General features: G+C 55.2%; 1 pseudogene; it reads left to right on the top strand.

Moving 5' to 3' along the window:
• Nucleotides 1-21,053: 21,053 nt before the first annotated feature.
• Nucleotides 21,054-58,176, top strand: LOC116944266 (copine-4-like; annotated as a pseudogene).
• The last annotated feature ends 12,363 nt before the right edge of the window (nucleotides 58,177-70,539 follow it).

Here is a 70,539-nt window from a genome sequence, read left to right as displayed (position 1 = left end):
TGGGTGGCGGAGCCCCCCCCCCCCCCCGCTGTGTGGGGGGAGGACGCTGAGACGCACGTGGGAACGAGCCCCCCCCCTCTCGCCCCTCCACACCCCCCACGCCTCCCCCACTCCCCACACGCGGACGCCACTGACGCGGGCTTCTCAGCACGAGGCGATTTCACGACTCGGCTGCAGCCACCGCAGATTCAGCAGCGGCGACTCCGCCCTGGAGATAGATGCCGGTGGGGGTGGAGCGGTGGCGCAGTGGTTAGCGCACTGCGCCCGATGAACCCCGCAAGGATCAGTGGCGAGCGATGATACCCGAAGCGATGCTGGGCAGCCCTCGCGTCGCCAGCAACCGGAGCCTCCTTCCAGCCTCAAACTCGAGCGGAGACGTTCGAGAGAGATACAGACATAGAGAGAGATTCATAATAAAGGTTTTTGGGTTAGATCGCGTTATTTATAAATGTGTCGTAACCCTCCACCACCCGACACGGCCAATTAGTAAAAAAGTGTCACGTTTACAAAAGACAAATAGTTCACTACTTTAGCCCACTGGTGTGTTGAAGAGTGAATCCACAACATTTACAATTTTTGAGTACGACGTTTCGCTGGTAATTACATCCAGCATCATCGGGCAATTCGCCAGAATGATGATTGGCCGTGTCGGGTGGTGGAGGGTTACGACATATTTATAAATGACGCGATCTAACCCAAAAACCTTTATTATGAATAATATTTGTCGCGAAAGCCTGCTACTTGTTAAATAGACTTTTGACTTTCAAACAACTTTTATTGTCGCCAGCAGCAAAAGCACTGGAGGCGATTTCGATATGAAATACACAAAGTCACCAGCAACACAAATGAAAATAAACACTACAAATCCACGCGCTGTGGCGCTAAAAAGCACCGCGCACAACACGAAAGAAAAGTCACATGGTGGTGGTGGTCATCGCGCACGCCACGGTGACGAGCGAGCGCTTCAGAAGGTGAACACGTGGGGGGTGCCGTCCACGCTGGTACAGAGGGCTTGTCCGGCTCCCCAGCGTTCGAAGAAGACGTGCACATCACCGACACGTGTGTGGTACATGGCGTGCTCCAGCCGGAGCCGCGCCTTAAGCAGTCCCCTGAACACTGGAAGCAGCACAGAGCAGCCGTCAGTGTCACCTTCTAGCATCTTTTTTCTCGTTCTGTACACCGCCAACTTCGCCTGAGCACAGGCGAAGTTGGCGAGGTCATGGCGCTTGTTAGCCAGGTAAGGCACCACCCCATATACGAAGCTGCTGTTGTAGAAGGGCACCCCCAGTTTCCTGAAGATGTCCCCCAAAAGGCGGAACATTGGTTTGAGCCGCTGGCAGCGTAAGTACCGGTGGGGCAGATCCTCCCTGGCACTGCAGGAAATGCACCAAGTCTGTTACCCCTGGCGAGATTCGGCTAAGCCACACGGCCGATGGCAACGTGCAGTGTGCCAACCTCCACTGGAGGTCAGGCATTGATAGAGAGAGAGGTACAGGCATGGAGAGAGGCAGATGCAGATATAGAGAGAGATACAGGCATAAAGAGATAGGTGCAGACATCGAGAGAGATACAGGCATAGAGAGTGAGAGAGATGCAGACATCGAGATAGATACAGACATAGAGAGAGAGATACGGTGATAAAGAGTGAGGCGGGGAGTTAGGGATTGGAGTTGTGGTTAGAGTTGGAGTTTGTGTCAAGGTGGAGGCTTGGAGTTAGGGTTCGGGGTGTGGTTAAGGCTGAGGTTGAGATTATTGGTGAGTTTAAGGTTATGGTTGATGTTCGTGCCGTGGTTGTGGTTGTTCGTGTTGTGGTTAGGCTGGTGGTTCTGATTGTGGTTGATGTCCGTTTTGTGGTTAGGGTGGTGGTTGTGGTTGTTCGTGTTGTGGTTAGGGTGGTGAATCTTGATTTGAAGCTTTCGTGAGTGCAGGAATCCATACTCTTTGGTTCTTTCGGTAAAGTCACGTAGATAGAAATAACGACCGCTTATGTTGCGATCGAAACGTCGTGATTTATTTAATTTTATTTCTAACTACGTGACTTTACCGAAAGAACCAAAGAGTTAGGGTGGTGGTTATGGTTGTGGTTCATGTTCGTGTTGTGGTTAGGGTGGTGGTTGTGGTTGTTCGTGTTGTGGTTAGGGTGGTGGTTCTGGTTGTGTTTGTTCGTGTTGTGGTTAGGGTGGTGGTATGGTTGTGGTTGTTCGTGTTGTGGTTAGGGTGGTGGTTCTGGTTGTGGTTGTTCGTGTTGTGGTTAGGGTGGTGGTTCTGGTTGTGGTTGATGTCCGTGTGTGGTTAGGGTGGTGGTTCTGGTTGTGGTTCATGTCCGTGTTGTGGTTAGGGTGGTGGTTCTGGTTGTGGTTGATGTCCGTGTTGTGGTTAGGGTGGTGGTTCTGGTTGTGTTTGTTCGTGTTGTGGTTAGGGTGGTGGTTCTGGTTGTGTTTGTTCGTGTTGTGGTTAGGGTGGTGGTTCTGGTTATAGTTGTTCGTGTTGTAGTTATGGTGGTGGTTCTGGTTGTAGTTGTTCGTGTTGTGGTTAGGGTGGTGGTTCTGGTTGAAGTTGTTCGTGTTGTGGTTAGGGTGGTGGTTGTGGTTGTAGTTGTTCGTGTTGTGGTTAGGGTGGTGGTTCTGGTTGTTCGTGTTGTGGTTAAGGTGGTGGTTCTGGTTGTTCGTGTTGTGGTTAAGGTGGTGGTTCTGGTTGTTTGTTCGTGTTGTGGTTAGGGTGGTGGTTCTGGTTGTGGTTGTTCGTGTTGTGGTTAGGGTGGTGGTTCTGGTTGTAGTTGTTCGTGTTGTGGTTAGGGTGGTGGTTCTGGTTGTTCGTGTTGTGGTTAAGGTGGTGGTTCTGGTTGTGTTTGTTCGTGTTGTGGTTAGGGTGGTGGTTCTGGTTGTGGTTGTTCGTGTTGTGGTTAGGGTGGTGGTTCTGGTTGTGGTTCATGTTCGTGTTGTGGTTAGGGTGGTGGTTCTGGTTGTGGTTGTTCGTGTTGTGGTTAGGGTGGTGGTTCTGGTTGTGGTTCATGTTCGTGTTGTGGTTAAGGTGGTGGTTCTGGTTGTAGTTGTTCGTGTTGTGGTTAGGGTGGTGGTTCTGGTTGTGGTTGTTCGTGTTGTGGTTAGGGTGGTGGTTCTGGTTGTGGTTGTTCGTGTTGTGGTTAGGGTGGTGGTTCTGGTTGTGGTTGATGTTCGGGTCGTGGCTTTGTCGGTGGCTGCTCACGCGGGCCGAGAGGAGCCGCTCGAGACGCGGATCGATCCGCGCGTCATCGACCCCCGAGTCCCGCGCTCTGCTGCTCAGCGGGGGGATTCGATGATCGACCCCCCCCCTCCACCCCTCGATTTCACGTCTCATGGGGTCGGATGGGACCCTAGCCCCAATCACGAACCCTAATACCTGACCCTACCCACAACCCTAAACCCGTACCCCGGACTCTTGCGCTGAGTGAACCTCAGTGGCAGGGAGCGAGACGGGGGAGTCGTAGGGAGGGGGGGGGGAGCTGCAGGATGAGGGAGGGGCGAGGGGGGGAGCTGCAGGATGAGGGAGGGGGGTGCGGCGTTGGTGACCTTTAACCTCATGATGTGGAATAGAGGCGATGATATTGACAAATCTTCTGCTCAATATGGTGCTGCTGATGATGATGTTGCTGATGATGATGTTGCTGCTGCTGCTGCTACTCACGATTATGGGAATCGAACCGAAGTCGCCAGGTTCGTCAGCGCATTGGTGCGTGAATACACAGACAAAGGTCAATCACGTAGCCTTAACAAGCTCTTAGGGAAAGTGCTGTCCGCGAGCACAGTGAAGGCCGGCAGGGCGCACGAGGAGGTGCATGGCCATCGCGCCACGAACTTTTTGGAGGTTGAGCCGACCGAGGTGATGGCCACAGACCGGTTCAGATATTCCTCACCAATTTTGGCCGTGAGCGGGAATCGAACTCGTGTCGCAGAGGCATTAGTGCAGTGCGCTAACTACTGCACTACCGCACCCCACGTGAATACACACGCACGCACACATATAGATATATCGGTATCCACACACACCCCCACACACACACGCATTCACACTGCCCGTACACAAGACATGCATAATACATGACGGCACACCGGGGCATGCATAAATACATGAACACAAGGCATTACATTCACACGCGCGTCTTACACGGAGGGGCGGTTATCTGAATACATGAATCGGTAACGCCGCAGGAGCCGCCGGGAAGACGCACGGGGAGTACTTTATCTCCCCGCGCGGTGCGCGAGCGATGATGGGCGGGAGGGCGGCGTAAGCACGCGCGGAGTCTGGCACGGCCAGGACACTTGAGAGGCGGCGGCAGCGGATTCATCCAGCGGTGGATTGACCATGGCACGATGGTGATGGGTATTGTTGTTGTGAGCCGAGCCTGCAACTTCCCGCTGTTGAGGAATGGCCTCCCCCCGTTCATCATCCATTCCTGTCCATCCTTGGTGAACACAGCAGCAGCAGCGTCGCTTTGCGTCGCCCGCATGTTCATCGAGAGACAAATGCGGGCACGAGGCGGCGTCCACGTGTCACGTGAGCGCCTCCTCGTACCTCTGGAGGAGCCCTTAAGGGAGAGAGGGGGGGGGTCCCTGCCTGCACACACCACTCAGTGTCGACACCGCTCCCCGAGACTGCGTTGCATGAAACCAATGGTGCTGATGAGCCGTGGAGGTGGAAACCTTGGTTTCGTGTTTTGTTTGACTCGTCTGTGATGTCGTCTCCGCCGCGTTCGCTATCTCCGAGAGGAGCCCAGTAAAACACATATGTAGTTGAGTTTTATTTGTACACTTTTAAGTGATTTGATTACATTTCCTATACCTTTCGCTCCTATCGTGTCTCTGTATCGTTTGTTGTCGTGACGTTCTGAGCTGCCGCTACTGGACATCTGTGAAAAAGAGCTTTATAGCTCATCGGATTCCTCCAATATGAAAAAATAGTCCGATTCTAATTCATTGAGACGTTGTACTGACAAGCAAAGTGTTCCCCAGGTCTCGCGCAGATGTTGTGTGCCATGAGTATGGACCATTCCCTGAAACGTCGCTTAGTATATATTCTGTTTCCTTTCAAGGTCGTGTTGAGTGGATTCCTTGTTGTTGGCTGTGCTTGTGCACCGCTGCCATCGCAGCAGCATTACGAAATATAATTAGTATTTTATTTGCTATAATTTGTAATTGGCGAGCGCAATTGCAAGAGGCAGATTGCCAATTAGAGGTTTGTAAACACGGTGGTGGGGGGGGGTCATGGAGAGACTCGGGCTGAGGATCGCACCGAGAGGCAGAAGCGAGCAGGACACGGCACGGCTGAGACGGCGGCGTGATGCTCAAGAACGAGAAGGCAGCGGGGAGACCGTGGAGCAAACCGAGGAATAAAACGCGTCCGAGAGTGGGCACGTCCCTCGTGGAGATAAAGCGATGGATTCGACTCGCGTGGATTGTGAACCTGGCGGAAATTGCGAGAGACGGCGACGGCTTGGGGGAAGGGCTTCTTCATCCAGCAGTGGGTGAAGAAGGGCTTCTTCATCCAGCAGTAGATTCGATCGCGGCTGACGACGGTGCCGAGGGTGGTGACATCGCCCGCGCTCGCGGCGGTAATTGGCGGCCGTGCCCAATTACGCGAGAGACGATTTGCCAATTAAGCAGTGGAGCACGCAGGCGCGCCCGCCGTGGGACGAACGCGTGGCCACGTGGAGTGATTCACGCGGAGTGATTCACGTGGCCACGTGGAGTGATTCACGTGGCCGAGTGGAGTGATTCACGCGGAGTGATTCACGTGACCACGTGGAGTGATTCACGCGGAGTGATTCACGTGGCCACGTGGAGTGATTCACGCGGAGTGATTCACGTGGCCACGTGGAGTGATTCACGCGGAGTGATTCACGCGGCCGGGAGACCTCTCGGCGTCAATGTCCTTGCAGCAGCTTCGCCCGCCGCCGCAGGCGTCGTCACAGTCGCGAAATCTCCACCGCGACCACCCCGACCCCTCCCCCCCTCCCAGACAGCGCGACCCCCCCCCCCCCAGACAGAGCGACCCCCCCCCCAGACAGAGCGACCCCCCCCCCCAGACAGAGCGACCCCCCCTCCCAGACAGAGCGACCCCCCCCCCAGACAGAGCGACCCCCCCTCCCAGACAGAGCGACCCCCCCCAGACAGAGCGACCCCCCCCAGACAGAGCGACCCCCCCCTCCCAGACAGAGCGACCCCCCCCCCAGACAGAGCGACCTCGTGTCCGCGTGCGGCCACTGCTTGCGACAGCGTGAAAGAAGAGGGGAAGGAGGCGGGCACCTTCCAACTGCTTGAATTCCCAAACACAGCCCAGACGTCCGGGCTGTCGACTCCCTTGCACCCGGTCACATTCCAGGTTTCAATTGACACCTTCCCCTCTGTGCCTACGCGCTCGCCGCTTTGTCTCGCTGGTCATGAATTGCGTCTGCACGGGCAATGCACGGGTGACTCTTCCACGGGTGTCTCTTCCACCGCGGGTGACTCTTCCACGGGTGACTCTTCCACGGGTATCTCTTCCACCGCGGGTGACTCTTCCACGGGTGACTCATCTCGTGGATGACTCTTCCACGGGTGACTCTTCCACGGGTGTCTCTTCCACCACGGGTGACTCTTCCACGGGTGTCTCTTCCACCACGGGTGACTCTTCCACGGGTGACTCTTCCACGGGTATCTCTTCCACCGCGGGTGACTCTTCCACGGGTGACTCATCTCGTGGAGGACTCTTCCACGGGTGACTCTTCCACGGGTGTCTCTTCCACGGGTGACTCTTCCACGGGTGACTCTTCTCGTGGGTGACTCTTCCACGGGTGACTCTTCCACAGGTGCCTCTTCCACGGGTGACTTTTCCACGGGTGACTCTTCCACGGGTGTCTCTTCCACGGGTGACTCTTCCACGGGTGTCTCTTCCACCACGGGTGACTCTTCCACGGGTGACTCTTCCACGGGTGTCTCTTCCACCGCGGGTGACTCTTCCACGGGTGACTCATCTCGTGGATGACTCTTCCACGGGTGACTCTTCCACGGGTGTCTCTTCCACGGGTGACTCTTCCACGGGTGACTCTTCTCGTGGGTGACTCTTCCACGGGTGACTCTTCCACGGGTGTCTCTTCCACGGGTGACTCTTCCACGGGTGACTCTTCTCGTGGGTGACTCTTCCACGGGTGACTCTTCCACGGGTGTCTCTTCCACGGGTGACTCTTCCACGGGTGTCTCTTCCACGGGTGACTCTTCCACGAGTGACTCTTCCACGGGTGACTCTTCCACGGGTGACTCTTCTCGTGGGTGACTCTTCCACGGGTGACTCTTCTCGTGGGTGACTCTTCTCGTGGATGACTCTTTCACGGGTGACTCTTCCACAGGTGACTCTTCCACGGGTGACTCTTCCACGGGTGACTCTTCCACGGGTGTCTCGTCCACGGGTGTCTCGTCCACGGGTGACTCTTCCACGGGTGACTCTTCTCGTGGGTAACTCTTCCACGGGTGACTCTTCCACGGGTGACTCTTCCACGGGTGTCTCTTCCACGGGTGACTCTTCCACGGGTGACTCATCTCGTGGGTGACTCTTCCACGGGTGTCTCTTCCACGGGTGACTCTTCCACGGGTGACTCTTCCACGGGTGTCTCTTCCACGGGTGACTCTTCCACAGGTGACTCTTCTCGTGGGTGACTCTTCCACGGGTGACTCTTCCACGGGTGACTCTTCCACGGGTGTCTCGTCCACGGGTGACTCTTCCGCGGGTGACTCTTCCACGGGTGACTCTTCCACGGGTGTCTCTTCCACGGGTGACTCTTCCACGGGTGTCTCTTCCACGGGTGACTCTTCCACGGGTGACTCTTCTCTTGGGTGTCTCTTCCACGGGTGACTCTTCCACGGGTGACTCTTCCACGGGTGACTCTTCCACGGGTGGCTCATCTCGTGGGTGACTCTTCCACGGGTGACTCTTCCACGGGTGACTCTTCCACGGGTGTCTCGTCCACGGGTGACTCTTCCACGGGTGACTCTTCTCGTGGGTGACTCTTCCACGGGTGACTCTTCCACGGGTGACTCTTCCACGGGTGTCTCGTCCACGGGTGACTCTTCCACGGGTGACTCTTCTCGTGGGTGACTCTTCCACGGGTGACTCTTCCACGGGTGTCTTGTCCACGGGTGTCTCTTCCACGGGTGACTCTTCTCTTGGGTTATCTCTGCCGGCGTGCACGCTAAACTTCTCACCGAGTGCTCACCCGGCGCGTGACTAAGCGGTGGCCCACGGTCACAGCGAGAGGTGTACTCGATGTGGTGTGCCGGGAGCGGAAATTAATCCCTCCTCACACTCGCCCCCAGGCCACGGGCGATGCTCCAGGTGAGCCGATGCTGTCGGTGCGTGGGAGGTTGCCGCACGCCGCACGCCGCCGCCGTGAACTGAAGATGGATTGAGCTGTCAGCCCTACACGAGTGGGGGGTGAGTGGTGGTGGTGGTGAGTGGTGAGCGGAGAGTGGTGCTGAGTGCTTGTCAGTGGGGGTGTAGTGGGAGTGAGTGGTGGTGAGTGGTGGTGAGCAGTGTTTATGAATGTGGGTCATGCTCACTGGGCAGCCTAACAGGAGATTCCACGTCGCTACTGTCGTCCCCCGCTCCACGCAGACACCCAACGCGAGCCTCGAGATGAGTGAACCAAGTAAGTCGTCCTCCCGCAGAGTGTGACGCTAAAGCCGATAGAATGCACGCACGTGTCAGTGTACAGACACACACACACAGACGTATCTACGTATATTGAACTTATTTCGCACCGTACATAGCCAACCCTGTTCATCAGAGGCGCGGGATATAATCGGCAGCAGCAAGATCAACATCATCACCACCATCATCACCATCATCACCACCCATCATCACGACCATCATCACCACCAGCATTACCACCAGCATCACCACCATCACCACCACCATCATCACCACCAGCATCACCAACATCGTCACCACCATCATCACCACCAGCATCACCACCATCATCACGACCCATCATCACCACCCATCATCACCACCATCATCCCCACCATCATCACCACCATCATCACCACCCATCATCACCACCATCATTACCACCAATCATCACCACCAGCATCACCACCATCATCACCATCAGCATCACCACCATCATCCCCACCATCATCACCACCCATCATCACCACCATCATCACCACCAGCATCACCAACATCATCACCACCATCATCACCACCAGCATCACCACCATCATCACCACCCATCATCACCATCATCACCACCAGCATCACCACCCATCATCACCATCATCATCACCACCATCATCACCACCAGCATCACCACCATCATCATCACCACCACCAGCATCACCACCATCATCACCACCCATCACCACCACCATCATCACCACCATCATCATCATCATCACCACCACCATTATCATCATCATCCCCACCATCATCACCACCCATCACCACCATCATCATTACCACCATCATCACCACCATCATCATCATCCCCACCATCATCACCACCATTATCACCACCAGCAGCATTAACTCCAAAGATCCTCCGTATAGCCTCGCGAGCATTGGGAAATGTGCTGTTAGCGAGCACCACTTCCACGACCACCACGACTACAACCAAAGCCACCACCAGAACTGGCACCTGCACCACCAGACAAAGACCCCTGTGGACCCTAATGGGCTATCAGGACAGTTCTGTTCACGTCGGAACGAGGGGGTGGTGTGGGAGCGCCCGCGCGCCGTGGACGCGGGGTCACGCTGACCTCTCAGCTCCATCCCTGACCTCTCAAATCACAGACAGACAGACACACACACACAACAAATCACAGACAGACACACACACAACAAATCACAGACAGACACACACACACAACAAATCACAGACAGATACACACACAACAAATCACAGACAGACACACACACAACAAATCACAGACACACATACAACAAATCACAGACAGACAGACACACACACCAAATCACAGACAGATACACACAACAAATCACAGACACACACACAACAAGTCACAGACAGACAGACACACAACAAATCACAGACAGACAGACACACACACGACAAATCACAGCCACACACACAACAAATCACAGACAGACACACACCAAATCACAGACAGACACACACACAACAAATCACAGACAGACAGACACACAACAAATCACAGACACACACATACAACAAATCACAGACAGACACACACACCAAATCACAGACAGACACACACACAACAAATCACAGATAGACACACACACCAAATCACAGACACACACAACAAATCACAGACAGCCACACACACAACAAATCACAGACAGCCACACACACAACAAATCACAGCCACACACACAACACATCACAGACAGCCACACACACAACAAATCACAGACGGACAGACAGCCACACACATGCAATCACAGACACACGGATAATCGCAGACAAATACAAAAAACCCCTTTATAGCTTAACAGGTTTTTTACATTATGAGACCTCCTTTGCCAGAAACAAGATATAGGAATAGGTTTTACCCTTTTAACTGGCACAAAAACTGACACCTTTATTCAAGGCATCATGTTTGTGGTTATTGCAAACATGATGCCTTGAATAAAGGTGTCAGTTTTTGTGCCAGTTAAAAGGGTAAAACCTATTCCTATAGCTTAACAGGTTGTTGGGGCGAGTGTACGGCGCACCAATGGATGCCTGAACGGCACACGAAGGGGTGGGTGGCCAACAGCACGCCCGGCCGCCTTTGTCTCCCCGATGCTGATGTTCACACACGGCGCCGGGTACTCTGCGAGGCTGAGACGACCTGGAAGAAAGCCGCGGGACCGGTTCAGATCTTTGCCATTGCTAACATCCGTAAGCGGGAAGCGAACTCGGGTGGCCGGGTTCATATGTGGAGTAACTCATGCAGCCAGCTATGGCTCTAGGATTTGGTGTTACATATTATTTATGTAGTTTATTGTAAAAATTCGGTCACAGTCCCTGTGATCACTGTTACATTGCAATTATGGCTTTATTTTTTGGTGATTTCGAAAAGTGTTTTGGTTTGGACGTTTGTTTTGTTGTAGTACGGAGTTAGACTGACGGCCTTAATCTAAGTTTTCTTGTTGTTGTTGTTGTTTGACTTGCATCCCACATGGGATTTTTTGCACACAGCGTTGGTGTACGGTGCTTTTTGCAGGAATATTTTGCTGTTTTTTTCATGGATTTTCTGTTTGCACAGTCACATAGTCACTTTAAGATGTTTTTCTTGTTCGTGCTTTTGTTTTTTTGTTTGTTGTGGTTGCACCCGATTCAAGAGCCGAATGGCTCACAGGGCTATACCAAAATAAATAAACTGGAAAGAAACTGCAATAGCGCAGTGCGCTAACCACTGCGCCACCGTTCAGATAGACACACACACGGGCACACACAGGCACAAACACACGCAGATACAATCACGGACAGACGAAGCAATCAGACGAGACGTCGCTGGATGCGCTGCGTGCTGACGGTGGGAATGCGCACTCGCAAACCACAGAGGCGCCGCACGCGGACGTCTAAATTGATCCCCCCCCTCCCTCCCCCTGCCATCTCTCGCCCCGCACTCCGGAGCGGTGACAGCGAAATGACCGGGGAGGGAATCTCAGAGCTGAGGCTCTGACGTGAGCGGTGAGCGGGCTTAGGATGTGAGCATGGAGACTCGTGTGGTGGTGGTGGTGGCGGTGATTGTGGTGATTGTGGCGGTGGTGATGGAGGTGGTGATTGTGGTAGTGATTGTGGTGGTGATTGTGGCGGTGGTGGTAGTGGCGTTGACGGTGGTGGCCGCAATCGCTCGCAGAGGGTGGGTGATGGTGGTAGTGGTAGTGGGGGCGCTGATGATGATCAGCCATGGTCAATCCGCTGCTGGATGAAGGGCTGACGTCGCCGTGTCTCGCTTCCCATGCCCCAAGCGCCCGGTGCAACGGGAGCGCCGTGGATGTGCCAGCGGCGTCAACTCGCTGGCAATTAATTATCACTCCCTCGCACTTATTCTGCTTTCCTTTCAATAAGAAAGTATATCTTTCTTTCTCTCCGTAGGAATTTGCATGTGAATGTGTGCAAATTAATAGGTGCCGATGCGGTTTTTGTGGCTGTGAATAAAGTCTGATCTTCTGGGCGATGATGTCTACTCGGGTCCAAAGGGCCTCTCGCATTTCCCCGAGCCCCGTATCTCATTAAGAGCAGCAGAGCATGAGTTCGCCCTGCCAAATATTCTATAAAAAAATGTTCCGTGGTGTGAGATGTAATGGACACACACACACACGTGTACGCGCACGTGTGTGTGTGGCTTTTATAATATCGGAGCAGAGTTTGTGCGAGCTAAGTCAGCTGCCGCGTGTATCGCTGCCCGAGTAGACAGAAACTCCGAGATGCACTTCATTTGACAACTTGTTAAAGCAATATATATGGGATACAGGATTATAGCGAGCGAGCGAGAGAGAAATAGCGAGATACATTAAATGTCTCTGAATGTTGGCGTCTGTCCGCATGTTCAACTCACGCCCGACTCCTCCGGAGCGACCGATAACACCACGCGTTTGACTGACAACGCAAACCGAGATGGGTGGTCAGTCACGTGGTGCGGAAGGGAAGCTTCTGGAAGAATTGACGCAAAGCCTCATAGATTCAGTGACAAGACAAAGAGCCCCCGTATATCCTTCACAGACTGTTGGGGCAAGTGCTGTTAGCGAGCACCTATGAAGGCCGGCACGGCACAAGAGGGGGTGGGTCGCCAGCACCATGCCCGGCCGCCTTTGTCTTCCTAGTGGCGATGTTTACACACCGCACCAAGTACGGCATGCGGTGGCTGGGCATGCGAGCTACATGACCCAGCCAACGCAGCCTTGCTGCCGGAGGAGTTCACCGATGGGAATATGTCCAGATCTTGGTTAAACCCAGGATTTATCGTAGGCATGCCAGCCTGAGTGTTTCTAACCGGCGCAGATGTTCCATTCGATGGGTCCACGTTTCACAAGCATAGAGAAGGGAGGGCATGACTGTGGCCGAGAAGAAGCTTCGTGCGAAGCGACAGACCAGGTAGCTTCCACACAGCAGCGCTACGCAACCGATGAAAAATAATGCCGCCCGACTGATTCGGAGTGAGACCTCTTCTGTCAAACCGGAGCCGGTCATTAGCACACTGCCCAGGTATGGGAAACTCTCCACTCTCTCCAAAACTGCTCCCAATTGGGAGTCGTGGGGGTGGAGTGTTTGGTGGCACATCATACCCAGGCAGGTGCTTAGTTTTGGTGGGGCTGATGGTAAGACCCCACCTCTTAATGGCAAGCTCCAGGTTCAGCAGCAGCGCCTCCAACTCCTCTTCTAAGTGAGCAGCAATCACCAGATCATCAGCATACATAACAGGTTGACCAATAAGGAGCCATTTCTCGAACGCACACGGGCATCGATCAGCCTCCCGTTATATCTGTACCAGATGGAAATTTCTCCAGTAAAGCAATGGAAGGCTAATCGAACGTGGTCTAAAAAGATGTTACATTTATTGGGAACCAGACGACATCCCTGTCGTACCCCAAGGTGAAAAGGGAATGGCTCCAACTCCTGGTCACGTAGCTTTACCCGGGCCTGTCTTCCACCATGAAGATCCTTAATGATTATGTGCATAAAGTCGGCGACTCCGAAAGCACGAAGAATAGTCCACAGCCTTGACCTGTTGATGGTACCATAGTCCTTGACCAGATCAATAAAGCAGAGATGTAGGTATTGTTGGAATTCCCTACATCTCTGCTGTAGCAGACGGACAGAATATGGAATCCGTGCAGGACCTCCCTGGCCTGGAACCACATTGGGGCTCCACAAGCCTCTCCTCAGCGTGCCTGGCAAGGTGATGTTGAATAATACTTGTCAGGACCTTTCCCGGCACACTGAGAAGAGAGATGTCCCTATAGTTGTTACAGTCTGTCGGGGGACCCCCAGGGCGTCCTTTTAAGCCTGCGGAATCCGTCCTGTTGTGATGATGTCATGTAGGGTAGTCTGCACACAGATGCCACCCTCCCTCAGCATTTCGCTTGGGAGATCGTCTATGCCCGGCGCTTTTCCTAGTCTCAGACTTCGGATCGCCCCTCACACTTCCTCCACAGATGGCACCTCAGCCAACCACTCAGAAGGGGGGTGGCTACTTCTGCCAATATTCGAGGCACCGCAGCCCTAGCAAGGTCGTCCCCACCTTGCCCCATGATATTGTCTGGGCTGATGGAATTCCCCTCCCCTAAGACCCCACGGAAATGCGGTGAAAAAATTGCAGACCTATTCCTGGGGGTCGGAGATCGGATTATGATGATAGTTGAGGCGCTGCAAGTTACTTTTATTATGGAATTAAATAGTGATTTGTGATTGCGGGCTACTGAGGCAGATTCCATCTCCTTAGCAACCCGTGCCTACCACTCATCCTTGCAGCGCCGCACGGCTCTCCGAATCTCTAAGCGAAGGCTGCGTTAAGCCTCCTCATTTTCCAATGTTGGATGTTCTAGACACTGACACACTGACCCAACAACAACAACCGCCATTCGCCACTAAGTGACGGTGACGTCACCACGACGCTTGTGCCAGGCTATGTGCACCTTGAGGCCACGTGAAGTGTCGAACGCCCGCCGGCAGGAGGTCACGGGGCAGACCCAGGTGCCACGGGTCGACTGACTGAGATGACTGAGATGACTGGCTGATGGACCACCTGTGCCCCCTACTGTGCCAACTTGCTGTGCTTTAGCCACCCGGTGCTCCGTTCGTTGTTGTGAGCGTCGCTCTTCCGCCCTCCGTTGTTGTTGGAGGGCGACTGCCTCCAACTGCCCAGTAGCGTCCTTCACGAGCCTCCTCCACAGAGGCCGATCTTGACACCGCTGGTACCAGTCATCGGCAAGTCCACTCAGCTCCACATCCTCCTGTACCACATCACTCCATCTCTTCTCTAGCCCGTGCCGCGCCCGTTTAGCCCCCTCGATCCGGCTGAACAAAAGCTGATTCGGCATGCGGTTGCTGGGCATGCGGGCTACATGGCCCAGCCAACGCAGCCTTGCCTGCCGGAGGAGCTCACCGATGGGACTTTGTCCAGATCTTTCGAGGGTTTGTGAGCTCCTCACACAATCCAGCCTGGTTAAACCCAGGATGGATCGTAGGCAGGCCAGCCTCAATGTTTCTAACCGGCGAAGATGTTCCATTAGGGGGGTCCACGTTTCGCAAGCGTAGAGAACTAGCCTGTCCTGGTTGCACCCCTTCCCCCCCCCACCCTCATTGCGTGGAGCGCGGGGAAGTCACCGCCAAGAGCAGCCGAGCGGCGTGCGCCAGGAAGGGCGCCATCGCCCCCGGCGTGCCACCCGCGACGGCGTGGGCGCTGGGGGGGAGGTGGCGAGGGGGCGCAGGGGACGAGTTCAGGGAGAGGCGAGGGAGGGCAGCGGGAGGAGCGTTTTGGGAGAGTTCGTGGAGAGTTCGTGTAGAGGAGGGGATGGTGAGAGTGATGGTGAGAGTGATGGTGAGAGTGATGGTGAGAGTGATGGTGAGAGTGATGGTGAGAGTGATGGTGAGAGTGATGGTGAGAGTGATGGTGAGAGTGATGGTGAGAGTGATGGTGAGAGTGATGATGAGAGGGATGGTGAGAGTGATGGTGAGAGTGATGGTGAGAGTGATGATGAGAGTGATGGTGAGAGTGATGGTGAGAGTGATGGTGAGAGTGATGATGAGAGTGATGGTGAGAGTGATGGTGAGAGTGATGGTGAGAGTGATGGTGAGAGTGATGGTGAGAGTGATGGTGAGAGTGATGGTGAGAGTGATGGTGAGAGTGATGGTGAGAGTGATGGTGAGAGTGATGGTGAGAGTGATGGTGAGAGTGATGATGAGAGGGATGGTGAGAGTGATGGTGAGAGTGATGGTGAGAGTGATGATGAGAGTGATGGTGAGAGTGATGGTGAGAGTGATGGTGAGAGTGATGATGAGAGTGATGGTGAGAGTGATGGTGAGAGTGATGGTGAGAGTGATGGTGAGAGTGATGGTGAGAGTGATGGTGAGAGTGATGGTGAGAGTGATGGTGAGAGTGATGGTGAGAGTGATGGTGAGAGTGATGGTGAAAGTGATGGTGAGAGTGATGGTGAGAGTGATGGTGAGAGTGATGGTGAGAGTGATGGTGAGAGTGATGGTGAGAGGGATGATGAGCTTGGAGAGAGGAGACAAGAGAGGCATTTGGATTTTCTCTGAATTCGGGGAGATCGCCCCCCCCCTTCCCCTCCTCCCTTCCCCCCTCCCTTCCCCCCCTTCCCCCCCTCCCTTCCCCCCCGCCTCCCGCTTCGACCGCGCTCGGCTGGGTGGGGATCAATGCCGCGCGGAGTCGAGTTCCCGAGAACAGAGGAGGGAGGATGCACTCTCATCGTCACCTCGTCACTCCATCACCTCGTCGCCTCGTCTCATCGTCACCTCGTCACTCCATCACCTCGTCACCTCGTCTCATCGTCACCTCTTCACTCCATCACCTCGTCACCTCGTCTCATCGTCACCTCGTCACTCCATCACCTCGTCACCTCGTCTCATCGTCACCTCGTCACTCCATCACCTCGTCACCTCGTCTCATCGTCACCTCGTCACTCCATCACCTCGTCACCTCGTCTCATCGTCACCTCTTCACTCCATCACCTCGTCACCTCGTCTCATCGTCACCTCGTCACTCCATCACCTCGTCACCTCGTCTCATCGTCACCTCGTCACTCCATCACCTCGTCACCTCGTCTCATCGTCACCTCGTCACTCCATCACCTCGTCACCTCGTCTCATCGTCACCTCTTCACTCCATCACCTCGTCACCTCGTCTCATCGTCACCTCGTCACTCCATCACCTCGTCACCTCGTCTCATCGTCACCTCGTCACTCCATCACCTCGTCACCTCGTCTCATCGTCACCTCTACACTCCATCACCTCGTCGCCTCGTCTCATCGTCACCTCGTCACTCCATCACCTCGTCACCTCGTCTCATCGTCACCTCTTCACTCCATCACCTCGTCACCTCGTCTCATCGTCACCTCGTCACTCCATCACCTCGTCACCTCAGCAACCCGTCACCCTGTCACCTCGTCTCATCGTCACCTCGTCACTCCATCACCTCGTCACCTCAGCAACCCGTCACCTCGTCTCATCGTCACCTCTTCACTCCATCACCTCGTCACCTCAGCAACCCGTCACCCTGTCACCTCGTCTCATCGTCACCTCGTCACTCCATCACCTCGTCACCTCAGCAACCCGTCACCTCGTCTCATCGTCACCTCGTCACTCCATCACCTCGTCACCTCGTCTCATCGTCACCTCGTCACTCAATCACCTCGTCACCTCAACAACCCGTCACTGTCACCTCATCTCATCGTCACCTCGTCACTCCATCACCTCGTCACCTCAGCAACCCGTCACTGTCACCTCATCTCATCGTCACCTCGTCACTCCATCACCTCGTCACCTCGTCTCATCGTCACCTCGTCACTCCATCACCTCGTCACCTCAGCAACCCGTCACCTCGTCTCATCGTCACCTCGTCACTCCATCACCTCGTCACCTCAGCAACCCGTCACCTCGTCTCATCGTCACCTCTTCACTCCATCACCTCGTCACCTCAGCAACCCGTCACCCTGTCACCTCGTCTCATCGTCACCTCGCCACTCCATAACCTCGTCACTCCATCACCTCGTCACCTCGTCTCATCGTCACCTCGTCACTCAATCACCTCGTCACCTCAACAACCCGTCACTGTCACCTCATCTCATCGTCACCTCGTCACTCCATCACCTCGTCACCTCAGCAACCCGTCACTGTCACCTCATCTCATCGTCACCTCGTCACTCCATCACCTCGTCACCTCGTCACTCCATCACCTCGTCACCTCAGCAACCCGTCACCTCGTCTCATCGTCACCTCGTCACTCCATCACCTCGTCGCCTCGTCTCATCGTCACCTCTTCACTCCATCACCTCGTCACCTCGTCTCATCGTCACCTCGTCACTCCATCACCTCGTCACCTCAGCAACCCGTCACCTCGTCTCATCGTCACCTCGTCACTCCATCACCTCGTCACCTCGTCTCATCGTCACCTCGTCACTCCATCACCTCGTCACCTCGTCTCATCGTCACCTCGTCACTACATCACCTCGTCGCCTCGTCTCATCGTCACCTCTTCACTCCATCACCTCGTCACCTCAGCAACCCGTCCCCCTGTCACCTCGTCTCATCGTCACCTCGTCACTCCTTCACCTCGTCACCTCGTCTCATCGTCACCTCGTCACTCCATCACCTCGTCACCTCGTCTCATTGTCACCTCGTCACTCCATCACCTCGTCACCTCAGCAACCCGTCCCCCTGTCACCTCGTCTCATCGTCACCTCGTCACTCCTTCACCTCGTCACCTCGTCTCATCGTCACCTCGTCACTCCATCACCTCGTCACCTCGTCTCATTGTCACCTCGTCACTCCATCACCTCGTCACCTCAGCAACCCGTCCCCCTGTCACCTCGTCTCATCGTCACCTCGTCACTCCTTCACCTCGTCACCTCGTCTCATCGTCACCTCGTCACTCCATCACCTCGTCACCTCGTTACCTCGTCTCATCGTCACCTCGTCACTCCATCACCTCGTCACCTCAGCAACCCGTCCCCCTGTCACCTCGTCTCATCGTCACCTCGTCACTCCTTCACCTCGTCACCTCGTCTCATCGTCACCTCGTCACTCCATCACCTCGTCACCTCGTTACCTCGTCTCATCGTCACCTCGTCACTCCATCACCTCGTCACCTCAGCAACCCGTCACCCTGTCACATCGTCTCATCGCCATCTCGGCTCCACGTGTTCGCGTCGTCTCATAATGCTCGTCTCGTTGACTCGTCACCTCGTTGAGCGCTGCGTCACCTCGTCCCTGGTCGGACTGGATGCGTGGAATCGCGTTGCCCTCTGTGCCTCTGCAGTGTGCGGTTCCTGCTGTGTGTGTAGTTTCGCGGCTGTGATGCTGTCTGTCTGTCTGTGGAGTGGGGAGCGGTGGTGTAGCGGTTATTAATTGAACCGGTACTGGGCATCCCCTAGGTCGACTCAGCCTTAAATGAGTACCGGGTGCGGTGTGTAAACATCGCTACTGGGGAGACAAAGGCGGTCGGGCATGGTGCTGGCCACCCACCCCCTGGTGTACCGTTCTGGCCATCATAGGTGCTCGCTAACAACACTTGCCCCAGCAGTCTGTTTCGACTATACTTGGAAGCGTTACCCTTGTTTTTGTTGTTGTGATGCTATCTCTGTAGTTGTTGTGGTTGTATCTGTGTTGTTGTTGAGATTTGACCGCTGCGTGGTTATGGATGTGTGTGGAGTGTTTAATTTACGCGAATGTGCCTCTGCGTTCCTCGCTGGGTCCACGGCCGTCGCGCTGTCCGAGTGAGTGCGAGCGACGCTCACAACAACGAGCGGAGCGCCGGGCGGGTAAAACGCAGCGAGGTTGCACAGTAGGGAGCGCAGGTGGCGCATCTGTCAGTCACCCCGGTCAGTCAACCCATGGCACCTGGGTCTGCCCCGTGACCTCCTGCACCGAGCATGGCACAGCAGTCAACCAAGAACACGTGGCTCTGTCCCGTAACCTCTGAGCTCTACCTGGAGCGCGCTTTCCTCGCTTCACGCGGCCTCAAGGTGAACATCGCCTGGCACACGCCCCCTGATCGACGACGCGCGCGATGAGCGTCTTTGTTTGATGAACACAAAATAAGATCACGTCAATCACGAGGCCCATTGGTGGATGTTGATCCGCCGCTTTGAGATTGCGCTCGCGCGTGATGGAGTGGTGGAGTTGTGGAGTGGTGGAGTTGTGGAGTGGTGGAGTGGTGGAGTGGTGGAGTTGTGGAGTGGTGGAGTGGACATCGCGGGGAGGGGGGCGAGAGAGCAATGGGGAGACAAAGGCGGTCGGGCGTGGCGTCGGCCACCCCTCCCGCTCTTGTGCAGTGCGAGCCTTTACAGGTGCTCGCCAACGGCACTTTCCCCAACAGCCTGTGCAGGCTACACGGGGGACCTTTGTCTTTGGTTGCATCCACACAGCACGGGGCCCGCGCCGCTCGTCGTCGTCCCCCCCCCCCCCCCCCCCGCTATCCGCAGCCCCTCCACGCCGCGTGGTCACTTCTTCACGAGGCCGAGATCGCGTCATCACCATCGTCATCAACGTCGTCAACATCATCATCGTCATCATCAACGTCATTAACATCATCATCCTCATCATCAAAATCATCAACATCATCGTCATTAACATCATCAACATCATCGTCATCAATATCAACATCATCGTCATAAACATCATCATAAACATCATCGTCATTAACATCATCAAAATCATCAACATCATCGTCATCATCAACGTCATCAAAATCATCGTCATCCTCATCACCAACATCATCAACATCCTCGTCATCAACGCGCCGCGGTCAAGAAATTGCCTCGATACAGTGCGAGACGAGGCATTGCATCACATTAAATAATAATATTATTATTACCACTCTTACAAACACAAATAGAAATTACAAAATAATAATTGACGACGCGTTTTTAAACGTCCTTGGCATTATCGCTGCTCCTACTCCGACACAAAGATCACCCGTGTAGCCTTAACAGGCTGTGGGGGCAAGTGCTGCTAGCGAGCACCTGTGAATGCCGGCACGGCGCCCGAGAGGATGGGTGGCCAGCACCGCGCCCGGCCGCCTTTGTCTCCCCAGTGGCGATGTCCACACACCGCACCAGGTACCCGTTTAAAGAACCAGAACCCGGGGGATAATCGTCACCGGTGGGAATCGAACTCAAGTCGCCGGGTTCGTAGTGCAACGCGCTAACGGCACCACCACCGCTCCCCCCTCCCCCAGGCTGGGCAATTAGTGCCGATTGGTGGGGAGCAACAACCCCTCCCCTACCCACCTCTCCTACCTTCTCTCCACCGCTGCTCTTAGGGGGGGTCACCCCCCCCTCTCCTCCTTATTGTTGCCCCCCCCTCTCCCGCCCCCACGCGCACGTGAGCAGCGTGGGAGGTCCACGCGCGTCACGGGGCTCGCTGCGCGCTGCGCTGAGTGGAGAGTCGCGAGCGGAGAGTCGCGGGCGCCAGACGCCACCCCGTGCCGGTACGGAGAGCGGCCCTCGCCATCCACATCCATCATCATCCACATCGTCCACATCGTCCACATCGTCGTTCTCATCGGCATTATCGTCGTCCAAAACATCATCGATACCAACAGCGTTGTCGTCGTCGTCATCATCATCGTCGTCGTCGTCGTAATTATCATAAATCACATTAAAGTAATCACTACCTTGTTCATTGTCACTCACATCATCAATCTCATCATCAACATAACTCACATCATCAATCTCATCATCAACACAACTCACATCATCAATCTCATCATCAACACAACTCACATCATCAATCTCATCATCAACACAACTCACATCATCAATCTCATCATCAACACAACTCATATCATCAATCTCATCATCAACACAACTCACATCATCAATCTCATCATCAACACAACTCACATCATCAATCTCATCATCAACACAACTCACATCATCAATCTCATCATCAACACAACTCATATCATCAATCTCATCATCAACACAACTCACATCATCAATCTCATCATCAACACAACTCACATCATCAATCTCAGCAACACAACTCACATCATCAATCTCATCATCAACACAACTCACATCATCAATCTCATCATCAACACAACTCACATCATCAATATCATCATCAACACAACTCACATCATCAATCTCATCATCAACACCACTCACATCATCAATCTCATCGTCAGCGTCTTCGCAATCGACGTCGTCATCATCGTCATCATTGTTACCAGTTCCACCACCTCCTCTCCTGGCGTGACGGGCGCCGGTGCGAAGCAAGAGTCGCGTGGAGCACTCGGCACCTCATCACCCCCATTCGATCATCGTCACCTGTTCCACTCCCTCCCTAGCGAGGAGCACGAGGAGCTGGTAGTGCCGGCACGAGGAGCTGGTAGTGCCGGCACGAGGAGGGAGCGCAGCGTCTTGGATCATCGTTTCACCATCATCACCATCACTATCCTCCGCCTTGTCAACAACATCATCATCACCATCACTATCCTCCGCCTTGTCAACAACATCATCATCACCTGCCACTTCCTTCCCCCCGCTATCCTCCGGTGAGGTGTAGTGGTGAGGTGTAGTGGTGAGGTGTAGTGGTGAAGTGTAGTGGTGAGGTGTAGTGGTGAGGTGTAGTGGTGAGGTGTAGTGGTGAAGTGTAGTGGTGAGGTGTAGTGGTGAGGTGTAGTGGTGAAGTGTAGTGGTGAGGTGTAGTGGTGAGGTGTAGTGGTGAGTAGTGGTGTGTGGGCTGCTCCTCCTGCGCGTGTCTGGGCGGCTTCTCCAGGCTCCTTGCTCCTCTTCCGTATCCAGCACAGGTAAGCGAAGGGGGGGGGGGGGGGGTGTAGCGGACAGGTGAACGGCGCTCACCTGTATGATGGCGATCTCACCTGTGTGATGGTGTGCTCACCTGTGTGATGTGTGCTCACCTGTGTGATGGTGAGCAAATTTGTGTGATGGTGTGCTCACCTGTGTGATGGTGAGCTCACCTGTATGATGATGACCTCGCCTGTATGATGGTGATCTCACCTGTATGATGGTGATCTCCGCTGTGTGATGGTGATCTCGCCTGTATGATGGTGATCTCACCTGTGTGATGGTGAGCTCACCTGTATGTATGATGAGCTCGCCTGTGTGATGGTGATCTCACCTGTATGATGATGACCTCGCCTGTATGATGGTGATCTCACCTGTGTGATGGTGATCTCGCCTGTATGATGGTGATCTCCCCTGTGTGATGGTGATCTCGCCTGTATGACGGTGATCTCGCCTGTATGATGGTGATCTCGCCTGTATGATGGTGATCTCACCTGTGTGATGGTGATCTCCCCTGTGTGATGGTGAACTCGCCTGTATGATGGTGATCTCCCCTGTGTGATGGTGATCTCGCCTGTATGATGGTGATCTCCGCTGTGTGATGGTGATCTCGCCTGTATGATGGTGATCTCGCCTGTATGATGGTGATCTCACCTGTGTGATGGTGAGCTCACCTGTATGTATGATGAGCTCGCCTGTGTGATGGTGATCTCACCTGTATGATGATGACCTCGCCTGTATGATGGTGATCTCACCTGTGTGATGGTGATCTCGCCTGTATGATGGTGATCTCCCCTGTGTGATGGTGATCTCGCCTGTATGACGGTGATCTCGCCTGTATGATGGTGATCTCGCCTGTATGATGGTGATCTCACCTGTGTGATGGTGATCTCCCCTGTGTGATGGTGAACTCGCCTGTATGATGGTGATCTCCCCTGTGTGATGGTGATCTCGCCTGTATGATGGTGATCTCGCCTGTATTATGGTGATCTCGCCTGTATGATGGTGATCTCACCTGTGTGATGGTGATCTCACCTGTATGATGGTGATCTCGCCTGTATGATGGTGATCTCACCTGTGTGATGGTGATCTCACCTGTGTGATGGTGATCTCGCCTGTATGATGGTGATCTCGCCTGTATGATGGTGATCTCGCCTGTATGATGGTGATCTCACCTGTGTGATGGTGATCTCACCTGTGTGATGGTGATCTCACCTGTGTGGAGCACACGAGCACGGACAGAGACCCGTTCCCTGCGCCGTGTGCGGGCGGCGTTGACTGAGACTCGGGTTTATGGCGATGGCTTTTTTTTATTATTAGCCTGGCTCAAGGGACCGGATATTATTGGACCGGCTTCACGGGACCGGTAGATGTGACGGTGAGCTCGCCTGTGTGATGGCGATGATGATCATGGCTCATGGTACCGCTATATGGGACCGGCTCATAGCACCGGTATATGGGAGCGGCTCATGGGACCAGGTCATGGGAGCGGCTCATGGGACCGGTATATGGGATCGGCTCATGGGACCGGTATATGGGACCAGCCCGGCTCGCGATGGCTCTGGCTGCACGCGAGCGGCTGGGAACGCCGTGGGGGGTGCGCGGGCAGTGGGCACCGCGGACCTGAGTTCGATTCCCGATCACGGCTAAACAGAAGTGGCGAGTGGGATCTGAACCGGTCCTCTGACCTATTTATTTGACGTTAACCCAGGCTGAAATGTGGCAGTATCCGCTGCGGTGAGTAAAATGTCAGCACTGGGGAAACAAAGACGGCTGGGCGTGGTGCTTGACAACCGTCTAGATGGGGGTTATTTGTCTTTGTGTGTCTACATATGTTTGTGTGTTTGTGTCTTTGTGTTACTGCTATACAAGTGTGTCTGTGTCTTTGTGTTACTGCTGTACAAGTGTGTGTGTCTTTGTGTTACTGTACAAGTGTGTGTGTGTCTTTGTGTTACTGCTGTACAAGTGTGTCTGTGTCTTTGTGTTACTGCTGTGCAAGTGTGTGTGTCTTTGTGTTACTGCTGTACAAGTGTGTCTGTGTCTTTGTGTTACTGCTGTGCAAGTGTGTGTGTGTCTTTGTGTTACTGCTGTACAAGTGTGTGTGTGTCTTTGTGTTACTGTACAAGTGTCTTTGTGTTATTGCTGTACAAGTGTATTTGTGTCTTTGTGTTACTGCTGTACAAGTGTGTGTGTGTCTTTGTGTTATTGCTGTACAAGTGTGTGTGTCTTTGTGTTACTGTACAAGTGTATTTGTGTCTTTGTGTTATTGCTGTACAAGTGTATTTGTGTCTTTGTGTTACTGCTGTACAAGTGTGTGTGTGTCTTTATGTTACTGCTGTACAAGTGTTTGTGTCTTTGTGTAACTGCTGTACAAGTGTTTGTGTCTTTGTGTTACTGCTGTACAAGTGTGTTTGTGTCTTTGTGCTACTGCTGTACAAGTGTGTGTGTCTTTGTGTTACTGCTATACAAGTGTGTGTGTCTTTGTGTTACTGCTGTACAAGTGTGTTGTGTCTTTGTGTTACTGCTGTATAAGTGTGTCTGTGTCTTTGTGCTACTGCTGTACAAGTGTGTGTGTGTCTTTGTGTTACTGCTGTACAAGTGTGTCTGTGTCTTTGTGCTACTGCTGTACAAGTGTGTTTGTGTCTTTGTGTTACTGCTGAACCGGTCCTGGGCCTCCCCTAGGTCGACTCAGCCTCACGTTAGGACCTGGTGCGGTGTGTAGTAAACATCGCCACTGGGAAGACAAAGGCGTCTGGGCGTGGTGCTGGCCATCCACTCCCTCGTGTGCCGTGCCGGCCTTCATCGGTGCTCGCTAACAGCACTTGCCCCAACAGGCTGTTAAAGGCTACACGGGGGATCTTTGTCTTTGTATATGTCGTGCTGCGTTACGAACCAGACTACCTAGATTCGATACCAAACCTCTGCCGGGATTCCCCTAGGTCGACTCGGCGTTAAATGACGACACATCAGGGAGACGAAGAGGGTCACGTGGTGCGCCGGTGTCGGCCTTTGTATTTGCTCACTCACAGCCCTTGCCCCAACATTCTGTCTGCCCGTACGGGGTAGCTTTGCCTGTGTTCGTGCGTGGGAAGCCGGAATGCGCTCCGAACGTTGCGACAACAGATTCAGTCGCGCTCACGGCATTCACGAACGTTTGAATCGGCCACGTGTCTCGGTCGACTCGGCCTCAGTGTGGTGCCCTGTGTGTGTGTGGACAAGCCGTCTCGTGCGCCGTGCCGCCCTTCAAAGGTGCTACTGCTGCTGCTACTAGCGAGACTTTGTCTTGTTGATGGCAGTGACCACGATCACTGCCACCATGAGATGCCGACTGTGGTGGTTGCTGATGAGAGTGTTTATTTGGTGGTGTTCATCGTGGTGATGATGATGATGATTGTGATCACACCACCACCATCCACCGAGATGATGATGATGATTGTGATCACACCACCACCATCCACCGACATTATGATGATGCTTGTGATCACACCACCACCATCCACCGTGATGATGATTGTGATCACACCACCACCATCCACCGTGATGATGATGATTGTGATCACACCACCACCATCCACCGACATGATGATGATTGTGATTACACCACCACCATCCACCGTGATGATGATTGTGATCACACCACCACCATCCACCAAGATGATGATGGTGATGATTGTGATCACACCACCACCTCCACAGGTGTTCGCTGAGCGCACTTGGCCCGACAGCCTGCCGCGTCTACCCGCGAGATCTGTGTCTTTGTTGGGCGAGCCACACACAACTCACGCACACACAAATACAACACTCACACACAACACACACACAACAACACACACAACACTCACACACAACACACACACAACACACACACACAACACTCACACAACACTCACACACAAAACTCAAACAACACACACAACACTCACACACAACATTCACACAACACTCACACAACACACAACACTCACATAAACAACACTCACACACAACACACAACACTCACACACAACACTCACACACAAGAACAACACTCACACAATACTCACACACAACACTCACACATAACACACAACACTCACACACAACACTCACACACAACACTGACACAACACTCACACACAACACTCACACATAACAACACTCACACAACACACACATACAACACCCACACACAACACTCACACAACACTCACACACAACACCCACACAACACAACATTCACACAACACACACACAACACTCACACACAACACTCACACAACACACAACACTCACACAACACACAACACTCACACAACACCCACAACACCCACACACACACAACATTAGCACACACAACATTAGCACACACAACACTCACACACAACAACACTCACAACACACACACAACACTCACACACAATACACACACAACACACACACAACAACACACACACAACTCACACACAATACTCACTCACACACACAACACTAGCACACACAACACTAACACACAACAACACTTACACAACACACACAACCCACGCACACACAACACTCACACACAACACTCACACACAACAACACACACACAACTCACGCACAACACTCACACAACACACAACACTCACACACACAACACTAGCACACACAATACTAACACACAACAACACTTACACAACACACACAACCCACTCACACACAACACTCACACACAACACTCACACAACACTCACAACACTCTCACACACACAACACTCACACAACACTCACACAACACTCACACACAAGAACAACACTCACACACAAGAACAACACTCACACAACACTCACACACACAACACTCACACACAACACTCACACACACACAACACTCACACACAACACTCACACAACACTCACACAACACTCACACACACAACACTCACACACAAGAACAACACTCACACAACACTCACACACACAACACTCACACACACACAACACTCACACACACAACACTCACACACACAGCACTCACACACACAACACTAGCACACACAACACTAACACACAACAACACTTACACAACACACACAACCCACGCACACACAACACTCACACACAACACTCACACACAACAACACACACACAACTCACACACAACACTCACACAATACACAACACTCACACACACAACACTAGCACACACAATACTAACACACAACAACACTTACACAACACACACAACCCACTCACACACAACACTCACACACAACACTCACACAACACTCACAACACTCTCACACAACACTCACACACAACACTCACACACACACACAACACTCACACACAACACTCACAATACTCACACACACACAACACTCACACACAACACTCACACACACAACACTCACACACACAACACTCACACACACAACACTCACACAACACTCACACAATACTCACACACACAACACTCACACACAAGAACAACACTCACACAACACTCACACACACAACACTCACACACAACACTCACACACACAACACTCACACACACAACACTCACACACAACACTCACACACACAACACTCACACACACAACACTCACACACACAACACTCACACACAACACTCACACACAACACAGACAACACTCACACAGACAACACTCACACACACAACACTCACACAACACTCACACACACAACACTCACACACACAACACTCACACACAACACATACACAACACCCACACACACACACAACACTCACACAACACACACACACACCACTCACATACACACAACACTCACACGCAACACACACAACACCCACACACACAACACTAGCACACACAACACTCACACACAACACTCACACAACACACACATAACAACACATACACACAACTCACGCACACACAACACTCACACGCAACAACAACACTCACACAACAACACACACACCACTCACACACAACAACAACACTCACACAACACACACAACAACACACACAACACTCACACACAACAACAACACTCACACACACAACACTCACGCACACAACACTCACACAACAACAACACTCACACACCCACCACATTCACACACAACACACACAACAACACACGCGTGTGTGTACAGCACGCAGCGCTAGAATTGATGCGCCCTCTGCAATGGAATTCGCATCATTGCCCCCCCCTCTGTGTCATCCGGGTCATTAACGCAACAACAGCCCCCCCCCCTCCACCAAAAAATAAAAGTGGTTTTCGCACCAATTACGACTGAGCTGACACGAGCTGGCGGATAGCCGAGCGCTCCCCTAATTAATATCGCTCCCGCTACGGGCACGGTGTGTCACATGCTCGCTACCGCTGCTGCTGCTGCTGATGTTGGTGGTGGTGTTAATCATGAGCGGATATCCGCGGTGGTGGGGGGGGTTTGAGCCTTTTGCCTCCGCTAAGAGATCCCCGCAATGAAGCGTTAATGAGAAGCGCGTAAACAGCCGCGCTCGTAGAGACCGCCTTGCATCGCCTTGCATCGATCGTGCCGGGGAGAGGGAGGGGAGCCGTCTCCGTCAGTAGAGTCGCTCCCCCCCCCCACCAACCCACCCACCAACTCCCCCCCACCAACCCACCCACCAACTCCCCCCACCAACCCACCCACCAACTCCCCCCACCAACCCACCCACCAACTCCCCCCCACCAACCCACCCACCAACTTCCCTCCCACCCACCAACTCCTCCCACCAACCCACCCACCAACTCCCCCCACCAACCCACCAACCAACCCACCCACCAACCCCCCCCCACCAACCCACCCACCAACTCCCCCCACCAACTCCCCCCACCAACCCACCCACCAACTCCTCCCACCAACCCACCCACCAACTCCCCCACCAACCCACCCACCAACCCACCCACCAACCCCGCCCCACCAACCCACCCACCAACTCCCCCCACCAACTCCCCCCACCAACCCACCCACCAACTCCCCCCACCAACCCACCCACCAACTCCTCCCACCAACCCACCCACCAACTCCCCCCACCAACCCACCCACCAACTCCCCCCACCAACTCCCCCCACCAACCCACCCACCAACTCCCCCCACCAACCCACCCACCAACTCCCCCCACCAACTCCCCCCACCAACCCACCCACCAACTCCCCCCACCAACCTACTTACCAACTCCCCCCACCAACCCACCCACCAACTCCCCTCACCAACCCACCCACCAACTCCCCCCACCAACCCACCCACCAACCCCCCCCCCACCAACCCACCCACCAACTCCCCCCCACCAACTCCCCCCACCAACCCACCTACCAACCCACCCACCAACTCCCCCCACCAACCCACCCACCAACTCCCCCCACCAACCCACCCACCAACTTCTCCCACCAACCCACCCACCAACTCCCCCCACCAACCCACCCACCAACTCCCCCCACCAACCCACCCACCAACTCCCCCCACCAACCCTTCGTGCGCCTTGATAGGTACTCGCGAGCGGCGCTTAGCTCCGACAGTCCATCTAAAAAATACACGGGAGATGCCTTTAGTGTGCCAGGGTGTGTGTGTGTGTTTGTGTGTGATGTGTGTGCGTGTGGGGAGGGGTATTAGTGAGACAAAGGCGGCCGGGAGTGGTCACGGTCACCCTACCCAGCTGTGCCCAGTGCCGACGTTAATAGGTGCTCACTAACAGCCTTGCGCTGCCATGGTCTATGCAGGCTACACGGGGATGTTTTTTGTCTTTGTACGGCGAGTGGCTGTGATGGTTAGGCGTGAATGGAATTTGTGTGTCAGTGTGTGTGTGTATATTTGTGTACGGGCTGTGTATGTGTATACAGGCTGTGTGTATACGGGCTGTGTGTGTGTGTGTATATACGGGCTGTGTGTGTACGGGCTGTGTCTGCGTGTGTCTGTGTGTATACACGCCGTGAATGTGTGTATGCTGTGTGTACACGAGGTGTGTGTCTGGTACGTGCCGTATACATTGTGTGTATATTGTGTGTGTGTATATTGTGTGTGTATATTGTGTGTGTGTTGGGTGTGTACACGAGGTGTCTGTGTGTTCAGCGTGGATGTTTTTCGATGCAAGACGCTATATAAATTCAAATCGTATTGTGTTGTCATTTTTGCATTGGATGTGTATGGATGTGTTTGTGTGTGTGCGCGTCTGTTCGCTCTGCGTGTCTATGCTACGGGGAGCGGTGGTGCAGTGGTTAGCGCACTGCGCTACGAACCCGGCGACCCAAGTTCGTTTCTCGCTCACGACCAAGAATAGTGACAGTGAATATATGAACCAGTTCTAGGGTCCCGTAGATCGACTCAGCCTTAAAAATGAGTCCCTACTGCGCTGTGTAAACATCCCCACTGGGAAGACAAAGGCGGCCGGGCGTGGTGTTGGCCGCCCACCCCCTCGTACGCCGAAGACTACAAGTGGGATCTTAATCTGTCTGTATTGGTGTGTATAGTGTATCGTGTGTGTGTGTAGTGTAGCGTGTGTGTGTGTAGTTTATTGTGTGTATAGTGTATCGTGTGTATGTGTAGTGTATCGTGTGTGTGTATAGTGTATCGTCTGTGTATAGTGTATCGTGTGTGTGTGTGTATCGTGTGTGTATAGTGTATCGTGTATGTGAAGTGTATCGTGTGTGTGTGTGTATCGTGTGTATAATGTATCGTGTGTGTGTGTATCGTGTGTGTGTAGTGTATCGTGTGTGTGTGTGTGTGTATCGTGTGTGTATAATGTATCGTGTGTGTGTTTGTGTATCGTGTGTGTAGTGTATCGTGTGTGTGTGTGGTGTATTGTGTGTGTATAGTGTATCGTGTGTGTGTAGTGTAGCGTGTGTAGTGTATCGTATGTGTGTGTGGTGTATCGTGTATGTGTATAGTGTGTCGTGTGTGTGTGTGGTGTATCGTGTGTGTATAGTGTATCGTGTGTGTGTGTTAGGTGTGTGCTTATGTGCATGTATTTGTTGCTGTGTATGTTATCACCCGTGTTACATTTATGCTCATGAACCTCACCTGGACCTCCTCTAGGTCGACTCAGCCACAAATAGGCATCTACAGCGTTCCGTGGACACAAGTTGTCAATCGGCCAGGGCGTAGTGACCAGCCCCCTCTCTCTCGTGCGCCATTTACCCAAAAATAGGTGCTCGCTAACAGCACCCTCGCCCACGCCGTCTGGGATGACCCAGACGGCGTGGGGGAATGCAACCGATTCTCGTGCATCCCTACTGCGGATTATTTGTAACCAGCAGCCCGGACGTCCCTTGGACGTGACCGACCATCACTCCCTCCAGCCAACCAGGAAGCCAGCCAGCCAGCCAGCAAAACTTGTTTCTAATATAGTATGATGTTTTACGTGGTTTTACTCTTCATCGAAGTTCCGCGGATTTCCAGGTACCCCCCTCGCCCCCCGCTGGAGGCTGGGCAAGCGGCGCCCAGCACCAGCAGCATGAGCCAGGAGAGCGGAACCCCGACGACGCCGCCGCCGCCGCCCCCGGGAGAGGCCCCGGCGGCACCGCTCCCCGCCGCCGGGCCCGGGGCCGGAGCCGGGGCCGTGCCGCCCAGCCCGTGCCTCTCCAAGGTGGAGCTGCGGGTGTCGTGCCGCGCGCTGCTCGACCGGGACGCGCTCTCCAAGTCCGACCCGTGCGTCATGCTGCTCATGCAGTCGCGCGGCCAGTGGGTGGAGGTGCGTGCGCGCGGCGGTGGTGGTGGAGTTGGTGGTGGTGGTGGTGGGGTTGATGTGGTTGGGAGAGTGCCGGTGGTCGTGGTGGAGTTGGTGGTGGAGTTGGTGGTGGTGGTGGAGTTGGTGGTGGTGTGGTTGGAAGAGTGGCGATGGTGGTGGTGGGGGCCCTGTAGACTGTTGGGACAAGTGCAGACACAGCGCACCCAGACTTAATCTCAGCCACGACCCTGCCCCGCCGGTCAGCTTCAATGCCACCGGTCTATTCCATTCACCGAAGCTAAGCCGGTTTGAGCCTGGTTAGTCCGTCGATGTGTGACTGCTTTGTATTAACAGTCCTCAGTGCAAAACAGAACCACGTGGCCACCGTGCAGAATCCTCCCACCGCCCACGCGCACGGAGACCTGGCGAGGCTTTCCTGGATAAATGAATGAAATGATCGCAATTGTCGTGCTTGTGACTCTGAGCACGGATGGGGAGACGAGTACCGTCTTCATTTGGAACGCGGCGCTCGGTTTAATTTGCGTGATTAGAGTTTAAACGCGGCGTGAGTGCCGTGCGGCAACCGCGCGGGTGTGCGAGGCTGGCAGCCTCCTGCGTTAGCCACGGTGATGAGAATTTCGTCATCATCATCATCAGCCATGATCTATTCACTACCGGATGAAGGCCTCCCTGAGCCATATCGAATGTGTTTGTTTGTTTTTACCGGACTTCACCACGCTGGTCAGTGCGGGTTGGTAAACGGGGGGAGGGCAGGACCGGTTCTGGTCTCACTCGATGTCAACCGCGGCCGGGAATCGAACTCGGGATGCCTGGTTCAGAGCGCCGTTGCGCTTACCACTACACTGCCTCGCCACTCCCGTAACTTCCAAAGTCGACGTAATCATGATCCATGGCCTATCCACTGCTGGATGAAGGCCTCCTCCATCACGCTGCCATCTACCCGCGACGACGCGGGACGAGAGCCCGCGTCGCCCCTGCACGTGGCGCGAGCCGCCTGGAGGAGACGGCGGGGACGTGGGGAGCGCGGGGGACGTGGGGGGCGTGGGGGGCGTGGGGGCGTGGGGGGCGTGGGGGGCGGGGGGGGCGTGGGGGGCGTGGGGGGCGTGGGGGGCGTGGGGGACGTGGGGGGCGTGGGGGGCGCTTTCCCCCGGGCAGCGGGGACGGCGTCGCGTCCGCGAGGTGTCCGTGAACGCGACGCGGCCCGGTTCGAGGCGGGCACTCTGCCTGCGGCGGCGCTCATCTCTGTTCGGCATTTCTGAGCATCTCGTGGAAATCACGCGTCAATATTCCGGGGCACACGATATTCCCCGGACACTTCCTTCCGAGTAATTCCACAACGCATCAGTGACAATCAAACTCCCTTCCGTGGCGAAGATAAGAGAGTAGTGTCCAGGCGGTACAACTGTGCCGGCACCCACGGGAGGGGGGGGGGAGGGGGAGACGAGGGGGCCCCGAATGAATTCCTCGCCCCAGGGCCCAGGGCCGATCGGGCGACGCGGCAGCGCCACGCGTCGCGTCTCTGCAACAATCCGCGCGAGACGTTCCGAGCCACGCCGCTGGGAACGTCTCCGCACCTCGTGGCTGGGCGCGCCATCAGAGGGCGCGCGTCTCGTGCACGCGCACGCCGTGGAAGGAGCTGAGTCGCGCCCGTCTGCTGCTGATGATGATGGCGGTGTTTGGTGATGATGGCTGGTGATGGTGATGAGAGCGGTTTTGGTGATGGTCCTGTTCACCGCCATGTGTTCACATGGACCCTGTACAAAAATGTGCCTCGCGCCACTCACACGCGCCCACTGCATGCTCGCGTCTCCCCGTGTCTCCACGGAGTAAACCCCACCCCAACATCACGTGTCCCCGTGTCTCCACGGAGTACCCCCCCCCCCCCATCACGTGTCCCCGTGTCTCCACGGAGTACCCCCCCCCCCCATCACGTGTCCCCGTGTCTCCACGGAGTACCCCCCCCCCATCACGTGTCCCCGTGTCTCCACGGAGTACCCCCCCCCCATCACGTGTCCCCGTGTCTCCACGGAGTCCCCCCCCCCCATCACGTGTCCCCGTGTCTCCACGGAGTAAACCCCACCCCAACATCACGTGTCCCCGTGTCTCCACGGAGTACCCCCCCCCATCACGTGTCCCCGTGTCTCCACGGAGTACCCCCCCCCCCATCACGTGTCCCCGTGTCTCCACGGAGTCCCCCCCCCCCATCACATGTCCCCGTGTCTCCACGGAGTACCCCCCCCCATCACATGTCCCCGTGTCTCCACGGAGTACCCCCCCCCCATCACGTGTCCCCGTGTCTCCACGGCGTCTCCACCACCCACCCCCCCCCCCCCCCGTGTGTCCCCGTATCCCCACGGCGTCCCCAGGTGGAGCGCACGGAGGTAATCAAGAGGAACCTGCACCCCGTCTTCTCCAAGGTCTTCACCATCGACTACTACTTCGAGGAGGTGCAAAAGCTTCGCTTCGAGGTGTTCGACATCAACAGCAGCAGCGTCCCCTGCGGGCCCCGCGAGGACGACTTCCTGGGGGCCGCGGAGTGCACCCTGGGGCAGGTGCGGCGCGCGCGCACAGAGACCAAGATAGAGACAAAGGTCCCCCGTTAGCCTGTACACGATGTGGGGACAAGTGCTTTTAGCAGCGAGCAGCACCCATGGAGGGCCTGCACGGCGCATTAGAAATGGGTGGGGGTGCCCGGCGACACCCCTACCCGACCGCCTTTGTCTCTCCCAGTGGTGATGTGTAAACACCGCACGTGCTACTCGTTTAAGGCTGAGTCGACCTAGGAGGAGGCCAAGTGCCGGTACAAACATTCGTCGCTGGTTGACGCGGGTCGAAACAGACAGAGAGACAGAGAGACAGAGAGACACAGACAGAGAGACAGAGAGACACAGACAGAGAGACAGAGAGACACAGACAGAGAGACAGAGACAGAGAGACAGAGACAGAGAGACACAGACAGAGAGACAGAGACAGAGAGACACAGACAGAGAGACAGAGAGACACAGACAGAGAGACAGAGACAGAGAGACAAAGACAGAGAGGCAGAGAGACAGAGAGACACAGACAGAGAGACAGAGAGACACAGACAGAGAGACAGAGAGACAGAGAGACACAGACAGAGAGACAGAGAGACACAGACAGAGAGACAGAGACAGAGAGACAGAGGGACAGAGAGACACAGACAGAGAGACAGAGACAGAGAGACACAGACAGAGAGACAGAGAGACACAGACAGAGAGACAGAGACACAGAGAGACACAGACAGAGAGACAGAGACAGAGAGACACAGTGACAGAGAGACAGAGAGACAGAGACAGAGAGACAGAGAGACACAGACAGAGAGACAGAGAGACACAGACAGAGAGACACAGACAGAGAGACACAGACAGAGAGACACAGACAGAGAAACAGAGACAGAGAGACACAGACAGAGAGACAGAGACAGAGAGACACAGACAGAGAGACAGAGACAGAGAGACACAGACAGAGAGACACAGACAGAGAGACGCAGACAGAGAGGCAGAGACAGAGAGACACAGACAGAGAGACAGAGACAGAGAGACACAGACAGAGAGACAGAGACAGAGAGACACAGACAGAGAGACAGAGACAGAGAGACAGAGAGAAAAAATGGAGAGGGGGGAGAGAGGAGAGCGAGCGAGAGAGAGCGACATGGAGTAGGAAAATAGGGGGTAGAGAGAGAGGGGGGGCAGAGAGGGGGGTATAGAGAGGGGGAAGGGGTAAGGAAATCAGAGCGATAAATCTTTTGTTAAATCTTTCATTTAAAAGGGGGGGGGGGGTGGGGTTACATAAAGCAAAGCATTAAAAAAACGACTACACGGAACATCTTCTTGTTTCCTCTGATCGTAAAGAGAGAGAGAGAGAGCGACGTGCCGCGACCTCTCTCGCTCCTCGTGGGCGAGTAGCGACCCCTCCCCTCCCCCGCACTGCGGCCTCGACTCGGAGCGCAGCCCGCGTGACCTCGTTAACTCGGCCGCATCACCCAGCCACATCACCCAGCCACATCTCCCAGCCTCATCACCCAGCCACATCACCCAGCCACATCACCCTGCCACATCACCCTGCCACATCACCCAGCCACATATCCCAGCCTCATCACCCAGCCACATCACCCAGCCACATCACCCTGCCACATCACCCTGCCACATCACCCTGCCACATCACCCAGCCACATCACCCAGCCACATCACCCTGCCACATCACCCAGCCACATATCCCAGCCTCATCACCCAGCCACATCACCCAGCCACATCACCCTGCCACATCACCCTGCCACATCACCCTGCCACATCACCCTGCCACATCACCCTGCCACATCACCCTGCCACATCACCCAGCCACATCACCCAGCCACATCACCCAACCTCATCACCCAGCCTCATCACCCAGCCTCATCACCCTGCCACATCACCCAACCACACCACCCAGCCACATCACCCAGCCACATCACCCAGCCACATCACCCTGCCACATCACTCAGCCACATCACCCTGCCACATCACCCAGCCACATCACCCAGCCACATCACCCAGCCACATCACCCAGCCACATCACTCTGCCACATCTTCTTCACGCAGCCAGGCGGAGAGGTGGCCGCGCGTGGTGCTGGCCACCCAGCCCCTCGTGTGCTGTTCCAGCCTTCATAGGTGCTCGCAAACAGCCCTTGCCCCTACAGTCTGTCAAGGCTACACGGGGGATCTTTGTCGCCGTGCGGTGAAAGGAGGAACAGGTGGGAGGGATGGGGATGGGGTGGGTGGGGCGTGTGATGAACGGGGGGGGGGGGGAGAGGAAAGGGCGGGGGGGAACAAAAGGAAGGGGGGTGGGGGGGGTGGGGGCTCGTGAATAATTGATGAGCGCTGATGGGCGAGGAGCTGCGCGGCGGTGATTTGAGTCGCCGCGGGGGGGGGGGGCACGCGCCCTTCATTACGGGACCCGGTCCATCACCCAACATCACCCAACATCACCCAACATCACTCACCATCACTCAACATCACCCAACATCACCCAACATCACCCAACATCACTCACCATCACCCAACATCACTCAACATCACCCAACATCACCCAACATCACTCACCATCACCCAACATCACCCAACATCACCCAACATCACCCAACATCACTCACCATCACTCAACATCACTCAACATCACCCAACATCACCCACCATCACTCAACATCACTCAACATCACTCACCATCACTCAACATCACCCAACATCACCCAACATCACTCAACATCACCCAACATCACCCAACATCACTCACCATCACTCAACATCACCCAACATCACCCAACATCACCCAACATCACTCACCATCACCCAACATCACTCAACATCACCCAACATCACCCAACATCACTCACCATCACCCAACATCACCCAACATCACCCAACATCACTCACCATCACTCAACATCACTCACCATCACTCAACATCACCCAACATCACCCAACATCACTCACCATCACTCAACATCACCCAACATCACCCAACATCACCCAACATCACTCACCATCACCCAACATCACCCAACATCACCCAACATCACTCACCATCACTCAACATCACCCAACATCACCCAACATCACCCAACATCACTCAACATCACCCACCATCACCCAACATCACCCAACATCACTCAACATCACCCAACATCACCCAACATCACTCAACATCACCCAACATCACTCAACATCACCCAACATCACCCAACATCACCCAACATCACTCAACATCACCCAACATCACTCAACATCACCCAACATCACTCAACATCACCCAACATCACTCAACATCACTCAACATCACCCACCATCACCCAACATCACCCAACATCACTGAACATCACCCAACATCACTCACCATCACCCAACATCACCCACCATCAGTCACCATCACTCAACATCACTCACCATCACCCAACATCACTCACCATCAGTCACCATCACCTAACATCACTCACCATCACTCAACATCACTCACCATCACTCACCATCACCCAACATCACTCACCATCACTCACCATCACTCAACATCACCCAACATCACTCAACATCACTCACCATCACCCAACAGCACCCAACATCACTCAACATCACCCAACATCACCCACCATCACCTCCATTCTTCACCAGTCTCGCTCCTCCATCCTCTCGCAGGGCACACACGACCCCCACGCTCTCTCTATTCATCGACTCTCTCTATTCATCGTCTCTCTCTCTATTCATCGTCTCTCTCTATTCATCGACTCCCTCTATTCATCGACTCCCTCTATTCATCGACTCTCTCTATTCATCGACTCTCTCTATTAATCGACTCTCCCTCTATTCATCGACTCCCTCTATTCATCGACTCCCTCTATTCATCGACTCTCTCTATTCATCGTCTCTCTCTCCTCTATTCATCGACTCCCTCTATTCATCGACTCCCTCTATTCATCGACTCCCTCTATTCATCGACTCTCTCTATTCATCGACTCCCTCTATTCATCGACTCCCTCTATTCATCGACTCTCTCTCTCTATTCATCGACTCTCTCTCTATTCATTGACTCTCTCTCTCTATTCATCGACTCCCTCTCTATTCATTGACTCTCTCTCTCTATTCATCGACTCTCTCTATTCATCGACTCTCTCTATTCATCGACTCTCTCTATTCATCGACTCTCCCTCTATTCATCGACTCCCTCTATTCATCGACTCCCTCTATTCATCGTCTCTCTCTCTATTCATCGACTCCCTCTATTCATCGACTCTCTCTATTCATCGACTCTCTCTATTCATCGACTCCCTCTATTCATCGACTCCCTCTATTCATCGACTCTCTCTCTCTATTCATCGACTATCTCTCTATTCATTGACTCTCTCTCTCTATTCATCGACTCTCTCTATTCATCGACTCTCTCTATTCATCGACTCTCTCTCTCTATTCATCGACTCTCTCTCTATTCATCGACTCTCTATTCATCGACTCTCTCTATTCATCGACTCTCTATTCCATCGACTCTCTCTATTCATCGACTCTCTATTCATCGACTCTCTCTATTCATCGACTCACTCTCTATTCATCGACTCTCTCTCTATTCATCGACTCTCTCTATTCATCGACTCCCTCTCTATTCATCGACTCTCTCTCTATTCATCGACTTTCTCTATTCATCGACTCCCTCTATTCATCGACTCCCTCTATTCATCGACTCTCTCTATTCATCGACTCTCTCTATTCATCGACTCTCCCTCTATTCATCGACTCCCTCTATTCATCGACTCCCTCTATTCATCGACTCTCTCTATTCATCGTCTCTCTCTCCTCTATTCATCGACTCCCTCTATTCATCGACTCTCTCTATTCATCATCTCTCTCTCTCTATTCATCGTCTCTCTCTATTCATCGACTCTCTCTATTCATCGACTCCCTCTATTCATCGACTCCCTCTATTCATCGACTCTCTCTATTCATCGACTCTCTATTCATCGACTCTCTCTATTCATCGACTCCCTCTCTATTCATCGACTCTCTCTATTCATCGACTCTCTCTATTCATCGACTCTTTCTATTCATCGACTCTTTCTATTCATCGACTCTCTCTATTCATCGACTCTCTATTCATCGACTCTCTCTATTCATCGACTCTCTCTATTTATCGACTCTCTATTCATCGACTCTCTCTCTATTCATCGACTCTCTCTCTATTCATCGACTCTCTATTCATCGATTCTCTCTATTCATCGACTCTCTCTATTCATCGAGTCTCTCTCTATTCATCGACTCTCTATTCATCGACTCTCTCTCTATTCATCAACCCTCTCTATTCATCGACTCTCTCTATTCATCGACTCTCTCTATTCATCGACTCTCTATTCATCGACTCTCTCTCTATTCATCGACTCCCTCTATTCATCGACTCTCTCTCTATTCATCGACTCTCTCTCTATTCATCGACTTTCTCTATTCATCGACTCTCTCTCTATTCATCGACTATCTCTATTCATCGACTCTCTCTCTATTCATCGACTCTCTCTATTCATCGACTCTCTCTCTATTCATCGACTCTCTATTCATCGACTCTCTCTCTATTCATCGACTCTCTCTATTCATCGACTCTCTCTATTCATCGACCCTCTCTCTATTCATCGACTCTCTATTCATCGATTCTCTCTCTCTATTCATCGACTCTCTATTCATCGACTCTCTCTATTCATCGAGTCTCTCTCTATTCATCGACTCTCTATTCATCGACTCTCTCTATTCATCATCTCTCTCTCTCTATTCATCGACTCTCTATTCATAGACTCTCTCTATTCATCGACTCTCTATTCATCGACTCTCTCTATTCATTGAGTCTCTCTCTATTCATCAACTCTCTATTCATCGACTCTCTCTATTCATCGACTCTCTCTCTCTATTCATCGTCTCTCTCTATTCATCGACTCTCTCTGTTCATCGACTCTCTCTATTCATCGACTCTCTCTCTATAACTCGACTCTCTCTCTATTCATCGACTCTCTCTCTATTCATCGACTCTCTCTCTATTCATCGACTCTCTCTCTCTCTATTCATCGACTCGCTATTCATCGACTCTCCGCGTGGTTGACTCGTCCTCTGTCTGCCAGATCGTGTCGCACAAGAAGATCACCAAGCCACTGGTCCTCAAGCATGGCAAGCACGCGGGCAAGTCCACCATCACGGTGAGTCCACCTTCACTCAGTCCACCATTGCCAGTCGACTACAATCAATCCTGACGGTGAGTCCACCACAGCACTCTAGCAGTGAGGAGTCCACCACAGCAGTGAGTCACTCTAGCAGTGAGTCCACCACAACAGTGAGTCCACCACAACAGTGAGTCCACCACAGCAGTGAGTCCACCACAGCAGTGAATCACTCTAGCAGTGAGTCCACCACAGCAGTGAGTACACTCTAGCAGTGAGGAGTCCACCACAGCAGTGAGACCACTCTAGCAGTGAGTTCGCAAAACAGTGAGTCCACCACAGCAGTGAGTCCACTCTAGCAGTGAGTCCACCACCGCAGTGAGTCCACCACATCAGTGAGTCCACCACAACAGCGAGTCCACCACAGCAGTGATTCCACCACAACAGTGAGTCCACTCTAGCAGTGAGTCTACCACAGTAGTGAGTCCACCACAGCAGTGAGTTCACCACCGCAGTGAGTCCACTCTAGCAGTGAGTCCACCACAGCAGTGAGTCCACCACAACAGTGAGTCCACTCTAGCAGTGAGTCCACCACCGCAGTGAGTCCACTAGCAGTGAGTCCACCACAACAGTGAGTCCACTCTAGCAGTGAGTCACTCTAGCAGTGAGTCCACCACAGCAGTGAGACCACCACAGCAGTGAGTCCACCACAACAGTGAGTCCACCACAACAGTGAGACCACCACAGCAGTGAGTCCACCACAACAGTGAGTCACTCTAGCAGTGAGTCCACCACAGCAGTGAGTCCACCACAACAGTGTGTCCACTCTAGCAGTGAGTCTACCACAGTAGTGAGTCCATCACAACAGTGAGTCCACCACAGTAGTGAGTCACTCTAGCAGTGAGGAGTCCACCACAGCAGTGAGACCACTCTAGCAGTGAGTCCACCACAGCAGTGAGTCCACCACAACAGTGAGTCCACTCTATCAGTGAGTCTACCACAGCAGTGAATCCACCACAGCAGTGAGTCCACCACAGCAGTGAGTCACTCTAGCAGTGAGTCCACCACAACAGTGAATCCACCACAGCAGTGAGTCCACCACAACAGTGAGTCCACCACAACAGTGAGTCCACTCTAGCAGTGAGTCCACCACAACAGTGTGTCCACCACAGCAGTGAGTCAATCTAGCAGTGAGTCCACCACAACAGTGAGTCCACCACAACAGTGAGTCCACCACAACAGTGAGTCCACCACAGCAGTGAGTCACTCTATCAGTGAGTCCACCACAGCAGTGAGTCCACCACAACAGAGAACCCACTATCATAGTAAGTTAACCATCATTGTGAGTCCACCATCTCGGTGCGTCCACCTTCATTAAGTCCGCCATTGCGAGTCGACCACAGTCAATCATCACCGTAATCCCACCACATCAATGAGTCCACCATCACAGTGAGTCCACCATCACAGTGAGTCCACCATCACATTTACTTTACAACAAACACTGCCCCTTTATGGACGCAAACATCCATCATCATTCCACTGCTGGATGAAGGCCGCCCACCCCGAGCCGTGTCCATCCCTCACCGGTCACGTGATACAACCAACAGTCAATCCTTCTCGCTCCTCCTCGCTGCTCGCGATCCGATCGCTCCATCTCCGCGGGTGACCAACCCCCTCGCGTCCGCGTGCCCGATGCAAGCAGCTGGGCCACTCACCAAAGCTTCCTCATTGCTCCGGGGAGTTCATTGGGGGCCCTGCAGACGCGCACCATCGCCGCTCCAGCGGCTCGCTCATTCGCTGGCGACGAGGCTGCGATCCGGACTCCACCAGAGTCCGCGCAGCGGAGGCAGCTCGAGTCGCGGTGATCGCGAACGCGCGGCGCTTCTCTCGTCGCGGTGCTCGTGGGCGAAGTCGGCGGTGTACAGAACGAGAAAAAAGACGCTGGAAGGTGACACTGACGGCTGCTCTGTGCTGCTTCCAGTGTTCAGGGGACTGCTGAAGGCGCGGCTCCGGCTGGAGCACGCCACGTACCACACACACGTGTCGGTGATGTGCAGCGCGTCTTCTTCGAACGCTGGGGAGCCGGACAAGCCCCTCTCTGTACCAGCGTGGACGGCACCCCCCACGTGTTCACCTTCTGAAGCGCTCGCTCGTCACTGTGGCGTGCGCGATGATCACCACAACCACCATGTGACTTTTCTTTCGTGTTGTGCGCGGTGCTTTTTAGCGCCACAGCGCGTGGATTTGTAGTGTTTATTTTCAATTGTGTTGCTGGTGACTTTGTGTATTTCATATCGAAATCGCCTCCAGTGCTTTTGCTGCTGGCGACAATAAAAAGTTGTTTAAAAGTCAAAGTCTCTCCCTCTCTCTCTATCTCCCTCCCTCTCTCTATTGCTCTCTCCCCCTCTGTCTCCTCGCTGGTCCAGGTGCCCGGCGTCAATGTCCGCGCCCTGCTCGACCCACGCCCATTCCGCGTGTCCACCACCAACACAGGCCACGTGACACTTCAGCTCTTCGACTTGATTAGCAAACTCACTCTGCCCCCCCTCCACCTCGCCCACTCCCCCTTACCCCCTCCCCCTCCTGCCCCCCGCACTCAGATAATCGCCGAGGAGCTCTCGGGCAACAACAACTACGTGGAGTTGTTCTTCAGCGCGAGGAAGTTGGATGACAAGGTGAGGGTAGGGGGGGGCATTCATCACAGTCCACGTGGTGTCAACGTCACGCCGCGTGACCAATTACCGCGACCAATTACCGCAGCGCGTGCTCGGGGAAGGAGTGCAAGGGGGGTGATGGGAGAGAGAGGGGAGGGGGCTATGATAGTGCCCCCCCCCACCCCATTGTCTCGAGGATGAGTCAAGGGTAGAGTCTGTTGGGGGCATCGTGAGCGATGAGACGCAACAGCGCCACGCTAGACCGACACACGCACACCGCCTCTCTCCCTCTCTCTGTGTCAGCACAACCACAACAACTTCCACCGCCGTTCGCTACTCCCGTTGTGGTGACGTGACCACGACCCTTGTGCCAGGCTAGATGCACCTTGAGGTCACGTGAAGTATCAAAAGCTCACGAGCAGTAGGTCACGGGACAGACCCAGGTGTCGTGGATTGACTGACCGTAATGACTGTGATCCCCAATGTACCAACTCGCTGCGTTTTAGCCGCTCGGCGCTCCGCTCGTTGTTGTGAGCGTCGCTCCTCCGCTCTCCGTTGTTGTTGGAGGGCGACTGCCTCCAACTGCTCAGTAGCGGCGTCCTTCACGAGCCTCCTCCACAGAGGCCGATCTTGACACCGCTGGTACCGGCCTTCGACAAGTAAACTCGGCTCCATATCCTCCTGTATCACATCACCATATCCTCCTGTATCACATCACCATATCCTCCTGTATCACATCACCATATCCTCCTGTATCACATCACCATATCCTCCTGTATCACATCATCGCTTGCCGGAGGAGCTTATCGATGATGGGACTGTGTGGGGATCTGTCAAAGATCTGTGAGCTCGCACAATCCAGCCTGGTTAAACCCAGGATGGATCATTGGCAGACCAGTCTGCATGTTTCAAACCAGTGCATATGTTACTTTAGAGAGATCCACGTTTCGCAAGCATAGAGAAGGGAGGACATCATTGTGGCCGATAAGAACCGGAGCTTCGTGTGAAGCGACTGGCCGGGTAGCTTTCAGACAGCATTGAGCAGCTGAGTCGTAACCAGGATTAGTCCATCACCATCGACATAATCGTCATCATCATCGACAGCGTCAACATCATTGACATCATAATCATTATCACATACTTAATCATCATCATTCACATCACTACCATTATCATCACCATCATCGTAATAATCACAAACCTAATCATCATCATAGTCATCATTGATATCACCACCGACATCACCATCATCACACATTTAATCGTCATCGTTGACATCATGACTACCATCATCATCACGATCATCATCACCACCACCATCGGCATCATCGCCACTTATCATCGAAATCATCATTCGTTGCTGTTGCGTTCCAAGTAAATTATCAGTGCCTCCACCTGCGCGCATTATTATGACCGGAAATCGCAAATCCTGGAGTGGAGTGTGGAGCCTCTACGGAGCCCGCAGTTTCCGCTCTGCCGGCGGCTGGAACCGAATTGGAGTTAAATAAATAAATAAAGAGGCACACGGAGCATCATGGGCGGGGGGAGACAGAGGGAGAGAGGGAGCGGCCTTCATTATCGCGGAGGAATAAAAGCAATTTTCAGAAATGTCAGCAAATGTGTTAGAGATTTAGAGATAATGTAGTTGGCGTGCGTGCTAGAGAGGGGACTGTGCGTGGGGCGCGCGGGGCGAGGGGGGGCAGAGGGGGTACAGGGGGGAGGGGGTAGAGGGGGGAGTGGGAATGAGAGAGAGGGGGTAACGGGGGAGGGGGTAGAGGGGGGAGTGGGAATGGGAGAGAGGGGGTACAGGGGGGAGGGGGTAGAGGGGGGAGGGGATAAGAGGGTTGAGAAGAGAGGGGAGGGTATGGAGGGGAGAGGGGAGATAATAGAGTGGGAGGGAGAACGGGAGAGGGGTTTGCAGGGTGGGGGTAAGGGAGAGGGTTGAGGTCACGAACAGACCATCGGTCACCCGAACGCTCCCTGTCACCTTCCGCCACGGTTCAAGCGGGGTCCGCCTAACGAGGGGCCAGGGGGTCTGAACCCCTCGACCGGCGATCCCCAACTTACATCCACCCCGCCCCCACCCCGCCCCCACCAGGACCTTTTCAGCAAGTCGGACCCCTTCCTGGAGATCCACAAGCTGGACGACGACGACACCTTCCAGCTGGTGCACAGGAGCGAGGTGGGGGCGCGGGCTCCTTGCGCTGCCGTTGCTCGCGGCGTTGTCCATAGCTTGTGACGTGGGGGTGGTGGGGAGGGGCTCCGGAAGTCCTCCCTCCTGGGGCAGGGGAGGGCGCGGGTCGTTGCCTCTGAGCAGGAATATTAACGCGGGCAAGGTCGGAGGAGGGGGGGGCTGAAGCGGCCAATCCGACGCCTCCCTCGAGGCGACCGACGATAGTCTGACGTCACAAAGACACGAGTCGGCCTCAAGGCCGATGTCGCCCGCTGTGGTGACATCGCCATGACACCGAACAGTCACCGGCCCCCTACTGGCAGACGCATCCCGGGCTTGCAGGCCAGCTGCTAATGTCACCACGACTCGCTGTGACGACACCGCTGTGACGACACCACTGTGACGACACCGCTGTGACGACACCGCTGTGACGACACCGCAACTCGCTGTGACGACACCGCGACTCGCTGTGACGACACCGCTGTGACGACACCGTGACTCGCTGTGACGACACCGCAACTCGCTGTGACGACACCGCGACTCGCTGTGACGACACCGCTGTGACGACACCGCGACTCGCTGTGATGTCACCGCGACTTGCTGTGACGACACCGCTGTGACGACACCGTGACTCGCTGTGACGACACCGCGACTCGCTGTGACGACACCACGACTCGCTGTGACGACACCGCGACTCGCTGTGACAACACCGCTGTGACGACACCACGACTCGCTGTGATGTCACCGCGACTTGCTGTGACGACACCGCTGTGACGACACCGCAACTCGCTGTGACGACACCGCGACTCGCTGTGACGACACCGCTGTGACGACACCGTGACTCGCTGTGACGACACCGCTGTGACGACACCGCGACTCGCTGTGACGACACCACGACTCGCTGTGACGACACCGCGACTCGCTGTGACGACACCGCTGTGACGACACCGTGACTCGCTGTGACGACACCGCTGTGACGACACCGCGACTCGCTGTGACGACACCACGACTCGCTGTGACGACACCGCGACTCGCTGTGACGACACCGCTGTGACGACACCGCGACTCGCTGTGACGACTCGCTGTGACGACACCGCGACTCGCTGTGACGCCACCACGAGGTCATGGCGAGGCTGCACCGCGGGGGGTGACGTCCCCTGAGCCCCCCTCCCCCACCCCTTGCCTGTGTCCAGGTGATCAAGAACAACCTGAACCCCGTGTGGGCGCCTTTCACTATCTCCATCAACTCGCTCTGCAGCTGCAATTACGACAGACTAATTAAGGTAATTAGCGGGGTGGTGTGGGGGTGGAGGGAGTCTTAGGGGGAGGGGGGTTTCTGCCCAAACCTCGCGGAGTTTCGCCTCCTCCCTCCCCTGGAGTGTTTGAGTCGGTGAGCCAAAGTTGTGGTTTTGTATTCGTGACTGTGGTTATGACTGTAGCCGAGTTGACTGTGGTTATGACTGTGGCCGTATTGACTGTGGTTATGACTGTGGCCGTGGTGGATATGACTGTGGCCGTGTTGACTGTTTTTATGACTGTGGCCGTGTTGACTGTGGTTATGACTGTGGCCGTGTTGACTGTGGTTATGACTGTGGCCGTGTTGACTGTGGTTATGACTGTAGCCGTGGTGGTTATGACTGTGGCCGTGTTGACTGTGGTTATGACTGTGGCCGTGTTGACTGTGGTTATGACTGTGGCCGTGGTGGTTATGACTGTGGCCGTGTTGACTGTGGTTATGACTGTAGCCGTGTTGACTGTGGTTATGACTGTGGCCGTGTTGACTGTGGTTATGACTGTGGCCGTGTTGACTGTGGTTATGACTGTGGCCGTGTTGTCTGTGGTTATGACTGTGGCCGTGTTGACTGTGGTTATGACTGTGGCCGTGGTGGTTATGACTGTGGTTATGATGCTCCGTGGTTTGTAACGGTGGTTATGTTGTGATTGTGGTTACTGTGGTGGTTGTGTTAATGGTTTTGACTGTGTTTGTGACTGGTTGTGGTTGTATTTATGGTAGTTGTGGTTGTGGTGGTTGTGAGGTCAGTTTGTGGTGGTGGTTGTGGTGGTGGTTGTGATGTCAGTTGGTGGTGGTGGTTGTTGTGGTGGTTGTTGTGGTGGTTGTGGTTCAGTTTGTGGTGGTTGTGGTGGTTGTGATGTCAGTTTGTGGTGGTGGTGGTTGTGGTTGTTGTGGTGGTTGTGATGTCAGTTCGTGGTGGTGGTTGTGGTGGTTGTGATGTCAGTTCGTGGTGGTGGTGGTGGTTGTGGTGGTTGTGATGTCAGTTTGTGGTGGTGGTTGTTGTGGTGGTTGTGATGTCAGTTTGTGGTGGTGGTTGTTGTGGTGGTTGTTGTGGTGGTTGTGGTTCAGTTTGTGGTGGTGGTGGTTGTTGTGGTGGTTGTGGTGATGGTTGTGGTTCAGTTCGTGGTGGTGGTGGTTGTTGTGGTGGTTGTGGTTCAGTTCGTGGTGTGGGACTGGGACTCAAGTGGAAAGCACGACCTCATCGGGGAGTTCTCCTCGACATTCAACGAGATGCTGGGAGCCCGCGATGGCAAACAGGTACCATCATCATGAACATCAACATCATGAACATCACCATCACACATCACCATCATAACATCAACATCGCCATCACACATCACCATCATAACATCAACATCACCATCATCATCAAAATCATCAACATCATCATGAACATCATCATGAACATCGCCATCACACATCACCATCATAACATCAACATTACCATCATCATCAACATCATGAACATCATCATGAACATCACCATCACACATCACCATCATAACATCAACATCATCATCAACATCATCAACATCATTATGAGACCTCCTTTGCCAGAAACAAGATATAGGGCATATTATTATTATCAGAGTTGTCTTTTTTGTTTGCATTTTGACTGCTTGTGTTGTGGTTATTGCAAACATGATGCCTTGAATAAAGGTGTCAGTTTTTGTGCCAGTTAAAAGGGTAAAACCTATTCCTATCATCAACATCATCACTAACATCACCATCATAACATCAACATCGCCATCACACATCACCATCATAACATCAACATCACACATTACCATCATAACATCATCAACATCATTATTTCCACAACCATCATCACCACCACGAACATCAATCATTACCATCACCAGCATCATCACCATTAAAATGATATTTACCAACTCCCACCACCATTACCACCACCACCACCACAATGATCATCACCATCACCATTATCCCATCATCATCAACGTAACAATGACCACCACCATCAACGCAATCATTAGTATCGCTATCCCCCCCCCATCCCCTGGCCCTGCAGGTGCAGTGGAACTGCATCAACCCCAAGTACAAGCTCAAGAGGAGGAATTACAAAAACTCTGGGGTCGTGATCCTCACGCAGTGCAGGGTGAGCCACACCCACGCGGCACCCACCGCCGTGGTCACCTGCTATTACCTTGTTGTTGATGTTGTTATTAATTCACCGCTACACCACCCCCCGCTACACCCTCCCCGCTACACCACCCTGGTACACCACATTCCGCTACACCTCTCCCTACACCCCCACCGCTACACCATCCCCGCTACACCACCCCCCGCTACACCATCCCCGCTACACCACCCCACTACACCCCCCTCCGCTACACCACCCACCACTACACCACCCACCACTACACCACCCACCGCTACACCACCCACCACTACACCACCCACCGCTACACCACCCCACTACACCACCCACCACTACACCCCCCCCTACACCACCCACCGCTACACCACCCCACTACACCACCCACCACTACACCACCACACTACACCACCCACCACTACACCACCCACCGCTACACCACCCACCACTACACCACCCACCACTACACCACCCACCACTACACCCCCCTCCGCTACACCACCCACCACTACACCACCCACCACTACACCACCACACTACACCACCCACCACTACACCACCCACCACTACACCCACCCACTACACCACCCACCACTACACCACCCACCACTACACCACCCCGCTACACCACCCACCGCTACACCACCCACCACTACACCACCCACCACTAACACCCACCCACTACACCACCCACCACTACACCACCCACCACTACACCACCCACCACTACACCCCCCTCCGCTACACCACCCACCACTACACCACCCACCACTACACCCACCCACTACACCACCCACCACTACACCACCCCACTACACCCCCCACCACTACACCCACCCCACTACACCACCCACCACTACACCACCCCACTACACCCCCCACCACTACACCCCCCCCCCCGCTACACCCCCCTCCGCTACACCACCCCCCGCTACACCCCCCACCACTACACCACCACCACTACACCACCCACCACTACACCCCCCTCCGCTACACCACCCACCACTACACACCACCCACCACTACACCACCACACTACACCACCCACCACTACACCACCCACCACTACACCACCCACCACTACACCACCCCGCTACACCACCCACCGCTACACCACCCACCACTACACCACCCACCACTACACCCACCCACTACACCACCCACTACTACACCACCCACCACTACACCACCCACCACTACACCCCCCTCCGCTACACCACCCACCACTACACCACCCACCACTAACACCCACCCACTACACCACCCACCACTACACCACCCCACTACACCCCCCCACCACTACACCCCCCTCCGCTACACCACCCCCCGCTACACCCCCCACCACTACACCCCCCCCCCCCGCTACACCCCCCTCCGCTACACCACCCCCCGCTACACCCCCCACCACTACACCACCACCACTACACCCACCACTACACCACCCCCCGCTACACCCCCCAGCACTACACCCCCACCACTACACCCCCCCACCGCTACACCACCCCCCGCTACACCCCCCACCACTACACCCCCCCCCCCGCTACACCCCCCTCCGCTACACCACCCCCCGCTACACCCCCCACCACTACACCACCACCACTACACCCACCACTACACCACCCCCCGCTACACCCCCCCACCACTACACCCCCCCCCCCCCCCCCCGCTACTGTGGCCAACTCACGTCGGCTTCTGCGCCCCGTGGAGCGCCTCGTCTGTAACGCCCCCCCCCCCCCCCTCGTGGCTCTCTCCCTCGCGTGCGCCGAGCAGATCCAGCGAGTTTACTCCTTCCTCGACTACATCATGGGGGGCTGTCAGATCCAGTTCACGGTGAGGGCGCGCCTCGTCCCACTCACCCCCCGCTCCCCCCCCGCTCCCCCCCCCCCCCCCACTCTTCCTCGCTCTCCCCCGCTCCCCCCGCTCTCCCCCCGCTCCCCCCCCCGCTCCCCCCGCTCTCTCTGCTGCACGTGGGGAGTCACCCAGCGCTGTCGAGGCAGTGACGGTTCGTCGATACTCCTGCCGCTGTTACTGCTGCCACTGCTGTTACTGCTGCTACTGCTGCTGCTACTGCCGCTGCTGCTGTTACTCCTGCTGCTACTGCTGCCGCTGCTGCTGCTACTGCTGCTGCCGCTGCTACTCCTGCCACTGCTACTGCTACTGCCGCTGCTGCTTCTACCGCTGCTGCTGCTACTGCTACCGCCACTACTACTGTCGCTGCTGCTACTGCCGCTGCTGCTTCTACCGCTGCTGCTACTGCCGCTGCTGCTACTACTGCAGCTGCTACTGTTGCTGCTGCTACTACTGCTGCTGCTACTGCTGCTAGTACTACTGCTGCTATTACAGCTACTACTGCTACTATTACTGCTGCTACTACTGCTGCTACTACTGCTGCTGCTACAGCTGCTAGTACTACTGCTGCTACTACAGCTACTACTGCTGCTACTGCTACTACTGCTGCTACTACTGCTGCTACTACTGCTGCTACCGCTGCTAGTACTACTGCTGCTACTGCTGCTACTGCTGCCGCTACTACTGCTGCTACAGCTGCCGCTGCGTTGCGGCCGCGTGCGGAGGAGATTCTGCAACGGTCGATCCCCACGCAGGTGGCGGTGGACTTCACCGCCTCCAACGGGGACCCCAAGAACTCGTGCTCGCTGCACTACATCCACCCGTACCAGCCCAACGAGTACCTCAAGGCGCTGGTTTCCGTGGGGGAGATCTGCCAGGACTACGACAGGCACGGGAGATCGCAGGACGAACCCACCCCCCCCCCCCCCCCTGCTCACTTCTCAAAGTCTAAGACTCTAAGCGATCTCCTTCTGCCCCGGTTAACAATTCGGGCATTGGGTGCCGATCGCCCGTTTGCAGCCCTCCAGGGCCAGTGGTGGAAATTCCCCATTCCCTGCGGTGGGGGTGAGTCGACCCACAACCGCCGTCGACTGACCCGCAAAGTGCTACTGATTTTTTGGATCCCCGGAGGGATGATGGGCCGATTCGAAACCACCGCCAGACGTGATCTGAACTCACGACCTTCCGAGTGGCCACACAAACCACGTGGGAGGGGGGGGGGGCGGAGATGTCGCGCGAGTTGGGTCGGGGGCGGGGACGCGACGGGCAACGCAAGCACACGGTTTATAAACGAGCAACCCGTCCCACCGCATTGTGACGCGTGGCTGTGTTTCTGTTCGCAGTGACAAACTCTTCCCGGCGTACGGCTTCGGAGCCAGAATCCCCCCCAACTATCACGTGCGTCGCACCGACGTCACAAAGAACGACGATCAGCGTCACGACGATTCTGATGACCATTAGCGTTATGACGAGTCTGATGACGATGATCATTATGACGAGTCTGATGACGATGATCATTATGACGATTCTGATGACGATTATTATTATGACAGTTCGGATGACGATTAGCGTTATGACGATTCTAATGACGATTATCAAGACGATAAGCGTTAAGACGTTTCTAATGACGATTATCATGACGATTAGCGTTATGACGATTCTAATGACGATTATCATGACGATTAGCGTTATGACGATTCTGATGACGATTATCATGACAATTAGCGTTATGACGATTCTAATGACGATTATCATGACGCTTATCATGACGATTAGCGTTATGACGATTCTGATGACGTTCATCATTATGACGGTTCGGATGACGATTGGCGTTATTATTTATGAATTTCACATTCATTATTTTGAACACAATTAGTATAAATAGGATGCTGATTATTCATTAATTTAAAATTATGATTGTGGTGATGCATCCTCTAGGACCCTAATTATTACATAATTCATAAGAGTTGTGACATTTGATGATTATGATCGTCATTATCATAATGCTGAGTTCAAGTGTGGGCTACCCAGGCCCAATGTGGAAGAGTGGCCCAAGTCCCCTGTAGAGTTTGCTCTCCTCCAGCTCGCTCTAGTGGAGGACCTTGCAGGCTGCGCCTTTAATCTGTTCACCCTGGGTAGACCCTGCATGGGCGCCCGCCACCGTGGGGGTGGCGAGGCCGAGTCCCGCGCACGTGGCACGGAGCGCGTGGCCACTCGCATCAGACAGACCTCTCCTCCTCCACGCGTCCGTCACTCCATTGGCCACGCGGCATTAATCCTTCTGGGACTGCATCGTTACAGCAGCATTGGTTCAGCACAAGCAACACTCTGAAGCGATGGTTTCGACATTCGCTGTCTCATCAGTTGGTCTCGTTCGCAGGTTTCCCACGACTTTGCGCTCAACCTCAACCTGGACAACCCCGTGTGCGAAGGTACAGCTCGCTGATTCCATCATCATCATCACGATGACGGCTACTCGATTGTTATGGGCGAGTTACGTGGGTGATGTTGATATACAGTCTACATGTTGATATACAGTCAACATGTTGATATACAGTCTACATGTTGATATACAGTCTACATGTTGATATACAGTCTACGTGTTGATATACAGTCTACATGTTGATATACAGTCTACATGTTGATATACAGTCTACGTGTTGATATACAGTCTACATGTTGATATACAGTCTATGTGTGTGCGTGTGAACATCGCCAAAGCGGTTCTGGCCACCCATCCCCTCGTGTACCGTGCCGGCCTTCATAGGTGCTGCTTGCTCACAGCACTTGCCCCAACAGTCTGTTAAAGGCTACACGGGGGACATTTGTATTTGTGCTTTTTTTAATTAACGGAGTCCCGATTTTAAACAAATTTTGTTTGGGGTCTGCCCCTCTAGTCCTGCCCCTGGCAGTCTCAGTAATCACAAACGATCTTCATCATGGATGAGGATCCTCGTGAAGTTCTCGTCGTCAAGATTCTGCATTGCAGTGTTCGTGCTCCGACTTCGTCGTTCATGATGAACGTTATGAATATCATCTACATCTGAATGTTTGACATCATTCATCACCACCACCCTGACTCGTGATTATCATCGTCAGAGAAGTAAACACGCGAACAATTGCTGTGGCCTTTCTCGTTACTATAATCACAACAATCTCAAACCCAAGAATATTCATCGCCTTGATGATGGTAATTACCATTTGCATTATGATAATAAATCATCAACCCGTAACGCAGCATTGCCATCATCTCACGGGGGTGGGGGGGTGAGGGGTGGGGGGGAGGGTGGAGGTGAGGGGGGTGAGAGAGGGGGCGAGTGGAGCGGATGGGGGGGGGGGTGGAGCGGGTGGGGGGGGAGTGGGGGAGGGGTGGAGCGGATGGGGGGGGTGGAGTGGATGGGGGAGGGGGGTGGAGCAGGTGGGGGGGATAGAGCGGGTGGGGGGGTGGAGCGGGTGGGGGGTGGAGCGGGTGGGGGGGGTGGAGCGGGTGGGAGTGGGGGAGGGTGGAGCGGATGGGGGGGTGTGGAAGTGGATGGGGGAGGGGGGTGGAGCGGGTGGGGGGGGAGCGGGTGGGGGGGGTGGAGCGGGTTGGGGGGGGTGGAGCGGGTGGGGGGGGTGGAGCGGGTGAGGAGGGTGGAGCGGGTGAGGAGGGGTGGAGCGGGTGGGGGGGGTGTCATCACGATTCGTCGTCAGCCAGAGACGCATGGCAACTCACTCCCGTGGGGGGGAGCGAGGGGTCCTCAAAATTGGATTCATTTTCAGTCGCGCCGCACGTCAACACGAGACAAAAGCATCCCTCTTGTAGCCTCCTGGAGTCTCAATACCACAGCGATGCTCGGCCTCTGCTGGTGGGTGACTGTGGTTCAGTCACGTGTGTGTTCTGTGTGTGTGTCGTACACCCTCCTCCACCCGACACAGCCCGGACGCCGCCGTAGCTCCAGTCCCCGCTTTGAGCAGGACACAAATCTCCGCCCAGCGTGGAGATGGAGCGCTAGGATCGGTGTCAGTGCCGGAGTGAGATTGTGGGCGGTAGCAGCGCTGGACTGTGAGCGACGGTGCGGGGTGGCCTTAATCAGCAGTGGATAGAGAATGGGCTCGCGATGACGACGGTGGTGTGGGCACGGTATCCACTGCATTGCTGCTGCTGCTGTCCCCAGGCATCCAGGGCGTGGTGGAGGCCTACCAGAACTGCCTGCCCCAGATCCCAACTGTACGGGCCCACCAACATCGCTCCCATCATCAACAAGGTGGCCAAGTTCGCCATCGAGGAGGAGAACACCAAGCAAGCCTCGGTACCCCCCCCCACCTCCTCCACCTCGTCATCATCGTCAACCCCCTCCTCCTCTTCACCCCCCCCCCCACTCAGTCCCCCCACCCCACTTCCTCATTCCCTCCTCCTCGTTCCTTCTCCCGCTCATCCTTCCCCCTCCCCCACTGCCCCCCACTCCTCCACGCGCCTCCTCCCCCACACCCCCCTCCACCCCCACCGTGTGAGCAGCTCAAGGCCGCGCTCACGCCACCATCGCGGGGGGGGGGGCGAGGTGGGGGGCGAGGGGGGGTTCTGCCCTTGACAAGAGCGATCACTTTGAGTCTCTGCGTTGGCTGTGATATTTGTTGAGATCTGCTGTGGTTATTGATGTCTGTTGATGTTTGTTGTTGTGGTCATTGATGTCTGTTGATGTTTGTTGATGATTGTTGTTTTGGTTGGCGATGCTGTTGCTGCTTGTAAGCATAGTTGTTTATCGTTGTTGACGTATGTTGATGTTTGTTATAGTTATTGATATTGTTGGTGTTTGTTGATGTTTGTTGTTGTGGTTATTGATGTTGTTTGATGGTTGTTGCTGTTGTTGATGTCCCAGTGCTGTGGAGACAGTAGCGAGCATTGCTGGATCACACAAAGACGTTGTTGTGAAACTCCCTTCACGTGGGCGTCAGGGAGGAGAAGGCGGCACAGCAGAGTGCGGAATAATCACCATCTGTTTACATCTGTACAGGGATAGAGTGTTGCCCCCTCGCACGCGTGGGGGAATTATTTGCGAGTTCCGGTTTCCTCCCACGTGTATAATAATAATAGTAAACACATCTCATCGCTTATCGTCAGAAAACCTCTGAGGATTAAACTTCGACGGAGCGGCAGCAGCGGGACCCTGCTGAGCGAGAGTCATGGGACTCGGGATGGCTCTCCTTGGTTGCTTCTGTTATACCGTTATCAGTAATCGGATTCAATGATCACTATCATCACCATCACTACCGTTGTCGTGATGACGACTGAACCCCTGGTGTGGTGGTGGCGGTGGTGGTGTCCGTGCGGCCGAGCAGCAGTACTTCATCCTGCTCATCCTCACGGACGGCGTGGTCACCGACATGGCCGACACGCGCGAGGCCATCGTGCGCGCCTCCCACCTGCCCATGTCCATCATCATCGTGGGCATCGGCAACGCCGACTTCACCGACATGCAGATCCTGGACGGGGACGACGGCGTGCTGCGCTCGCCGCGCGGGGAGCCCGCGGCACGCGACATCGTCCAGTTCGTGCCCTTCCGCGACTTCAAGAGCGTGAGAGCGTCCTCCACCACCACCGCCACTGCCGCCACGGGCCCGGCTAGATCGATGGTGAAGTGTGTTGATGAGTGTCGACGACGAGTGACGACGAGCCCCGTGTGTCTCCCGCGTGACCACGTGGTGTGCGCGTGCGTGCAGGCGTCCCCGGCGGCGCTGGCCAAGTGCGTGCTGGCGGAGGTGCCGCGCCAGGTGGTGGACTACTACGGCAGCCGTCGTGTGGAGCCCTGCAGCCCCTGTCTGCACTCACAGCGCGTGCCCTCCACGCTGGCCCTCTAGGCAGCCTCGGGACGTGCCCTCTGCCCTGCCTCTCTTGACGTGCCCTCTGCCCTGCCCCTATAGACATAGGGCATACTCTCTACCCTGCCCTCATTGATACAGGCATGTCGTCTATCCTGCCCTTATAGACACTTGGGCAGGGCTGAGGGAGGGAGGGGCTACGAGCTTGCCATGTGTCCTTGTTGAGCCGTCCAGACAAGTGGCAGAATTCCTGAATCCCCTCTGCTGAACGGAGTCCTGTCGTCACCTGGGGGGTGGCGGGATGAACGTGAATGGGGGGCGGAGGAGAGCGAGCAGGGCTCGGGGTGGAGAATTCCTCCACCACCAAGCCCTCTGGGATTCCATGCTCACTGGCAGGTCATGCCCTCTGGCAGGTCATGCCGTCTGGCAGGCCATGCCCTCTGGCAGGTCATGCTCTCTGACAGGTCATGCCCTCCGACAGGCCATGCCGTCTGACAGGTCATGCCGTCTGACAGGTCATGCCCTCTGGCAGGCCATGCCGTCTGACAGGTCATGCCGTCTGACAGGCCATGCCGTCTGACAGGTCATGCCCTCTGACAGGCCATGCCGTCTGACAGGTCATGCCCTCTGGCAGACCATGCCGTCTGACAGGTCATGCCCTCTGACAGGCCATGCCCTCTGACAGGCCATGCCCTCTGACAGGCCATGCCGTCTGACAGGTCATGCTGTCTGACAGGTCATGCCCTCTGACAGGTCATGCCCTCTTACAGGCCATGCCGTCTGACAGGTCATGCCGTCTGACAGGCCATCCCCTCTGACAGGTCATGCCCTCTGACAGGCCATGCCGTCTGACAGGTCATGCCCTCTGGCAGACCATGCCGTCTGACAGGTCATGCCCTCTGACAGGCCATGCCGTCTGACAGGTCATGCCGTCTGACAGGTCATGCTGTCTGACAGATCATGCCCTCTGACAGGTCATCCCCTCTGACAGGCCATGCCGTCTGACAGGCCATGCCGTCTGACAGGTCATGCTGTCTGACAGGTCATGCCCTTTGGCAGGCCATGTCGTCTGACAGGTCAAGCCCTCTGACAGGCCATGCCCTCTGACAGGCCATGCCCTCTGACAGGCCATGCCCTCTTACAGGCCATGCCCTCTGACAGGCCATGCCCTCTGAGAGTCTCGTCCCCACCTGCCCCCCCCCGCCCCAACCCCCCTCATGTGGACAGACGTCCGCACCGACGTGCGATAGTTCCCAGGGCAGAAAATTGGTTTTCTTAAAAACGTTTACATATTCCTCATGAAATATAAATCCCAAATGGTATTTAACTTACAATTGCCCGAAAATAAATAACTATATCATGGGCGACGTTTCGGCCAACAGCCCTTCGAGGCAGAGAGACGGGCCGGAGACACGGAGTGATAGTTGGAGACTGCACTATACACACACAGACACACACACACAGACACACACAGACACACACACAGCCACACAGACACAGACATACACAGACACACAGACACACACACAGACACACACAGACACACACACAGACACACACACATAGAGACACATACACAGACATACACAGACACACACAGACACACACAGACACACACAGTCACACACAGACACACAGACACACACACAGACACACACACACTGACACACACACATAGAGACACACAGACATATACAGACACACACACAGACACACACACACAGACACACACAGAGACACACACACAGACACACACACACACTGACACACACACTAACACACACACAGACACACACACAGACACACAACAACAACCGCCATTCGCCACTAAGTGGCGGTGACGTCACCACAACGCTTGTGCCAGGCTATGTGCACCTTGAGGCCACGTGAAGTGTCGAACGCCCGCTGGCAGGAGGTCACGGGGCAGACCCAGGTGCCACGGGTCGACTGACTGAGATGACTGGCTGATGCACCACCTGTGCCCCCTACTGTGCCAACCTGCTGTGCTTTAGCCACCCGGCGCTCCGCTCGTTGTTCTGAGCGTCGCTCCTCCGCCCTCCGTTGTTGTTGGAGGGCGACTACCTCCAACTGCCCAGTAGCATCCTTCACGAGCCTCCTCCACAGAGGCCGATCTTGACACCGCTGGTACCAGTCATCGGCAAGTCCACTCAGCTCCACGTCCTCCTGTACCACATCACTCCATCTCTTCTCTAGCCCGTGCCGCGCCCGCTTAGCCCCCTCAATCCGGCCGAACAAAAGCTGTTTCGGCATGCGGTGGCTGGGCATGCGGGCTACATGACCCAGCCATCGCAGCCTTGCCCGCCGGAGGAGCTCACCGATGGGACCTTGCTCAGATCTTTCAAGGATTTGTGAGCTCACACAATCCAGTCTGGTTAAACCCAGGATGGATCGTAGGCAGGTCAGCCTAAATGTTTCTAACCGGCGAAGATGTTCCATTAGGGGGGGTCCACGTTTCGCAAGCGTAGAGAAGGGAGGGAATGACCGTGGCCGAGAAGACCTGAAGCTTAGTGCGGAGCGACAGACCAGGTAGCTTCCACACAGCGTTTACGCAACTGATGAAAAGATATTGCCGCTCGACTGATTCGGAGTGGGACCTCTGCTGTTAAACTGGAGCCAGTCATAAGCACACTGCCCAGGTATGGGAAACTCTCCACTCTCTCCACAACTGCCCCATCACCGATTGGGAGTTGTGGGGGTGGAGTGTCCGATGGTACAAAATACCCAGGCAGGTGCTTAGTTTTGGTGGGGCTGATGGTAAGGCCCCACCTCTTAGTGGCACGCTCCAGTCTCAGCAGCAGCGTCTCCAACTCCTCCTCTGACTGAGCAGCTATTACCAAATCATCAGCATACATAACGTGGTTGAGCAATAGGGAGCCATCCCTTGACCGCACCCGGGCATCGATCAGCCTCCCATTATATCTGTACCATATGGAGATTCCCCCGGTACAGCTATTGAAGGCTTCACGAACTACGTGGTCAAAATAGATGCTAAATAATGTGGGAGCCAGAGGACATCCCTGTCGCACCCCAAGGTGTACAGGGAATGGCTCTGACTCCCGGCCACGTAGTTTTACCCGGGCCCGCTCACCATCATGAAGGTCCTTAATGATCGTGAGCAGAGGGTCAGGTACTCCAAAAGCACGAAGAACGACCCAGAGCCCAGGCCTACTGATGGTATCATAGGCCTTGACCAGGTCAATAAAGCAGAGATGTAGGTCTTGTTGGAATTCCCTACACCTCTGCTGTAGCAGACGGACAGAAAATATGGCATCTGTGCAGGACCGCCCTTTCCTGAAACCGCATTGGGGCTCCGCAAGCCTCTCCTCAGCGTGCCTGGCAAGGCGATGCTGAATAATCCTTGCCAGGACCTTTCCCGGCACACTGAGGAGTGAGATGCCCCTGTAGTTGTTACAGTCTGTGCGGTCCCCCTTCTTAAAAAAGGGGCACCACCAGACACACACACACACACTGACACACACACTGACACACACTAACACACACACAGACACACACACAGACACACACACAGACAGACACACACACAGACACACACAGACACACACACAGCCACGGGGGTGGCCTGATAGCCATGCTGGCGAGCAGTGAGAGAGGGCACAATGTGGAGTCAGCTACCGATGGAGGCGCCGGGGTTGTTGCTGCTGATGCTGCTTGCGCGCCACTGCCGACAGCAGCAACTTTATTTTTGTGTTTGATGGCGAAGTTTGCGGCAATTGCCCCCCCCCCTCCCTGCTCTTGCCCTGGGCGCGCCTCTCTGCATAATGCAACATACCCGTGCACGGGTGGTACGTTGTATGAATGCGCGTATCTACTCGCTCTGTAACTGTGTGTGCAGAATTCACATAGCTGAGCGTGCGTGAGTGTCCGTGCGGTGGTGATGATGGCTCAGAGGGCAGTGCCGTGCTCTCTGGGCTCCCCGGTGTTGCTCTGTGCACACTGCACGCGTTCCCTCCGCTCACGTCTACACAGTGCGGCTGACGATGTACATTGATGAAGACGACGCTGGCAAGATGTGTCTGCGCGTGTCTGCGTGTGTAATGGTGTAATGTGTGAGTGCATGTCTACGTGTTTGAGTGTGTGCGTGTGTGCATGAGATCGTGTTTAAGCGTATGCGTGTGTCTGCGTATGTGTGTGTATGAATGCTAGATTGTGTGGAGAGCGGTGGTGTAGCGGTTAGCCCACTGCGCTAGGAACCCGACGACTCGAGCTGTAACCCCGCTCACGGCTGCCAACACCGGTGACAATTATTTGAACCGGTCCTGGGCCTCCCCTAGGTCAACTAAACCTCAAAATGAGTACCTGGCGCGATGGGTAAACAAAGGCGTCCGGGCGTGGTGCTGGCCACCCACCCCCTTGTGTACCGTTCCGGCCTTCATCGGTGCTCGCTAACAGCACTTGCCCCAGCAGTATGTTAAGGCTATACGGGGGATCTTTGTATGTATCTGTGAGTATGTATCTGCGTATGTGTCTCTGTGCAGGTGTGTTTCTGTGCGTATGTGCCTCTGTGTGTATGCGTCTCTGTGTATGCGTCTCTGTGTGTATGTGCCTCTGTATGTATATCTGTGTGTGTGCGTCTCTGTGTATGCGCCTCTGTGTGTACAAGTCTCTGTGTGTACAAGTCTCTGTGTGTGCGTGCCTCTGCGTGTACAAGTCTCTGTTTGTGCGCGTCTGTGTGTACAAGTCTCTGTGTGTACAAGTCTCTGTGTGTACAAGTCTCTGTGTGTGCGTGCCTCTGTGTGTACAAGTCTCTGTGTGTACAAGTCTCTGTGTGTACAAGTCTCTGTGTGTGCGTGCCTCTGTGTACAAGTCTTTGTGTGTACAAGTCTCTGTGTGTGTGCGCGTCTGTGTGCACACGTCTCTGTGTGTACAAGTCTCTGTGTGTGCGTGCCTCTGTGTGTACAAGTCTCTGTGTGTACAAGTCTCTGTGTGTACAAGTCTCTGTGTGTGCGCGTCTGTGTGTACAAGTCTCTGTGTGTACAAGTCTCTGTGTGTACAAGTCTATGTGTGTGCGTGCCTCTGTGTACAAGTCTTTGTGTGTACAAGTCTCTGTGTGTGTGCGCGTCTGTGTGTCCAAGTCTCTGTGTGTACAAGTCTCTGTGTGTACAAGTCTCTGTGTGTACAAGTCTCTGTGTGTACAAGTCTCTGTGTATACAAGTCTCTGTGTGTGGGCGCCTCTGTGTGTGCGCGTCTCTGTGTACAAGTCTCTGTGTGTACAAGTCTCTGTGGTGTACATGTCTCTCTGTGTACAAGTCTCTGTGTACAAGTCTCTGTGTGTACAAGTCTCTGTGTGTGCGTGCCTCTGTGTGTACAAGTCTCTGTGTGTACAAGTCTCTGTGTGTGCGCGTCTGTGTGTACAAGTCTCTGTGTGTACAAGTCTCTGTGTGTACAAGTCTGTGTGTGTGTGTGCGTCTGTATCTGTGCGGACCGTGCCAACCCGCACGCCCATTGGCTAATTGCTAATTGCTCATCCGAGCGGCTGCGTCCACCAGCGCGATGCTGTCCGCTGCCCGCGTCATTCAAACAAGGCTGCCGCGATATATGACAACGCGACGATATATCATCTTACGATATAAGATCAGCGATAATCGTATTGTCCTTTCCGCAAAAATAATATTAATGATATCGCAAACCTCGGTAACTTAAAAGTTTGTATAATAATTAGTTACCTGTCCATTATTATAATTAGCGCTTTGCAATATGTTTAAGTGACGGCGTGGCGATTATAAGACGTAATTTATATCTGTATATGTCGTGGCTCAATGAGGTGATGATGATGATGTTGTTGTGAAGCTGACAGCATGTGCTCGATAGGCGGTACGGTAGAGAGAGGTGGAATTGATCAGGAGGTGGCTCGTGGCGAGGGTCCAGTGAACGTCCAGTGAACGTCCAGTGGACGTCCAGTGGACGTCCAGTGGACGTGCAGCCACAAGGCCGCTTCAATTCACCTCGTGGCGCGACAACAAAATCGCACAGCGGCGAGGCGAGTCGGTCCAAAGCTGTGAAATGCGGTTGGGGGGGGGGGGCGGATATCGCGATAATCGTTTTATATCGTCACATTTGATATCGTGTCGTGTGATATCGCGATAAAAGATAATATCGCGGCCACTCTACGTTGAACATCGTGACCCCTCCCCCGTCCCAGCCATGGACCGGGGTTTGCCAACACCGCAGTGCCCCTAGTCCAGCAGCACGAACACCACCACTGCGCTGCCCCCGACTCGGAGCGTGACGACGCCACAGCGGAGAGACGCACAAGTCCCAGACCGTGGCCCCGGGCGGGCCCATGGAACAACATCTGCTCTCCACGCTAGTGCAGCCGGGGAGCATAGACGTGCGGTACAACACTGCATGTCGGTGTTGCCGCCCATGCACCACGCTGCCGCCAGTTCTACGACAGCCGATCGCGTGTCCTTGGTGTTCGCCCACCCAAGCGCTTTCCAGACTGAAGCCTGCTGAGCTTCCGAGACCTGTCGAGAGCGAGCGCGTTGCGGGCCACCTGGTCGTGGGCTCCATACACAAACGCACGCTCGCGATACAAATATCTTGCTCTGAGCCGGCGTTCAAACAAAACGCAAATTACGTTGGTACGCGCTGCACCAGCCCGATGATTGTTAAACGGTTGTTAAACACGTCCACATTGGCGTAGGAAATGATGATTCTAGTTGATCGCGTATGCGCGTGTGTGTTCGTGCGCGTGTGTATGTGTACGTGTGTGCGCGTGTGTGTGTACGTGTGTGTGTGCGTGTACGTGTGTGTGTTTACGTGTGTGTGTGTGTGTACGTGTGTGTGCGTGCGTGTACGTGTGTGTGTACGTGTGTTTACGTGTGTGTGTGTGTACGTGTGTGCGCGTGTGTGTACGTCTGTGTGTGTGCGCGTGTGTGTACTGTGTTTGTGTGTCACGGGGAGACGTAGAACGCAAACCATTTGAGTTTAATCAGCGCTCTCCGTCGCATCACGCGCGACGTGTTTAACAATCATCAGGCGCGTGTAGCGTGCAACGACGCACGTTTGTCATCGAACGGAGCTAATTGGTGAACATGGAAGCGCGTGAACTCGGCTCTCGCCTGGTCCGGAGCCTAATAAATTCGGCTCATTAAATAATTTAACAAACGGTGCTCGCTCACGACTCGACGAGCACCGCTCCACTGGGAGCACGGGGGGGGGGGGGGGTGCATTGGGAGCGGCGCCGCCTCTTGGGATGAGGGAGGCGCTTGGCTCGCACAGGATGAGCCTCACTGGGTAGTTGCCCCCCCCCCACCATCACCCTTCCCCACAGAGTCACCCTCATCACCAGGTGATGGCCTGGACCCGGTCCTCTCTCCATCGATATTTGCCGGCACGCCGCCAGGTTGTTTTTACGTTGGATGTTATCGGCGTAAGGCAATAATATCGCTCAATTATTGTGCCCCATGTAACGGAAGGTTGCGACTTCAAATCCTGGTTGAGGGAGTTGGGGGGTGGCGAAGTGATTAAACCCATTATCCCTGGAGGGGGTCGATAAATCAAGTACCACTTTTCGTGGAAGTCGACTTATGGACCTACGGAGAAACTCACCCCCGCCATACGCATGCGGAATGCCCACCGCTGGCTCGGGACTGTAATCAGAGGATTGGCACCGCCTCGTTGCTCATGTGAGCAGCACGTGATCATAGACACGAGATCATAGACACGAGATCATAGACACGAGATCATAGACACGCGCCGCCAGGACAAGAGGTTGCGATTGTGCTGCGTTCCGGACGTACCGGCTGAACTCCGCCGTGGGTAGAGAGAGAGAGAGGGGTGAGAAGGTAATGAGGAGAGAGGGGTGGTAGGGAGAGAGGGGTGGTAGGGAGAGAGGGGTGGGTAGGGAGAAAGGGGGTGGGAGGGAGAGAGGGGGTGGTAGGGAGAGAGGGGTGGTAGGGAGAGAGGGGTGGTAGGGAGAGAGGGGTGGTAGGGAGAGAGGGGGTGGTAGGGAGAGAGGGGTGGTAGGGAGAGAGGGGGTGGTAGGGAGAGAGGGGTGGTAGGGAGAGAGGGGGTGGTAGGGAGAGAGGGGTGGTAGGGAGAGAGGGGGTGGTAGGGAGAGAGGGGTGGTAGGGAGAGAGGGGTGGTAGGGAGAGAGGGGTGGTAGGGAGAGAGGGGGTGGTAGGGAGAGAGGGGTGGTAGGGAGAGAGGGGTGGTAGGGAGAGAGGGGTGGTAGGGAGAGAGGGGTGGTAGGGAGAGAGGGGGTGGTAGGGAGAGAGGGGTGGTAGGGAGAGAGGGGGTGGTAGGGAGAGAGGGGTGGTAGGGAGAGAGGGGTGGTTGAGAAGGATTCGAGATTGAGACGAGGTTTTGACCACGCGCATGCCGCCACGGCCTCTCCTCGCCACCGCTTGCCTACTCAGTGACCCCACTCAATGACCCCGCTCAGTGTCCCCACTCAGTGTCCCCACCGTCCCGGTTCGACTCTGGGAGCGGGTGCCAGGGCGAGTGGCCACGGCCGCCGCTGTTGAACCGGAGCAGCACCGCGCCACGTGGCCCGTGTCGCTCGCGTGTTTCTCCCCCGTGCTGGAGACGACGGGGTTCTTTGTTATCTCTGGACGTGACGATATGAGCCTATATAGCGCATTATTTTGTATGTTAACTCTATATCAATAAAATAACTTGCGTGCGGGATCGGTGTGAATCGCGTCGTCCCCCCCCCCCGCGTTACGAAGGGACAGAGCGAATGCATTCAGGCTTTCAACACCACAACCATGCAGCAGCGAGTAGATGTATGGTGATATCAATCACAGTGAATACATTCACCCCAGCTACGACTGCAGACACCACCACAACAACAACCACCACCACAACTACCACAACAACCACCTGGGGCAGCGACGAGGCCACGGGGGGGGGGGGGGGGGATGTCCGGGAGGGAGGGAAAGTGCAGTGGGGATGAGTGAGCGTGGGTGAGTGGAGTGTACCGGTGGGTTAGCGTGGGTTTGTTCTGCCGAGTGCATGCGTGTGTGAGTGTTCTGGCGAGTACATGGGTGAGTGCGTGGGTGAGTGCGTGCATGAGTGCGTGGGTCAGTGGGTGAGTGCGTGGGTGAGTGCGTGGGTGAGTACGTGGGTCAGTGGGTGAGTGCGTGGGTGAGTACGTGGGTGAGTGCGTGGGTGAGTGCGTGGGTGAGTACGTGGGTGAGTGCGTGGGTGAGTGCGTGGGTGAGTACGTGGGTCAGTGGGTGAGTGCGTGGGTGAGTGAGTGCGTGGGCGAGTGCGTGGGTGAGTGCGTGGGTGAGTGCGTGGGTGAGTGCGTGGGTGAGTACGTGGGTGAGTGCGTGGGTGAGTGCATGGGTGAGTACGTGGGTGAGTGGGTGAGTGCGTGGGTGAGTGCGTGGGCGAGTGCGTGGGTGAGTGCGTGGGTGAGTACGTGAGTCAGTGGGTGAGTGCGTGGGTGAGTGCGTGGGCGAGTACGTGGGTGAGAACGTGGGTCGGTGGGTGAGTGCGTGGGTGAGTGCGTGGGCGAGTACATGGGTGAGTGCGTGGGTGAGTGCGTGGGCGAGTACGTGGGTGAGTACGTGGGTCAGTGGGTGAGTGCGTGGGTGAGTGCGTGGGCGAGTACGTGGTTGAGTGCGTGGGTGAGTACGTGGGTGAGTGCGTGGGTGAGTGCGTGGGTGAGTGCGTGGGTCAGTGGGTGAGTTTTGTTTACGTCCCACGTGAATCGAGCGGCTCCGTCCTGTACGCGTGCGCTGTGAATGCATTGCACCCGAAACGTTGCCCAGGGAATCTCCACCCAGCCGGCAAAGCGAAGCAGGCGAGAATCTCGTCCGTCGCGGCGACCCCCGGGGGACCCCGAGGCGGTCGCTTAATCGCGTTTCGAGCTGAAGGGTTTCACGGTGAAAACGATGGGGGGAGGGCTTTGATCTCTGCTCTGTGATTCAAGGCCCTGCGTGTGACAGCGGGGGTGGGTGAGGGGGATCTGTCCCTGTGATATCCCATCGTAGGAGGTGTTCCCCGGTCCCCCATGGACTTACCCCCTAATCCAGCCACGGGGGAAGGGGGGGGGGGTACTCCGCGGATCCCCTTAGCGGCTGACTCGGCCTCGGCTGGGGTCCCGGGTCCCGTCCCCACAACCCCAGCGCTCGTGCCGCTGCCCCCCGCGTGCGCGTTCGGGATGTGCCGCGTGCGGTTCGGCACGACGTCCGACGTTTCGCGCTTCCTCGCTTTAGCCGATCCTTCACCCCGTGCTGGGTTGAGTTGTGTTTGATTCGTCACACGGATGGTCCCGTTTCGCTACTTTCCCAGCTATTTTACACGGGAGATCCGTGGTGGTGGTGGTGTTGATCTCCATGGCTTGTTGTTCCACACATCATTTACATCATAGCCCCCCCCCCCGTCTCCTTGCCACTCGCCAAGACAGCGGCTTTAATCGCAGGGGTCACGCAGGGGTCACGCAGGGGTGAGGGCGCGGTGTTGGGGGAAAAAGTTAAAGGCACAGCCCTGCAATTGCTTGACTCTCACCCCTGCTGGCGGAGAGGTCCCCCGAGATGACGTTTCTCGAGTCCCAGAGAGGTTCCTCTAAGGCACTGTACTCCTTGGGGGGAGATGGGGGAGTACCCACACTCTACCCCACCACGCACGATCTGTCGATCGACCAACTGCTGGGAAGCGTTACATAATGTTCGCGTGTGCCGCGTGCTGGCTCTGGTTTCACCTCGTTAGCATAATTCCCGCACAAGGTGGGAGCGTTGCCGTGGCGAGGCCGTGTCCGTCCGCTCTCGCTCCGCGCGCGCCCTTGGACGCGGGGAGTCGCGATGGGGGGGGAGCGATGGGGGGGGGGCGGCATGAATGATTCATCTCGGGCTTCGAGTCGGCGTTTATTCTGGGAGCGCGGAGAGTCGCGGTCGCCCCTCGCCGCCTCAATCACACGCGGCTTGGGTTTCCTCTCCCGACGACACCTCGTCTCGTCTCGACGAGGACGAGGAGGAGCAGGGGGAGGGGGGAGGCTTTGCGCTCCGCGGTGAACTTGACAACATCCTTGGCCTGATTTTGTCTTCTTTGTGACGCTGTTCCCTCGCCTCCTCTCCCCTCCTCTCGACTCTCCCTCCCCCCGCACCTCCTCCTCCCTTCCCTCGCTGCCTCCCCTCACTCCTCGCTCTCTCTCTTCTCCCCAACTCCCTTCTCTTCTCCCCTCTCCTCCCACCCCTCCTTGCGCTCTCTCCTCGCTGGCTCCCCTCGATGCCCTCGCTTTGAGATCGTGTCCATGGGCTCCCGGGCCCCCCCACTCACCCTCTCCGCCCCCCCCCCCCATCTCTATCCATCCTCCACTTCTCCCTGTCTCCCCCTGTAAGGCTGCGCCCCCTCTGCCCCAAGGTATCCCTCCAGGCAAGACGGAGCCAGGGGTACAGGGAGCTCCGCAGGGGTCCCCTCCAGCCTCTCAACTACCCCCCTCCCCCTACTACCCCCCCTCCCCCTACTACCCCCCTTACTCCGCCCCTCCCCCCCTCCCCTTACTCCCCCCTCCCACCCTCCCCCTACTACCCCCCCTCCCCTTACTCCCCCCTCCCCCTACTCCCTCCTCCCCCTACTCCCCCCTCCCCTTACTCCCCCCATTCCCCCCTCCCCCTACTCCCCCCTCCCCCTACTCCCCCCTCACCCTACTCCCCCCTCCCCGTACTCCCCCTCATCCGCTTATCGCTAAGCTGTCAATTACCGCGATATTAACGCGCACGGAGAGGAATTCGTTCCGTGATTCGACTCTCGTCATATGAGATATACGACCGCTATGGAGCCTACTGTCTACATCAGCTATGGAGGCGAAAAAATAACTATATATAATATCTTTATTAACTATATATGAAACGATTTATAAACATTGGAACGGGCCTCCCAGGAACGTGCAACCGCGTTAAACCGAGAGCTCGGTGTTGCTTCGGGGTCGGCTCTCAGTAATTCAGAGTCCAGCACCCACGTGTGTAGCCCCTCCCCCCGCACCCCACTCTGTCACCCCCCAGAGGGGGGGTGGGGGGCCACCCCTCCCTCCCTGCCGGACTCCCCCCAGAGGGGGGGTGGGGGGCCACCCCTCCCTCCCTGCCGGACTCCCCCCCCCCGTAGCCTCGACGCTGCCCCAGCCCCTCCCCTCTGCCCTCACCGCTCCCCGTGCCTGGGGAGAGGGGAGTGGTGGTGGTTGTTGTGGTAGTTGTGGTGGTGGTGGTTGTTGTTGTGGTGGTGTCTGCAGTCGTAGCTGGGGTGAATGTATTCACTGTGATTGATATCACCATACATCTACTCGCTGCTGCATGGTTGTGGTGTTGAAGCCTGAATGCATTCGCTCTGTCCGTTCGTAACGCGGGGAGGGGGGGACGCGATCGTCTGGCGGCGGTAACGCAGTGTGGAGGCCGCCTCTGTTGTAAGCGAGTTGACAGCAGCGTCCCGACCATCGCCCCAAATGTGCAGGAGACCCGCAGGAAGCGAAGGCGATGTCCCCAGAGTGCAGCGGTCTGCAACCTGCGATTCGGGAGAGGCGTGCGGCTCTTCACGGACTGCTTCGTGACAATAACTTGTCAAGGATCGGCGTCTCGTATTCGCGCGCACTGCGGATCTTGAAATATTGAGCGGTTTTTTCGTGTGTGTGTTCACCGAATTCGAAAAAAAAATTGCCTCTTCTTATTTTGGTTCGCGAGCCCTGCCCCAGACGCACGGACGCGCGCGTCTGGGGGTTCCAGGGAAGGGGGGTCCCAGTGCGGTACCATCCCTTAGGTCGACTCAGCCTTAAATCAGTACTGTTCCTACCTGGTCCGCCGTGTATACATATCCCCACTGGTAGGACGATGGCGGTCTGGCGTGGCGCTGGCCACCGAACTCCCTCGTGTGTCACCGTCCCGGCCTTCATCAGTGCTGTTGCTACTCGCTAACAGCACTTGCCCCAGCAGTCTGTAAAGGCTACACGGGGGATCTTTGTCTCCGCTGTGTATTACGCGAACACGGAGAGGGCCTGGGGGCAACAATGGCTGGGGGAGCCCAATCCACAACTCCTCCACACCCTCCTCTTGAAAGAGACGACAACCCCCAATGTGCAATTGCCTAGGGGGGGGGGGACAATAAACCCTCTTTACCGGGGCCCTAATTGCATTGCTCTCACCTCAGGTCACTGGGGATTCAAGGTCCCCAGGAGAAGCTTTAGAAGATAACTTTCATCGAAGGTTGGGGCGGGAGGGGGTTCCAGGGAAGGGGGGGTCCCATCTCCTTTCATGGGGATCACATCGCACTCCTTCTCGTGACCCCCATTCGCATGCCCGAGCCGCGTACGTGCGAGGAGAATGGGCCGAGTCCTCGTTAGCCCCCGAGGAGTGGGTGATCCAGTCCGTGTTGGACCCTGTGGAGTGGAGTGGGTGATCCAGTCTGTGTGGGACCCTGTGGAGTGGAGTGGGTGATCCAGTCCGTGTTGGACCCTGTGGAGTGGAGTGGGTGATCCAGTCCGTGTTGGACAATGTGGAGTGGGTGATCCAGTCCGTGTTGGACCCTGTGGAGTGGAGTGGGTGATCCAGTCCGTGTTGGACCCTGTAGAGTGGAGTGGGTGATCCAGTCCGTGTTGGAACCTGTGGAGTGGAGTGGTTGATCCAGTCCGTGTTGGACCCTGTGGAGTGGAGTGGGTGATCCAGTCCGTGTTGGACCCTGTGGAGTGGAGTGGGTGATCCAGTCCGTGTTGGACCCTGTGGAGTGGAGTGGGTGATCCAGTCTGTGTGGGACCCTGTGGAGTGGAGTGGGTGATCCAGTCCGTGTTGGACCCTGTGGAGTGGGTGATCCAGTCCGTGTTGGACCCTGTGGAGTGGAGTGGGTGATCCAGTCCGTGTTGGACCC

Source organism: Petromyzon marinus, chromosome 20 (genome assembly GCF_048934315.1).
Source record: "Petromyzon marinus isolate PM22_M1 ecotype Great Lakes invasive population chromosome 20, UKy_Petmar_22M1.pri1.0, whole genome shotgun sequence".
Classification (NCBI taxonomy): domain Eukaryota; kingdom Metazoa; phylum Chordata; class Hyperoartia; order Petromyzontiformes; family Petromyzontidae; genus Petromyzon; species Petromyzon marinus.
The sequence above is the reverse complement of the archived record's forward strand: the minus strand, read 5'-3'. Positions and strand labels throughout refer to the sequence as shown.